This window comes from Rhododendron vialii, chromosome 10a (genome assembly GCF_030253575.1).
Source record: "Rhododendron vialii isolate Sample 1 chromosome 10a, ASM3025357v1".
Lineage (NCBI taxonomy): Eukaryota > Viridiplantae > Streptophyta > Magnoliopsida > Ericales > Ericaceae > Rhododendron > Rhododendron vialii.
In genome coordinates, this window is record NC_080566.1 from 15159954 (window position 1) to 15231793 (window position 71840).

At 40.2% G+C, this 71840-nt stretch overlaps 4 protein-coding genes across 13 annotated transcripts; 1 reads left to right on the top strand and 3 right to left on the bottom strand.

The window, feature by feature from the left end:
• The first annotated feature begins 15417 nt into the window (after positions 1-15417).
• Positions 15418-20845, top strand: LOC131304704 (probable protein phosphatase 2C 58). Of its 9 annotated transcripts, XM_058332038.1 has the most exons (9): positions 15418-15751; positions 16768-16922; positions 17194-17283; positions 17654-17777; positions 17899-17975; positions 18602-18652; positions 18755-18812; positions 20328-20371; positions 20526-20845. In XM_058332038.1, exons 2-8 carry the CDS (start codon positions 16851-16853, stop codon positions 20348-20350), a joined length of 495 nt encoding a protein of 164 aa, XP_058188021.1. In that variant the 5' UTR covers positions 15418-15751; positions 16768-16850; the 3' UTR covers positions 20351-20371; positions 20526-20845. The 9 variants fall into 9 exon arrangements, 8 of the variants coding, with proteins under 8 accessions (XP_058188021.1, XP_058188019.1, XP_058188018.1 ...); XM_058332036.1 differs by having other exon boundaries at positions 20328-20845; XM_058332042.1 differs by lacking the exon at positions 18755-18812 and having other exon boundaries at positions 15420-15751.
• Positions 20846-21426: 581 nt separating this feature from the next.
• LOC131304674 (uncharacterized) lies at positions 21427-35856 on the bottom strand. 2 transcript variants are annotated; one of them, XM_058332009.1, is made up of 11 exons: positions 35723-35856; positions 32563-32624; positions 25850-26278; positions 25501-25772; positions 25141-25347; positions 23731-23826; positions 23528-23632; positions 23171-23425; positions 23025-23081; positions 22520-22776; positions 21427-21549 (listed from the first exon to the last, which is right to left on the bottom strand). In XM_058332009.1, exons 3-11 carry the CDS (start codon positions 26112-26114, stop codon positions 21537-21539), a joined length of 1527 nt encoding a protein of 508 aa, XP_058187992.1. In that variant the 5' UTR covers positions 26115-26278; positions 32563-32624; positions 35723-35856; the 3' UTR covers positions 21427-21536. The 2 variants fall into 2 exon arrangements, with proteins under 2 accessions (XP_058187992.1, XP_058187994.1); XM_058332011.1 differs by lacking the exon at positions 21427-21549 and having other exon boundaries at positions 22637-22794.
• Positions 26736-27877, bottom strand: LOC131304675 (uncharacterized). Its single transcript, XM_058332012.1, has 2 exons — positions 27506-27877; positions 26736-27422 (listed from the first exon to the last, which is right to left on the bottom strand). The coding sequence occupies exons 1-2, from the start codon at positions 27608-27610 to the stop codon at positions 26799-26801; spliced, it is 729 nt and encodes a 242-aa protein (XP_058187995.1). The 5' UTR covers positions 27611-27877; the 3' UTR covers positions 26736-26798.
• LOC131302934 (uncharacterized) lies at positions 27716-30560 on the bottom strand. The gene is made up of 4 exons (XM_058329725.1): positions 30451-30560; positions 28827-30372; positions 28099-28727; positions 27716-28004 (listed from the first exon to the last, which is right to left on the bottom strand). Exons 1-4 carry the CDS (start codon positions 30558-30560, stop codon positions 27716-27718), a joined length of 2574 nt encoding a protein of 857 aa, XP_058185708.1.
• Positions 35857-71840: the final 35984 nt, after the last annotated feature.

Sequence of the window (71840 nt, forward strand, 5' to 3'; positions counted from 1 at the left end):
ACTGCCAGCCCCTAGTTTTTCAGATTTGGAGACAGTCTCCTAGAGCTTGGCCATTTTGGCAATTAAAGCAGCCATTTCAGGATTGGGAAAAGATGCTTTAGGGTGAGGAACTTGAACTTCAGGCTCGGGGTCAGCTCTCTCTTCCTCCATTCTTTCTACTCTTGGCGGGAGTCGCTCATTTATCAATGCATGCAAGTCGGCCATGGAAGTCTCAACCTGATCAGCCCCTTGCTGCATGATGCCCATGTTATGCTGAAGGCCTGCCAAAATAGCAGCTTGGTCTTGTAGAGCACCGGCCATGGTGAGTGCTTGAGCAGGAGTTGATGATATCGAAGAAGGAAAGGACAGAGGTGTCTCGTGCGGTGTAGACGGTGGTGAGTCTGCCCTTGACAGTGAACTAGCTAGAGCTTCCATTGTGATTCACTGAGGAGCAAGCCTAGCAAGCCTTCTTCTGTATGGACCCGGTGGACATTCCCAAGCAGGTTTGGTGCTTCTTTTCGGTACTGTTTTTTGACGGTGCAATGGCTCAAAGCTAGACAGTAAAGCAATTGGAGGCTCAGAAATTATCCTTGCAATAATTTATTTGAAAGAATGCAATGTACACGTCATCGTTGATGTCCACCTAGGCTGTATTACCTAAGACAAGCCTGTCTCACGATGTTCGGACGCTGCCAGAATCCTCAGAGTTCTTTTCAAGGGTGTATCCTTTATTTAAAACTACTAGCACTAAGAGATGTCAAAATAGCCTAAGCCTTTGACTATTCCATTCTCGAAGCTTCAACTTTTGGAGCCGGAATAACTCAGTGCAGATGACGTGATAACAGAACCGAGGCAGCGTAAGCAACGCTGTGCCGGAGCCTAAGCGGTGTAACTGATTAGCACTTAACCTGGGTGGTGTAAGTATCACGGCATTCTCTCTGTTGTTCCATATTTTCTATTTGAAACCTCGATTGGGCGTTAGAAAAGACTTAGAAAGTTTTGATTTTCCAAAGTCTTGTTGATTTAAGGACTTTGAAATTGACAACATGCACCATCGAAATGCACAACTTTTCATCGGGCCATAGCAGCGTTCTAATAGGCATAAGACAGACTCGACCAAAAGACCAACCTGGAAGCCGCCCTAAACATGCTCCTACATAGAACGGTAAGATAACTCTCCAATAGGATGTAATATCGATAGATAAGTAATAAGACCTAATATGATTCTTCGTTTATGTATAGTACATGTAATAGGGAAAGTGGTAACACATAGACAGTATATAGGCGTTAGATGCAAATAATCCTTCCCTGCGAGTACCTGTCTTAGTTTGAAGAGTTCTAGGGCTTTGTATATGCAAAGGCTGATTTTGGTTTGAGAGGGTTCCCCAGAATAAAGCCATGATATACCTCCCGCTGCAACGTGTGTTGCAGAGCAGCGGTCAAACAATAGTATGACTTATCATTGTCCAAGGTTGTTGAGTATTCAAGGACCCCGGGCTCTAGTAAACTGTGCCGGTTACCCAAAAAGCGTCAATGGGGCTAACCAACATCGATGTACAAAAAGAATGCCAAAAGATTGATTAATAAGAGAGAATCACAATGTTTACGAATTGCCTTTTAAAATAGGGCTCACTTTTATTAATCGATACTTTGAGAAAACTACTCAAGCGAACAATCAGAAAAAGTCTCAGTTCGGATTGGTCGGATACGGGGATTCAATTAAGCCACCATTCCGTTTTTCAGTAGCGCGAAGCATACTATTTTGATAGACTTTTGAAGGATTATTCTAAAGAGTATTAATTTCCAAGTATAGACTAATGCAATAAGTCCCTAGTAGAGTCGCCAATATGTGCACACGCCCCAGACTAATGCAATAAGTCCCTAGTCGAGTCGCCAATATGTGCACACGGCCCTAAAAAATCATGTTTTGTCGGGTGCGCCCTTTTGGAAAAGCGCGGCGAAATGCTCAATTCAGAGTCGCTACTTGGGTTTTTGTGGTATGCCACCCAAGGAACCAACCTTGAAACGTCTACTACGTTGTTTGATTTTGAAAAGGCTTAGACTGGTCAGTCGTCGCCTTCAAATCTAAGGTTCGGGAGCCAAGTTACGAGAGGGGAAGGGTTTTAGGACACCCCTCTCGCCCAATCCGAAAATATGTCTCTACTTGGGCATTTGTAAAATATTTGTTATTCTCTCTCATTAATCATTTTTAGCTAGTTAGGGCGGGGGAACACTTTAATGGGATTAAAACTGTAACATATTGGCATGATGTGATAAAATGGTATGCTCGATTTATTGAAACAATTAGTATAAGATGAAAACAGACTCCTGTGGGAGCTTTAATCAGACTGAAAGACACTATTTTGGAATGAAATATGTAGGAAAGAATCTGCATGCACTGACCAAGTCACTGCATGCTAACCCCAACTGCATACGCTAGTAAGCTCAAACCCATAGTTCTTATTTTCAACCCTTTGGGCTCTAGAAATGACCAGTGCACATCCAGAACAAATGGGCTAAAAGGCCACCAAAAGAATAAACACCCCATAACAATGTGGGGAATAAAACAAAGGCCAAGGCCTAGTTACCATGCAAGGCCAGCCATTGGTCAAAAAATTTACGCAAGTAAACCATTGCAGCACACACGTTTGAGCTTCCCAGCCAATGCTTGATTTACATATTTCTAGGTTCTGAGACATATTTAGAAAGGTCCCAGGGGTATTCCATTGCAGCAGATATGAGTGTTGAAATACAGCCTACTCACAGTTTTATCAAAGGGAAGTAGTAATCTGATTTTTAACATGCTCACAGGTGATGAAAATGGAAAGAAAGACAAAAAAAAATAGCAAGACCCCAGTCCCCACGCTGACCTATGCGCGTTACCACATAGTGGCATTCGCGTCTAACGGACTGGCACACGCTGGTCCTTGCTCTGACGGTTTTTGAAACCTTGCTAGCTTTAGGGCTAGGACTGGTATTGATTACCAGCCTTGACCCTGCCAACCCCCCTCAAGGATTAGAACAGAGAGTATTACCAAGGTGTTATACATTTGGTTTTTGAGTTTGGAAGGTGTTTGAGCTTTTAGTAGTGGCTTAGATGATGAATGGTGTTTGATTGGAAGCTTGTTTAGTGGTTGTTGCAAGAGGGCAAGGTGACTTATTGCTTGAGAGTTAGGGTTTGAATAGAGGATGATCAAGTGTGCAAATCTTATAACTTAGGGGATTGGAGAACCCTTTGGAATAGTGACTATGGGGTGTATATATAGAAGCAGAGGGTGAGAGAAGAGGCTACACCAGCCAACAATGGCTGGTTGCTTTGGCTCAAAGCCTTCCCTATCATTGGATGAGAGGGAAAGGTGATGGAAAGGGTGAAAGGTTTGTCCCCTGGCCAAAGACTGTCCTCAGACGAATAAACAGTGCCCGGGGCGCCCCAAAAATTCTGTGATCATGGCTGAATAAAGGTGATAGGACTAGGTTTGACCAGCGTACGCAGGTGGTTGACCTGCGTGCGAGGGTCCAAGCCTGGTCAACGATCCAAGCTGACCGATGACTGACACGTTGCAAGAGGACCAGCGCACGTTGGGTTAGGACTAGCGTATGCAAGTAGGGTTGTGGCTAAGGCTTATTGGGTTAGGTTTAATGGGGTTCAAATGCTCGAAGCTCAAACACACTAATATTCCCAGGGTGTTCTTGATTTGCTTCATCATTGGGGAATCAAATACTATCAGTAAACTAATCTGGAGAGTCCAAAATAGGGTGTCTACAGTAGCCCCTCTTTAACTGAACTTGGAGCACCATCGATTTGGTACAAGTAACGTCAAAGATTTTTAGACATCCCTCAAGGCTTTCCAAAACAGAGCATACTAGCAAGGTAGACATGTAAACTTAAGGAATTTGATTGGTGAATTGAATTGGACCGACGGACCATCGTTAGGGTGGTATGAGAGATTCCCATTGCCTCTCAAGCTAGTGAAGATGACCTTGCAAGTGCCGAGGATGTTGTTAGACCAGCCGGGGGAAAGATAAGCAAAACTAAAGAGATTACCACTGTCTCCTTCGGGCAAAACGAATTGAAGTTAGGGAGATTTCCATTGCCTCCGTTGACATAGTTAACAACTCAGTAGAAGATTTTTGTAATGTCCCTGATTTTTGGTAAATAAAAATTTTGTTAAATATTTAAATTTTATTTTAAATTACTGGGATTTCCTTTAAAATTCCTTTTTAACTTTAATAATCCGTCATAACTAGATTTGAGGCTTATAAAATTATATTTCTTTACACCGGACAATCTAGTCATTTTCAAAAGACAAGTATACTTGTAGAAACACTTGTATATTTTCCTAGTGTATAAAATAAAATCTTAAATTATATTTCTTGACTAGAAATCCTACGTGGCAAGTAGAATTAATTTTCAATTGATTAGTTGGAAGAATCGAACTACCAATTCATCTAGTTACAATCTCCTAACCATAGATGAACCTTTACCCATTGGACAATAAAAGTTAGGGAAACTTTTATCCATTGGACAATAGGAAACCTAGATTTTCTATCAAAGATATTTTGTGCTAAATTTGATAAAGTACTCATATATAGTTGTATATAGACTTATATACACATGCCTAAAGGATAATTGGTTATTTTAAATATTATTCAAGTATATATTACCTTATTCCTTTTATCCATTGGTCAAAAAATGCAAAAGAAAATATTATCCATTGGATAATAAGTTAGTCTTACTAACTAGTACTAAGGTTTATTAAATAAATCACTTCCTAGATTTGCCAATGTGTTTATATGCATTAAAGATATGTAAATATCTAATTTCCTAGATTTCTAAGTACACTAATAAATATATAAGTACTAGTACTTCTTGAATTATTCTAATAAGAAAATCTTGGCCATATATTTTATTTGATACTTGGAAATCTTGATGGATTATACGGTACCTAATAGTACCTACAGTTATATTTGAAAACTTGGACATGTGTGTGTATATATAATAATATAATAAGAACATATGCTTATTATATTAGTTTATTAGGAAATTTTTATCTTATATTTTTTTATTGGATACTTGAAAATCTTAAAAGATTATATAGTACCTTGTAAAGTATTTTACTAGATTTTCTAAGTAAACAAATATATTTATATATAGGTACATGTACCTTTTGGCCTATTATTTTTCTAGGAAAATCTTTACCCATTGAACAATAATTGCTAGGGAAAATTTTATTCCTTGGGTAGTTGTAACGCCCCCAATTTTCTGGGTTCGTTAATAAAACATTTTATTACAAAAACAAAGTGAGTCTGACTCATTATTACATCACAAAGTCTTACAATGGTACTTTTAATCAACAAGGGAGGGAACTAGGGTTTTTAACTACTGCTTCGCCTGCTCTTCCATCCTAGCAAGCTCCTCAGCTCCAAAGGCCTCCAATGTAAACAGCTCACTCTGTTCATCTATGAGGTCTGACACATTATACCGGCGTCGCCACCAATATAATATATCAGGGTCACCAAAAGGTAACACCGTGAGCTACAAAAACTCAATAGATTAACCCATACCCTCTAACCCGTAACTTACAAACATTAAACCATAAAATCAATGATTTCTACATAGTTCAAACATATTTGATAAACAATGATACATCTACATTCATTATCCAAACTAACGTTGGTGTCCATGATTTTCTGAGTTTCTCCTACGCAACTTCTCGTAGACCATGTCTCAATTTCGTAACCATATCAACATTTTCAAAATCGTTTTTAACACATCCAACCTCAGTTCCGCCGTTCCGGTCTCCCGAGTATCCTCACAATGGTTCCGCCGTCTCGGGTTCCCATTGGCACACTTTTGCATTGGCTCGTCTCCGCGGATAACCAAGCCACACACCCAACCTCGGTTCCGCCGTTCCGGTCTCCCGAGTATCCTCACAATGGTTCCACCGTCCCGGGTTCCCATTGGCACATAAAACACACACCACACAATGGGCTACCACGTCTGGCCACATTGCGGTTTTCAAAACATTTCACCCTTTTCAAAACACGCATTTTCATTAACCACACCCTAGGTGTCATGTTTCTACTTTCTCAATTTTCGTGTCTCATTTTCATGCATTGACTCCGCGGTAGGACTTTTCACATATGACATCATTCATTGAAATCTTTAAACTAACAAGATCATCCAACTCAATTTTATACCACTAGTAATACAAGCAATTCATGTATGCATGCTCATAACCATCCTACGATCAAAATACGAATACTTCTAAACAAGCGATAATTTTCTATCTTTCAAAAACCGTTCTTTCTTCTTTTGAGGAAAGTTCTAAATAACATATGTTTATTGAAGTAAAAGTCAATTATTCAACATGTTCATACCACCATTAGCAAAACGAGTTTACTAACTACCATTCGTTCCAAACATTACAAGTAATAGATAACCTTATATACTTCAAGAAAACGGTTAATGATATTCTACATATACTTAGAGATAGCGTATATGGGACTCTACACTATCCTTGGGTATAGTGGACGAGGGACTCTACCTTACTTCTTGGCGGTTGGTCAGTTTTGAGAATAGGTCATCGGTTTTGTGAATCGGCGGCGTAACAGCTCCAGTTTGCTTTGAAAGGAAGAGAGATAGATTTTCTCTTGCTAGAAACAACTTTATTAACTAAACTAGGCTACTTTAAAGATCTAGGGGTGGTTTTTGGAGGTGGTTTGGAGGTAGTTCTCAAGAACTTCAAGAAAACTCAAGAAACTTGAACTTTGGAATAAAAGAAGCTTAGAAATTCTAGAGAGAAGTTGGAGCAAGGAGTGAAGGTGTGAGTTTAAGCTTGAATGAGCTTGGTATTTATAGGCCAAGGCTTGTCTCTCTCTCTCTCTCCACCGGAAATCTCTCTCTCTCTCTCTCTCTCTCTCTCTCTCTCTCTCTCTATCTTTGATTTCTTTCACTAGTCAAGCTTGATTGAAAGCTTGATGGGTTAGGTTATAGAGTTACTTGTATAATTCCTACCTAGTTCTAAGGCATGCAAGTCTAGATTTGGTACTTTGGATTGGATTATGGAAAGATTGGTGGAGGAAATGAGGGGTTGTATAAAATTTGGTGATTAAAAGAACATAAAAGGACATTGGAAGATAGATTTTGCTTGAAAGAATATATAACCATAGATTGAAAGGATGTAAGAAGATCATGGAAGTCAAGTCAAGGTACAACCAAATCTCCCTCTCTTCTTCCTTCTCTCTCTCTCTCTCTCTCTCTCTCTCTCTCTCTCCTAGCACTAGTACCTTGGAAGTATATATGTATATATATATATATATACGGGACGGTTCAAGGGACACCTCAAAAAAAACCTCAAAAAACACCCCAAATCTCAATCTCATAGTTCTCGATCAAATTTTTATGATCCGAACAGTTCAATGTGTCCAGAATGTGATTTTAAGGGTACCCGCGAGAAATTAGCAAAAAAAATGACACGGAAAGCATTGATTTGAGCAGTTTTTATTTAAACCGTTCAATAAAAAATTGTTCGGATCAAGCCTTTCTCGGTCATTTTTTTTGCTGATTTCTAGCGGGTACCCTTAAAATCATGTTCTGATCACATTGAGCGACTCGGATCATCAAAATTTGATCGGGAGCTATGGGGTGTTTTTTTAAGTATTTTTTTGGGTGTCCGAGGAACCGCCCCAATATATATATTATATATATATATATATATATATGACTAAGCATATATATAAATAAGTACATAAGGTACAATATATTCTAATAGTTTTCAAATAAACACGTGTACTTTGTAATATTATAAGTATACATATAAATATATAAATCCAAGTACATCTATATATATATATATATATATATATATATATATATATATATATATATATATATATATATATATATATATGACCAAGCATATATATAAATAAGTACATAAGGTACAATATATTCTAATAGTTTTCAAATAAACACGTGTACTTTGTAATATTACAAGTATACATATAAACATATAAGTCTAAATACATCTATATATATATATATATATATATATATATATACATATATATATATATATATATATAAAAGTGTACCATGTAATCTAGGTAGATTTCCAATATCAAATAAAAAATTATAAGATCAAAATTCCCTATTAAAATAATCCAATTAGGCACATGCTCCATTAAAATTTTAGATTTTGTACTTAGGATATCTTAGGATAATATTTTGTAAAGTACACACACACACACACACACACATATATATATATATATATATCTAGGAAATGATTAAATTAAATAACCTTAGTACTTGTTGGCAAGACTAATATTATTATCCAATAGGTAATAATTTCCCTAGCGGTTATTGACCAATGAATAAAAGGGTGAGGTACTATATATACTAGAATAATACCATATGTCCTTTAGGCATGTATATATAACCATATATAACTATATATGGGTACTTTAACAAAATCTATTAAGTACTTTTGGTAGAAAATCTAGATTTTCTATTGTCCAATGGATAAAGAATTCCTTAACATTTATCGTCCAATGGATAATGGTTAAAAGGTAACTAAATGGTTTGGTAGTTAGGTTTCTCCAAATAATTGGTTAGAAGCTAACTATACTAGCCAAGAGATATAATCTAAGTATGATGGATTGTTAACAAGAAAATTATAAAGCCATCTAAGAGAAATTAAAGAATTTTGAATAAACAACAAGATTTTTATTTACTGAAAATCGGAGTTGTTACAGTAATAGACAAGACTTTTGCTATAAATAGCACCCCATTCTTGCCATTTAACTCATACCTTCCAACCTTTCAACTTCTCTCTCTAGAAATTCTTGAGTTCTTACTTTGTTCTTTCTTGTTCTTGGTGTTCATGAGTTTTTCTTGAAGTTCTTCTTGAAACTCATCCTAAGCCGCCACTAAACCGCCACCCGACCACCCTCTTGATCCAAAAGTTAGTAGTTTTTAGTCAAGAACTAGTTTCAAGAGAAACCTTTCTCATTTGAAACTAGTGTAAGCTTATCGTAGGAAGTCACTGTAGAGGGGTTTTCAAGAATAGAGGAAAAATAGCCTGAGCACGTGCATAACACATGACCACATAGGAGCACTATGTGAAGGTGCTAGGTGATAATGCCTAGCAGGTGCACTGGTAGGCGGCACCATGTGAAGGTGTTCGGCAATGATGCCTAACAGTTGCGCTGGTAGGCAGTGCCTTGTGAAGGTTCTAGGTGATAATGCCTAGCAGGTGCACTGGTAGGCAGAACCATGTGAAGGTGTTCGACAATGATGCCTAACAGTTGCGCTAGTAGGCAGCGCCATGTGAAGGTGCTAGTTGATAATGCCTAGCAGGTGCACTGGTAGGCGGCACCATGTCAAGGTGTTCAGCAATGATGCCTAACAGTTGCGCTGGTAGGCAGCGCCATGTGAAGGTGCTAGGTGATAATGCCTAGCAGGTGCACTGGTAGGCGGCACCATGTGAAGGTGTTCGGCAATGATGCCTAACAGTTGTGCTGGTAGGCAGCGCCATGTGAAGGTGCTAGGTGATAATGCCTAGCAGGTGCACTGGTAGGCAGCACCATGTGAAGGTGTTCGGCAATGATGCCTAATAGTTGTGCTGTTAGGCAGCGCCATGTAAAGGTGCTAGGTGATAATGCCGAACAGGTGCGCAACACTTGAGGTTGCTCGGCAGTGACGCCGAATAGCGTTGGTTGCACCATATAAAGGTGCTCGTTGGTATGGGCCGAACACGTGATATTGTTCAATGAGTTAGCCTAACACATGGTACAGGTGCACTGTAGTAACTGTGCACCCCCGATGTACATTGGACCAACTCTACCTGGATCGCTGATGTGGTGTGGCGGTATAATGTTTCAGAAGGTTCTAGAAAAGAAATCTTACGTGATAGGCAAGTGTCCCATAAATAAAGGGATTATAACTAAGTTACCATATGGGAGGGAATTCCGTATGGGCTAGGATTCCTAATGAGGTTGGAATCCTAGGCAGATAAGGAGACTTGGAGAACAAATAAGTCTACATCTATAAATAAGAAGTAACACCCACGAAGGGAGGTATGTTGATATTCATGATTTTTACCTGCTATGAATTAGGGTTATTGACTAGTACGTGATACTAACTTTGGCATTGGAGGGCCTTTGCCGACGAGAGGCAAAGGTGTTCTCATGGTGTCTTGTTTTGCAGAACTAGGGTTCCGACAAAGAGGCATGCACGTTGATCTTAAGATATGTTGAAAGAATAATAAGTGGATTTTTTCCCTTACAATTGGCACCGTCTGTGGGAAACGGAGTAATTCTCTGAGATCAACAATGTTTTCTAGAAGCATATAGACTCCACGAATGGATGATGATCCAAGAGGGAAAATGAGAGGTCACCTTCTTTGCCTGGTGCTCCAGAGAAAGCACTAAGTAGAGCTATGAGCAAGTCCTTCAATATTGTATGCTCCTAGGATTGGGGGAGCAAATCAAGATGTCGATATGGAAGTCAAAGCAGTTCGAATCTGTTAGGAGATCGCATAGTGCAATCCAAATCTGCTTAGCGATCGCGTAGAGCAGTTTGAATCTGCTAAGCAGCCGCAGCTTGAACTTGTTAGGCGATCGCGCAGAGCAGTTCGAATCTGCTCGGCACATCACACAAAGCAGTCTGAATCTGCTTGGTGTCCACGCAGAGCAATCGTAATCTGCTAGGCATCCATAAGGAGCTGTCTGAATCTGCTAGGTAGAAGCGTAGTGCAGTCTAATCCTGCTAGGCGATTGCGCAGAGCAATTTGAATTTGCTAGACAATCGCAAAGAGCAACCTGTACCTGTTAGTCAACCACGAAGGCGTATTTGAATCTGCTAGGCGTTTGCGTAAAGCAATCCAAATCTGCTAGGCGATCTTAAGGAGCAGTCTGAATCTGCTCGGCATCAGCACAACGCAGTTTGATCTGCTAGGTAGTAGCGCAGTCTGAACCTGGTAGGTGATCATAAGGAGCAGTCTGAATCTGCTCGGCATCAGCAAAGCGCAGTTTGATCTGCTAGGCAGTAGCGCAGTCTGAACCTAGTAGGTGATCTTAAGGAGCAGTCTAAATCTGCTCGGCCTTAGCACAGCGCAGTTTGACATGCTAGGCAGTAGCGCAGTTTGAACCTGCTAGGCAGTCTTAAGGAGCAGTCTGAATCTGCTCGGCATCAGCACAGCGCAGTTTGAATCTGCTAGGCAGCAATGCAGTCTGAATCTGCTAGGCGATCTTAAGGAGCAGTTTGAATCTGCTTGGCATCTGCGCAGTGTGAACCTGCTAGGTGATCGCGCAGAGCAGTTCAAATCTGCCAGGTGATCGTAAAGAGCAGTCTGAATGTGCTCGGTAGCAGCACAGTGGTGTCTGAATGTCTGTTAGCCGATTGGGTGGAGCAGTCTGAATCTACAAGGCAAACCATACAAAGCAATTCAAAGCTGCTATGCAACTGCACGGAGTAGTCTAAGTTTTTTGGCAATCGGGCAGAGCAGTACACGTTCGTTAAATGCTCACGGAGACCTATCTGAATCTATTAGATTATTAGGAAGATCGGTCTAAGTTTGTTAGGTGATCACAATGCACTCGAGACTACGAAGGGTCTCAAAGAAAAAGAATGTGATTTTGAAGAAATTGCTTGGCATATGAAAAAACGGGAGCAAGAAATCAAAAACTTATATAGATGCCTACGAAAGGTGGAGAATTCAGGTAAAGTTTGAATAGGCGACGAACCGAAGATCCGAGCCCTTTACGAATAGAAACCTGGAAAGTGTATAGTTGTTGCACAACGATGCTCTCGTAATAAACCCACGAGGGAAGGATTACGATGTAAGAAGGAATCCGCCAAGTAGGATTAAGAGGAGTGAAAATTATATGTCTGCAGTTCAAGATTCAAGAGCATGAATTATGATATGCTCTCCTAAGGGTCTGGTGCTAGAGCTGGTTGTTCAGCTAAAGCTTAATGCTTCGAATAATGTGGTAGAATACGAAGCCTTGCTGGTCGGGCTACGAAATGCCCAAAGTACTGAAGGCTAAGAAACTAAGGAAGTTTTTGCATGAGATCCCACGAATGGGAAGCTTGGTCCGAATTGGGAGAGACCATACAAGGTTATAGAGATAGTTGAGATTGAAGCTTATCGCCTCAAAGTCTTGGATGGGAAACCAATGCCAATGCCATGGAATATACAGATAAGTAATGGAATTACTTATTGCAATTTATATTTTATCTATGAGTTGCTATAGAAGAATTATGAACAGAATTCCGTAGAAGATTATACTTATTATGATTAATTAGCTATGAATTGCTATGAGGGAATTATGATCACAATTCCATTCAGCTATGAGTGGCTTTATGACGTAATTATGAAACTTCATTTTATTTGTGTTTGGTCCTAGCACGAATAAGCTAAGTATGGACCCAAAGACACTTAATTTGCCTCCATACTGGGGAGCAGAGAGATTGTGCTTTGAAAGATTATTACAGTTTTCCAAGTCTAAGTACGATGAAACTCAGAAAATTGGCTTTCCAAGTTTGTGTACGATTAAACTCAGAATTCGGCTAAGTATGAATAAACTTAGGCCATGGCAATGAATAATGCCGAAATTCGATTGAGTACGATCAAACTCAGAATTCGGCTAAGTATGAATAAACTTAGGTCATGGCAATGAATAATGCCGAAATTCGATTGAGTACGATCAAACTCAGAATTTGGCTAAGTATGAATAAACTTAGGTCATGGCAATGAATAATGCCGAAATTCGATTGAGTACGATCAAACTCAGAATTTGGCTAAGTATGAATAAACTTAGGCCATGGCAATGAATAATGCCGAAATTCGATTGAGTACGATCAAACTCAGAATTGGGCTAAGTATGAATAAACTTAGGCCATGGCAATGAATAATGCCGAAATTCGATTGAGTACGATTAAACTCAGAATTCGGCTAAGTATGAATAAACTTAGGCCATGGCAATGACTAATGCCGAAATTCGATTGAGTACGATTAAACTCAGAATTCGGCTAAGTATGAATAAACTTAGGCCATGGCAATGAATAATGCCGAAATTCGATTGAGTACGATTAAACTCAGAATTCGGCTAAGTATGAATAAACTTAGGCCATGGCAATGAACAATGCCGAAATTCGATTGAGTACGATCAAACTCAGAATTAGGCTAAGTATGAATAAACTTAGGCCATGGCAATGAATAATGCTGAAATTCGATTGAGTACGATCAAACTCAGAATTCGGCTAAGTATGAATAAACTTAGGCCATGGCAATGAATAATGCCGAAATTCGATTGAGTACGATCAAACTCAGAATTTGGCTAAGTATGAATAAACTTAGGCCATAGCAATGAATAATGCCCAAGCCCAATTGGGTATGAACAAACTTAGAGTATGGCTAAGTATGAAGACACTTAGGCTTAAGCAATAAACATTACGTGATTATGGGGAGTTACGAATAAAATTCATTTGTCATGTTTTTAACTACAAGTTAGTTGCAAAGGGTTATGAATAACATTCCTTTGAGTTTGAGTTATGAATAAAATTCTCTTTTCTGATAATGAAGATTGAGTTTGATTGTGTTAACTATGAATATGGTTCCAAAAAGAAAGGAACTTTTCTTCGTACGGTTGAGGTGTATGAAGAAACTCACAAACCCAACTAAGTACGAACGCTTAGATGTGTATGAATAAACACATGAAAGTAGGGTGTGTGCATGTAAGCACAGCAATATTAAGTATGAGAAACTTAGGAACTTGCTAAGTATGAAACACTTAAGTTTATGCTCGAATGCGCATAGAACGGTGTATTAATAACACTTAGTTATATGTGCATGAACAAGCGCGAAATCGAGTCATGCGCAAACGACGACTATGCTTGAGAGTTACCAAGTATGAAATGCTTAGGCACAAAGTTAGCTAAGATTGAAAAACTTAAGAAGCTCACACGAAATTTGGGCAGCTGCGATCGGCGTCCGAGCATGGTATACTTTGGCCATGAAGGGCCACCGGTCAAAATAACGTCAAGTAGTGGGATTACTTAGTAAGAGGTAGTGTTCAACATTTCTCTTAAGCTACAAGTTGCTTCGGTAGAATTATGAATAAAATTGCTTGAAAGAAATTATTTCCAGCACGAATATTGTACTTGTTCGGTCCTGGCAAGAACATGCTGAGGACACTTTGCCTCCATGCTGGGGAGCAAACAGCATTCATCAAAAATATTCGTTGAGTACGATCAAACTTAGAATCCAGCTGAGTGCGAATAAACTTTGGCCAAGACCATGTAGGGTGCTGAAATCCAATCGAGTATGATTGAACTCAAAATATTGCCAAGTGCGAGAAAACTTAGGTTATAGCAATGAATATTGCTGAAGACTTGCTGAGTAAGAATACACTTAGTCCGAAAGCAAAGGTTGGCTAAGTAGAAAGACACTTAGGCCAAAAGAAATGAATAATACTAAAAGGAAGCTAAGTACGGACAAACTTAGATAGTTCACCTAGTTTGAACAAGTACGAGCAAAACCTACGTATGCATATACTTAGGCATACCAAGTGTGAATAAGCTTGGATAATGACTATAACAGTTACGATAGAGGAATAAAGATTGCTAAGTATCTGCTGAGTGTGAAAGAACTTGGCCACGAATAGGGCTAGCAAAAGGTGATTAAACACTACAACAAATAAGGCCTTTTATAGCTTGCCAAAAACGCTATAGAATTATATACATAGCGTTCCCAAGAACGCCTTATTAGGCGATGCTATTAAAAGTTTTTTTTTTTCAATAGCGTTCATTGCCCGCTATTGTTAACATATTCCACAGCAAGCAAAGAACGCTATAAAACATTAAACATAGCATTTGTTGACTGCTATTGTTAATATATTCCACAGCAAGCAAAGAACGCTATAAAAAGTTAACAATAGCGTTTAAATAGGCGTTATACTAGCCCCTGCTATTATAGATATTGGACTTTCCATAGCGTTCAAAGATTGCTATAAATAAGAGACATTTCATAACATTAAAAAACTGCTATGAATAAGTAACTACACTAATAAAATTTGGACATTCCATAGCGTTTATGCCCGCTATAACCTGTCAACTTCTTCATATATACAATTGTAAGCATTCATCGCATCCTATGCAAAGCTTTGAAAAGAACAACCAATTAAAACTAATCGTCAAGTTTAATTAATTGCCATAAAGAAACTCTCCCATATATTCGTACATTGTTCCAACAAAACCATGCAGTAGGAGACTTCATCTAACATCACTTAAGTCTACATATAATTAAGTAGCTAGCTATAGCCTTCATCTTGCTAACAACATTTGCAAGGAGGCACTACAGCAAATACTACATTTTATAGCGTTATTTCATAGCGTTTTTCTCAAAATGCTATCAAAAGCTCTAGCTCTAATACTTTTTTTGGGCGCCAAATTATTTCATAGCGTTTCTTTCTTTCTTTTTTATAAGGTCATAGCGTTTCTTTTTGGAACCTGTAGCGCTCAGTTCCCCCTTTCAATTCCTCTCTCCCACGACTTCCACGATTGGATCCCCAAACAAAACTTTCTTTCTCTAGCCAGATCTGTAAACACCAGCTCTCTCTCTCTCTCTCTCTCTCTCTCTCTCTCTCTCTCTCTCTCGGACGCATGAACAGGAACAAGCACCAAGAACTGTGCCGACCGAAAATCGCCAATGATGTCGCCGACTGAGCAATATCGGCACCGCAATCGATCTCCATTCCGCCATCGGTAAGCTGATTTCACTCTCTAGTATTCCTCGTCACAATGTCGAAACCCCTATTGTTTTAGGGTACTGCGGCAAATGGATTGCACAACCATTGCCGCCCTCAGATCTATTCTGTGTGTGTGTGTGTAAAGCTCTAACCCCGTTGGTTGTTGGTGTGGAAAATAAAACCAATTTCTTTAACCCCTATTCTCATTATTGCAGGAATTGCCTTTCTTTACTTACAGATTTTAATCCTTTCATTTGTATTTTGGTCATGGAAGGTCCTTGCTACCCGCAGGATCTACACAAATATATCTAGGCTTCCAATGTTTTTTCCCTTGTATCTTTTGATTTATCGGGTTGGAAAGGAAGAATAATGAATCATTACTGTGTGTGAGTAACAAAATGTGGTTTTTATTTCTGTTTTCTCTTTTAATTGTGGATGATCTAATAACATTAATCAAATAGCTATCAGGTTTGATTGCTAGCCTAGCGTTTAAAGCAGCCAAAGCACTAGTTTATCCAGCCAATCTGTCAAAATGGTAGTCTAGCCCTCAAATGCAAAGCATTGCGCTCGTGTGAGAGGGGTTAGGTATTTACAAATTTTTGTCTCATGTGTGCTTGCACTACAACGAATATAGGCTTTAATAGCGTAATCTAATAGCGTTCTTTCTTTCAGGAATGCTACAATAGAGATGCAATAATAGCGTTCACGCATTGTAGCGAAGCGGAAGGAAGGCAAAAGGGTTTCAATAGCGTTTCATTAAAACCCAATTACAATTTACAGCGTTCTTCCGTGGGAAATATTAGACACCAATCCCATGGTAAAAGATCCCACCAGCAGGAGATGTGTATATTTATATTTTGGGAGCATTCAGATGTGTATATTTATATTTTCTAGATTTCTACAGCAGAACCGACGAACTTGGATAGAAACCACAGATTTTTTTGGAGACTTGAGTGTTAAAATCATTCATGACCGACAAATTGTTAACTGGTGATTTGGTGATTCTAGTAAGTGTTTTATTCCTGGATGCAGAATCGATAAGAGGATGTGCAGCCAAAAGTGGTAACAGAGAATTAGCCATATTCAGAGGTAACATTGAACAAGCTAGCGATGTGATGGAAGTTTCACCAGGATCTCCAAAGTCAAATGAACATAATGGCCATGCTGATGATGGGTCATCAGAGAAGGTATTTTATGAAGAAAAGTAACTTATGTGGAATCGTGGATATAATTAGCAAATTCTGTGCCTGTATTTTAATTTTCTTTTGAAAACCGTGCCGAATTCTCCTTGCCTTGTTCTTTTGGGATAGACTAGTGAATAGCAAGATTTGACCTCAAAGAATGAAAAAGGCACCATGCTCACTGATCTTACGAGAAGACACTCCTATACGTCTATAATTGATCACATTTTCTATTATACACTTCTATGAAGGGTCTCACTGAATCTCTGTGAACTAGGAACCTTCCCCAGCTTTCCATGGACCAATTCCGGAAGTACAGCTTATGTGGCAATCATTCGAAACAATCAACTTCTTGTTGCAAATAAAGGTGATTCTCGTTGTGCGATATCTCGGAAGGGTTAGGTGACTTTTTTCTTCTGCACCATTTTCCTTTCCTCAATAGTTTCAAGTCACCTATTACTCTTAGGACTTGGAAAAAAATGATTTTGCTGTTCATGGAACTTCGTTTCCTCTCTACTATGGAAGTAACTAATTGGATGGTTTAGTTTGTGAGCTGTTTTTTTTTTGGGGATCTAAAGAACTATTTTTTTGCTGAACAATCATATTCTTAGTGGCATTTACTTAGTGCGAGACTTCACCAGAATTGTTCACCAGTTATTCTGGATTAGAGGGTTAAGACAATATATGATGTAGCAGTTATCAGTCAGAGTGCTTTTTAATTGCAGTCTCTGCTGCAGGCATATAATTTGACTAGAGACCACAAGCCTAACCTTGCAGCTGAGAAGGATAGGATTCTGAAGGCTAGTGGTTTCGTCCAGTATGGACTTGTCAACTGGACTCTAAACTTGTCAAGATCTATTGGTACTTCACATCGCCTTAAATTTATATTTCTTGAGTCAACTGTTAAGAAAATAGCTATGGTATTCTTTCCTTACTTTTCTGTTTCATGTTTTTCTGGTTTCTGTGTTTCCTGAAATTTCAGGAGACATGGAATTAAAGAGGAATAAATCCCTGCTTGCTGATGAGCAAATTGTGACTGCCAATCCTGATCTGAACACGGTATGTAGAACTTGCACTCGTACATCATGCCAAACTTACCCATACTAGTAAACTCTGGGCTACTCTAAGATCGAAAATGATGTTACCGTTTGCTTTTGGCTTATGCTCTCTATAGTAATATCATCTTTATTTTTCTCCATTATACAAGTATTCTGAATAAGTTACCTTGTTGATTTTTTCTTCTTTATTATTTGGTCTTCATCTTATATCTAATCATCTTCAACTAGGTTGAGCTTGCAATGACTATGAATTTCTTGTTATAGCATGTGATGGTATCTGGTAAGTCTCTTATTCAGGTTTTCTCTCCCTTCTTGATTTTATTGTACTATGAAAGTTACTTCCAACTTGTATATTCAGGACAGATGTTTTTGGGAGTAAATATACAAATCTGAGAATTTTTAGTTGTGTGATCTTTTATTTAAGTGGTTGGCCGCTGGTGGGTATCAAGGAAAGCTTTAAATTTTTACAGAAGTACCTATTGTTTTAGCTGCTTGAAGTATATTGAGGGTTGATTCCTGTTTTCGCTTTGTGTTTGCTAGTTCTCGTCGCTGTCTCTCGTATATATATAGTAATAGTTGGTTTCCTTTTCTCTTTTATTTTCCCCCCCTTTTGATTGCAGAAGGGAGTGCATGTCAAGCCAGCAACTAGTAGACTTTGTTCGAGACCAGTTGAATACGGTAAGTTTCCCAACACCATTTTTCTTTTCCGAGAAACTCTTCGATAATTCTTTACATGTAGAGGTGAAACATATAACACATATCCTCTTGCAAACAATGTAGGAGACTAAGCTTTCGGTGGTGTGCAGGAGGGTGTTTGATAGGTGCATTGAATGCAAAGGTTGCGACAACATGACCGTGATCTTGGTTCAATTCAAGAAATCGTATGCAACCTATGAGACTTTGTAGAGGAAAAACAAACCTCTGTAGTTTTGTAGTGGACATATCACTGAAGCCATTTTAGGTTTAGGATCGCAAAGGAGAAAAAAAGTATTCCAATCCTTTACATTCGACAGACTAACCAAATCGAAAAGCCTTAGACAAAGAGAGACAACCCAAAGTCGGCACTTCAACATTGCCAACTGTTATTCTCCCTTAAATTGCTTGTTGCATCATCTTGTTCACACACTGTAGCAAAGCGGAAGGAAGGCAAAAGGGTTTCAATAGTGTTTCATTAAAACCCAATTACAATTTACAGTGTTCTTCTTCCGTGGGAAATATTAGACACCAATTTCAATTTCCAATCTGTTGATATGCCTTGCATGCACGTATTATTTGTGCCGGTAATATGCTTCATTGCTGATATAAATTTTTACATAGTTTTCTCACATAAATAGTTAGGTTCCATATTGCGCACGGAATGATTTACCAATGTCTTTTGCCAATTGGTCATGGTATGGCTGCTTCTGATCTTTGTTTTGTTCTAGGCTTGGTTCTGTTTGTTTCTTTTTTTAGGTTTGCCTATCTTTGGGGTGGCCTCATTATCATCTTATATATACTCTTGCTCTCCTCTTAGTATATCTTCTTTTGCTGAATCGAGGAAAAAATCTTAGCTAGGGGTGATTATGAAACATACACACTACAACAAATATAGCTTGATTATACTAAGGTTGCCTAAACTATGCAAAGTTATCAGCAGTTGTAACTTTGTACAAGCTTAAAACTGATCATGGGTGGATCGATGACGGTTTTGATGGTCTTCTGGAGAAACTACGTGATATATTCCCTCTGGATATTGTATTGCTAGACTTTGTATATACACAATTAGAAATTTTCTGAAAGCATTTCAACTGGGTTACGAGAAAATCTGTGCTTGTGTGAAGCATTTCAACATATGTATTGCTACATTTGTTCCCTGCGGATAACTTGGCTGAAATAATGAGGTATATTCTCTTGACCATTTAGTGTTATAGAGAGTTTGGCTTACAATTTGGATACTTAATGACGGGTGTTGCAGAATGGTGTACTGGTGTATCTCTTACCTAAATGGTCTTTGATCCTTTGAACAACTTATTAGTTAAAGCTCAATACATGTCACAGGGAAACTAAGAATTTTTTTGTGTTTTGATATTTTTGGCAAACTTTGGCGAAGTTTACTTTCTAGATGAGGTGCACTTACGTTGCCATGCAGACTATCAATTCTAAACTTGAGCTATTTTCATTTTCTGATGTTGTCGAGTCTTATATTCCTGTCAAATAATTATGCAAAGCTCTTCATTGGAAATCCACATCTATCCAAATGGGTCCATATTGTTATCATTAGTTTCTTTTGCTTAGTATTGTTATAAGTTTCTTTTTAACCCCGGACTTTGTTACATAATTTGACACTTAAGCCCCTTTTTTTCCCTAAATGCAGGTAGCCAAATTGTAATCTTCTAGGTGAGGAGGAATTGGAAGAAGGTAATGTCTGCTTTTGTTTGCTTCGTGTGGATGTCTATTACAACTCTTGCTGCAATTGTTTTTCTTCGGACTTCTACTACGTGCTGCATCTTTTCGGTGATGATTTTTGCTGCTACAACTTCAACCTACGAGCATGTTTCTCATTTTTTGGAAGGTTTCAAGTAGCCCATTTATGTGATTGGCTTTGGGAGCAGAAAGGGTATAAGCTCGGCAAAGAAGCTTCAAGTAAAGAAAATCTTCGGAATGAGATGGTTGGCCTAGTGCATGATTACATTTTCAGAAAAGCAGAATTACATTAGTTATTTTTCAATGAGTCCAATTAGTCGGGACTCTTTTATGTAGTTTTTGTTGGGAAATTGTTTCCCAAGCTAATGTAATGAATCTTTATTCAACGGTTGAATTGTTTATTGTATATTGACATTTGGATATAGTTGGTGTTGAATGGAATAAATCATTTTTGTTTCTTAAATGAAATTACCATGATCTTATTTGAAAATGTTAATATATTGGTATTTGTAGAATTTTTAAAAAAATGCAAAAAATTGAATAATATAGCGTTCTTAAAACGCTGTAGAAACGTTACATTCTATAGCGTTTTTAGAACGCTATAGAAACTTTGCATTCTATAGCGTTCTTAAAATGCTGTAGAAACTTTACATTCAATAGCGTTTTTAAAACGCTGTATAAAGTTGATATTCTATAGCGTTTCAAAAACGCTATCTTATGTCTAAGACTTTTAACAACGTTGGCTAATACAGCGTTTGGAAAAACGCTGTATATACCATTTAATAGCGTTTTTCAAACGCTGTAAAAAGTGATTTTTCTTGTAGTGAGGAAAGTTGCCTAGCTATGTCTTCATACAAAAAAGGAGCATCCCAGCTATACAAAAAATTAAGGAGCATCCCATGGCCAGCTATGCAAAAAAGGAGCATCCCAGGGACGGCCAGCTATACAAAAAAAGGAGCATCCCATGGCCAGCTATACAAAAAAGGAGCATTCCATGGCTAGCTATACAAATTAAGGAGCATCCCGGTCAGCTGTCTTCATACAAAAAATTCCAAGCTACGTCTTCATACAAAAAAGGATCATCCCAGCTATGTTGATCTTCATACAAAAAAAGAGCATTGAGGCTCTACAAAAAGTGATGAAATATCGATCTTCTCTTTCAACCAATCGACCTACATACAATACAAGAAAGAGACTTAGAAGATTGCAAGAATGTTACTTGTTGAAGGGTTGTATGCAAATATATATTTTGTGTCCAAAATCTGTGATGTGGATTTCTTTTCTTCGATTAAAGAAGAGTGTCAATGAAGTTGAGCTAGAGCAATGGTTGACGACAATGTTGGAAGCTGACAAAATAGTCAATGAGACCCTTATGGTCCTGTCTCATGAGTAGTAAACCCCAAGTTAAATTTCCAGCATCTCTCTCTCTAGCTCTCTCTCTCTCTCTCAATAAAATAAAGTACACTTCATCTATGTCACAAGTATAGAAAAAGCAAAAAACTTAGAAAGACTTGTGTACGTAGAATAGGAGTACTAGTACTTTTCTATGTTTAGTTGGAGAAAGGCAAGCTAGGGAAAAAGAAAAAGGAAAGAAAGCCAGTATTAGGATCCAGAACACAATTATATATAGAGAGAATGAGTTGGGGGAGTTGAGTAGTGATGAGATGGGATATCATTGCTGCAGCAAACAGAAAGTGAAGAGAGGGTTGTGGTCTCCTGAACAGGATGAGAGGCTTGTCAAACACATCACCACCCATGGCCATGGCTGTTGGAGTTCTGTTCCTAAACTAGCAGGTTGCAATTAATCCCTCTCCTCCTATTCATTCTCTCTAATTTGTTTCAGTGGGAATTAATACTTTATGTTTCCTAAACGCTCTATTCATCAATTGAAAGTAGCTAATTGAAGGAGGAAAATGATTTTTCCACACATTATGGGACACACACACACACACACACACACATACATACATACATACATACATACATATATATATATATATATATATATATATATATATATATATATGAGCGCCTTATATATAAACAAAACCCTCCAACATGGAGATCATTAACACAGGCAATCAGGCATACATTTATCATCTAAGAGAATTAATTCAATATGAAGGAGGGGATGTACATTACCCCGGCGAAGAGTCCATAATAACTTGACTAGCAGGCCACGCAATGGTAGTTCCCACAGCATCGACGATATAGATCAGATCACTTGTAGGCCTCCAAAGAAACACTTCAGGTTTCTTTGCTACATCCACCCAAACTTTCATTGCGTTAGGTCCAATCGGAACACAATGACATGTTTCATTTGGATCACTTGAAGACCAACGCCCCTCAGCAACTACGTCTCCCATCCCCAACCAATCTAGCAACTTGCACTTGGTATTCTAACTGGTGTTCACAATCTTTACCAACAAATTGATATAATAAAATTAAACAATGATAACAACATATTTCAACAAACAAAACTCTAGTATTAAACATCAAAGACTTGCACTTACTTCTATTCTCAAAGAATATACCTCATAATTTGATGCAACAATGTAATCTATGGTATTTTTTACGCTTCAGCATCTTTATGCAACAATGTAAGATAATGCTATTTTTTGCAATTGCTAAAGTAGACTTTTTTTACCGAGGGAGAAACAATGGGTGTAGTTTGTGTTCCTTCAGTTGTGGCCGAAATTGGAACCTAGAAAGTTCAAAAACGGAACAAATAAAACATCGTTACTCAAAGTAGTCCGAAATGACCACCAATGAAGAAAAGGATAAGCTACTTACTTGGCTTTTCTTCAACTCGTCGAATGTATTTTTCATATCTGCCATTTGAGACTTCAGCTGAACATTTTCTTCACGTAGTTCATCAAACCGACCATTCATTTGTGATAGTATAGCCAATCTTGTTAGTGTCACTCCTTTTCCAAATGTTCTTAACCGGCCACGCTTCTCAGGACCAAGCACTTGAGAAAGAGCATCTTCTTTCAGATTAGTTAAAGATGAGTTTGGTTTATCCCGTTCAATTCTTTCCATATCTTTCTAAAAATGGCATAACAATAAACCAATGTAAATGACAAGGACTAGACTATGAACATATATAACCAATAAAACACACATATAAAGAATGAGCCATGGCCTTACAATCTTTTGAGCAATTTTTTTGTTTGCGGGTTGACCGTTCTTGTTTTTATGTCCATCAGCCCAAACAACAGCTCTACTTATGGACGGCACATTTTTTTTCTTTTTCTAGAGTAAAATCAAATATCTAGTCAGAATTGAAGTTATAGTTTACAAATGTGAAGTACAATGATCTTTGATAATGAACAAAATAATAGAGGTATTACCAGCTCAGCAGTCAACCGTGCATATCCCTTACGACTCATAGTATGCTGCAATTTCAACTGTTTCTGTCTCATACCTTTGAATTTATCGCTTCTAACCTAAACTCAAGAATAAACTAAAATCACAACCATTCTTTTGATATAAATCAGCAAGGAACCACTGGAATTCCAGTTATAATGGCCAGCCTTACTTCTATCTTGGTTAGCTATGACTACGACAACTTAGCTATCGTAAAAACTATGAAACAGGAGCAGGAACTAGTAGAAAAAAGAGTAGAAACCAGCATCAAAATCAGGTGAAATTAGTACCAAAATTGTAGCAAAAATAGCAAGAAAACACACCAACAAATTAGTCATAGCCTAGCATGGGAATGCACCTGCTTAGACCATACATGAGCTAGTCCATGACTGAGCACAGAGAGTCATTACGGTGACTAGATAAACTGTCCCAAAGGGGTCCTAGGCATGCATAAACTCTCTTGTACATTGCATTTGCCTCCTATCAAACCAACTTAATAACTTATGACTTAATTTATTTAATTGTAAGTGCCGATCGATTGAATTGGGTTATCAAACAATCTTTAAAGGAAACCCTAAATTAAAATACTGATGATGTAAAAATAAATTAGCATATTGATGTTTAGCTAGCTGGATGTGCTACAAAAGCTTAACATTTTGTCTACCACATGCATTGAGTTTCCTCAAAGTAGAAAACTATCATTCTTCCCCGACCCTTGCCTTAAAAACTTTTCCAGCTCTCCTATTGTTCATGAGATTCCGTATTCGAATGACTTGTCCTCCAACATTGTCCATGATTGATGTAACTCACTTATTGGTACTCAAATGCAGTACTAGCTAGATTCCAAACATAATAAATTATTTACCGCATCTTATTTTCCAGTTATCAGAAAGCAAATTACATGCAAGCAAGCAACGCATTTTGCACACATGTATATTTGAACTTGGATCCAATTTTCTTTAGAAAAAGAAGTAGCAAAGGAAACCACGACCATTCTTTTGATATAAATCAGCAGGGAACCACTGGAATTCCAGTTATAATGGCCAACCTTACTTCTATCTTGGTTAGCTATGACTACAACTTAGCTACCGAAAAAACTATAAAATGGGAGCAGGAGCCAGTAGAAAAGAGAGTACAAACCAACATCAAAATTAGCTGAAACCAGTATCAAAACTGTAGCAAAAACAGCAAGAAAACACATCCACAAATAACACTAAAAACTCCCAAAAGATGCTATAAAAGCTTTTAACATACAGCAGCATATGACAGTAAACACTAACAGCAGGCACAGCTACAAAAACAACAAACCAAGATGAACCTAACATGCTTTATTCTTTTGAGAGAATGAAAAAAAAAAACAGGAATAAAGTGGAGTATGGACAGGGTGCACATACCTCAAATTGTTCACTAGTTTTTTCCTTCACAAAATCCTTCCAATCTTGCAGTGATTTGATGTTATCAGGCTGTAGCTTTAGCCTTTCTTCCTCATTTGAAGCATTTCTTACTTTTCGAACTAATGTCGACTTTGAGGCTCTCCAATCTTCATTCATTCTCCGGAAAACCATTTCTCTATGCCATTCTTCATGAAGATTGAATCTTACCTAAAAATTTGAATGTAACTTACATGATTTTCTATAATTTTTACATCCAGAAGAGTAATAGTTTGTGAAAAAAAAGAGTTGAAATAATGACACCACATTTGGTTGGATGGAATTATGTAACTACAAGCATTATACTTGGGCACTATACCATACCATAACGGATTGCCATAGGATTTCTGCCATTCCCGTAGGAAGCTTTCGCCAATCTGAAAGTGTATATGGTACAATCTCTCGAACTAGAGGTCCTAAGAAAGAAGACAACTTGATTGATCCATCACCAATTGGTTGACCATTCTCGTCAAACTTAACTTCAATCCGACTATCTCCATCTATAGCAATTGTTTTCAGCTTGGTAGGGCCTCTTTTGCGTTTGAGATTTTGTGACACTCTTGAAGGGATTGCAGGAGTTGCTGTAGAATTATCGTCTGGATATGATTGTACTTCAGAAATATTGAATAAAAAGAGTACTAGGAAGAAATAATCTCAAAACACTATTACTCACCTACGCAGCCAGCAACCATATGTGGGCTGCAAAACATGTCAGTTTGTTCGGTATATGATGTGGGGAGCAGCTGAGCTTGGGTCGCTCCTTGGGGGCTGCCACCATCTTCTTGAGTTCTTTGTGATTTTTTCAAAAGTTGTGCACTAGAACAACCCTTCTTCTTTCTTGGACCTGTATCTTTCACTTGAAAACATAAAAGAAACAATGCATGAATTAAAGAGAGCAGACAACATTGTAATGGTCGCATAAATAATAGAAAGAGCATGTATATGCAAAAACAAGTACAAGTACATTAATCTGTTAAAAAGTATACTACATCCTATAGAAACATTACCTGATTTGCTTCAGACCCCGAGGGATCATCATTTTCACTATCAGAAGTCACCCTTCCTTCACCATCACATGGTTCATAGTCTGGATCACCGTTGACTACACGCCCAATGTCCTTTTTCTTATCATTATCTTTACCATTACCACTTTGATTTAAACCAAAGTTACCAAACAATGACTTTGGCACGTTGATTCTAGCAGCTTTCATTTCTAACAAGTTTTGTTCCATTTTTTTTTTGCCTTACCCTTTCATAGCCTGCCAACTTCTTGGAAAAGTACCCCGGCTGGATATACATGGTACTGAATACATAAAAGAAAACAAATCAACTCTATTGAGTAACGTAGCAGGAAAAAATAACTAAAGTTACAAATATGTAGGTATACTATGAATAACAAATTAAGGTTACCAAGGCACGATGGCAAGATATGAATAAATAAATAAATAAGACAAACCAAAATATCCTGGAAGGCGCCTTTAATACAACATAGCAAAAGTTCCGCAGCAAAAATATCATGGCAAGAGTTCCAAAAGTTACAACATACCAAGTGCCTTTAATACAACATACCAAAAGTTCCAAAGAAAAACCAAAAGTTACAAAGGTGCGATGGCTACAAATCCTCAAATCAATGTACCCTCACAATCTCCTCTAATGTTAGTTATCCTTTCATCATCATCATTTTCATCGTCCATACCAAGTGCTGAAACATCTTGCGGCCTACAAGATGTATCCACGGTTTCTTCATACATTTCCAAGTCATAAAATCCCCTAGGAGGTGCCTTTAGTACAACATACCAATTTGAAGAATTAGTTTCCCTTGAATAAAAAACTTGCTTTGCTTGGGATGCAAGGATAAATGGCTCTTTGTCATATTGGGTCTGACCTTGGTGTAGGTTAACAAGTGTAAAACCATCTTCCATCCTAACACCATGGCCAATGTTTGCCCAATCACACTTGAACAATGGCAGTTGAAATGTGTGATAATCTGACAAAATTATATCTTTTATCACCCCATAGTATGAGACTACATCAACAACTTGTGCATTGTCCTTCACACTTGATCGGCACAGAGTTGTCGCATCAATGGAAACACCACTATTTTGGGTTGATTTCTCAACTTCCTTTGTGTGGAACCGCTGCCCATTGATGATATAGCCCGTATAACTCAAGGCATGCTTTCTAGGACCATTAGCAAGCCATTGTAGTCTCTCCAATTCATTATTTGTGCATGCTTTTACCTGAATCTGTTCAAATATACACAATCCAATTAACACTATATTGATTCCAATATTCAACTTGATAAACCTCAAACAAAATAAGAGGTAACCTTTTCCTTCAACCATTTTGAAAAGTTGTCAGCTTGCCTCTTCAAAAGTAAACTTTTATTTTTTGGAAGACCAAGACTGGGATTCAATTTCTTTAACTCCTCCATATGAATCCTAATAGAAAATGAAAGAAACAAGTGATTCACATGGCTATACAAACTTTTATTTGGGTATGAATTTTTGTGAATTATGCAACCAAAATTTCATCAAACTTACTTTAAATAAGGTTCCACTATGGCTGTATTGAATAACACATAACGATGTGCACTTTCTAAAACTTCATCAGTCAATGTGATGGATGTGGCAGCTGATATTGGACGACCTTCGAGAATTACATCATTCTCAAAATCTTGATTGCGACGTCTCCTATGGTTTGTTTCAACAGATTTCTTCATGTGCCGACTGCAAAACGTCATGCACTCTTCTACGAGGTGGCGTTCTGCTATACAACCTTCAGGTCGTGCATGATTTCCAACATTTCCTTTGAATATCTTCATATGTCTAATCATGAAAAGAGCACATTGACATTATACAACCATAGATGTTGGAAAAGAACCGTAGATGATGATGCATAAAAAAAGCAAAAGGTGTTCACCTCTCAAAAAGGTACATCCAACGATAATGGACTGGCCCGCATAGTCGTACTTCTCGTCCTAAGTGAATTGTTAAGTGAACCATGATATCAAAGAACGAAGGTGGAAAGAACCTCTCAAGCATGCACAAGGTTTCAACCACCTCATCCTCAAGGGATGCCATTTCTTCTCCATCAACTACTCTTTGACACAATCTATTGAAAAATGCGCAAAGGCGAAGTATCGCATTTCTCGGTCCCGTTGGTAGTAACCCCTTTAAGGCTACAGGTAACAACTGAAGCATTAGCACATGGCAATCATGAGATTTGAGACCTGTGACTTTCAAATCGTCCATTGATACGCAATTCCCAATATTTGAACTATACCCATCAGGCACTTTTAAGTCAAATAACCTCTTGCAAAATATTTCTTTCTCATCTTTTGAAAGTGTATAGGAAGCTGGAGGAAGATATGTCCTAGACCCACGATCTTCTGGATGCAAGTCGTGCCTTATTTCCAAATGTTGCATGTCTTTGCAAGCATTTAAACCATCCTTGGATTTTCCATCGATACCCAATAACGTGCCAATAATGCTCTCAACAATATTTTTAATGATATGCATGACATCTAAATTTTGACGTACTGGCAATTCCTACATAGAATAGTAGAGAAACAATCATAAACTACACTAGGACCAATATATATAATTATAAGATGTAAATTGATCAAAATGCTAGTTGATAACACTTACCTCCCAATATGATAAATCAAACAATATTGACCTCTTTTTCCACATTTGTTTATCTTCATTGTCTCGCTTTCGTTTTTTGCTTCCTTCTTTTCCATTTCCACCTTTCCCCCAATCATTCTTAAAATCTTTCAGAGCATGCAAAATGTTTTTGCCAGTCATGATTTTTGGTTTTTTTCCCTTTTCTTCCTTTCCATCGAACCATGATTTTTTCTTCCGAAAGGGGTGAGATGGTGGAAGAAAGCACCTATGGCACATATATACGGTCTTCCTACTGAATTTCAACCATAGAGAATGTGTATTTTCTCCACATATAGGACATGCAAATTTACCCTTCGTCATACACCCGGCAATATTTCCATATGCGGGAAAATCATGCATTGTCCACATTAAAATTGCCCTCAAATTGAATTTGGAGTTAGTGAGCTTGTCATAAACAGATACTCCTATGGTCCACAAAATTTTTAGGTCTTCGATAAGAGGTTGTAGATATACATCAATATCATTACCCGGTTGCTTAGGTGCTAGTATCAATAGTGCCAACAAAACATTTTCCCTTTTCATCCACAACCAAGGTGGCAAGTTGTACATAACCAACATAACGGGCCAGCAACTATAAGTTGAACTCAAGTTCCGAAATGGATTGAAACCATCAGTAGCAAGACCAAGTCTTAGGTTACGTGGGTCTGCTGAGAAAGATGGCCACTTATCATCGATTGTTTTCCAAGTGGGGGAATCTACTGGGTGTCGCATCTTGCCATCACTGCTTCTATGAGTAGAGTGCCATGTCAAATCTCTAGCTACTTCCAATGACCTATACATGTTTCGAAACCTTGGAATTATAGGCATATATCTTAAAACTTTGGCAAGAACCCCTTTTCTAATTTTCTTTGTGCGCACATCTACCTTCCATCTTGAATTACCACATTTTGGACAGTTTTCCAATTCTGCGTTCTCTTTCCAGAATAAGCAACAATCCTTCACACAAGCATGAATTTTCTCATAACCCAATTCAAATGATTTAAGGAACTTTCTAACTTCACGAACAGTGCGTAGCATTGCAGCCATGGGGAACATATCGTGAAGTTTTTCCAAAAGTGTAGTGAAACTCTCATCCGTCCATCCATTCTCGGCTTTGATCTTGTACAAAGTTACTATTGCTGACAACTTTGTATATTTTTCACAACCGGAGTACAATGGAATTTCTGCATCTTCTAATGCTTTTGCGAAGCTCTCTTCTCTAGGTTCATCAAGAGGTTCATGATGCTCTGTATCCCGTGCATATGATGCACTGTATAAGTTATATGCATCTGACATTTCTACTTCTTTAGGTTTTTGTGCAGCACTTGCTTCCTTCCCATGATGAAACCAAGTTGTGTACGTATAATCCATTCCATTTATGACTAAGTGTTCATAAACATCTGTAACACAATGGTGACTCAAATTTCGACAATGTTGACAAGGACATAAAATCTTTCCAAAATTTCCTGCATTTCGATTAGCCATCTCCACAAAGTTCGATGCTGCTTTCATATACTCATCAGTCCATCTACAAATAAACAAGCTAAATGTTTTAAGAATGTGTCACTAATTTATCTACGGTATGATTAAAATGTATTTCTATTACCTATTCAAATGCACCCAATCTTTGTCCATCATCTTAACGACACCAACCTCGTTTCCTGATATCATACAATCGTACATGTAATATGTTGACCAAGTAACACAAAGAGCCATATCATTAGTTGCACATACTCTTAGAGGTAATGATCAGCTTATAAGTAATACAAGACATGTGGAGAAGTTGGAATATCTAATCTTACAACATTTTAAGTTTACTCCTATTACTAAGACGTACAATCTACCAAAAGACAATCAATCTAATTCAATAATCCAAACCGCTCTATAACATTTAACTATGCCATAAATATCTAATGAACCAAAGCATGCCTATATAGATTAAAAGATTATCACTTTTGCTTAGAATCTCAAAAGCATGCCTATATAGATTAACAAATAATCACTTTTGCTTGTTATTGGAGGAGCAGTTTCTTGAATAGAGGGTTTTGATGTCTTTGCTCCTCTTTTCTCTTGTGGGATTTTGCGAACGAAAAAAATAGCGAGACACATAGTTAAGAATAGCAGAAAGTACATGAGAAGTGGTCAAGCATTTTCACTGTAAATGACCTAAAAAATCCTTTCCTAAAGAGATTGACTAAATTGTTTACAACACCACAAAACACTGGATCGCTTTATATCCAAATGCAACAATCTTACTTCATGAATCACATAGGGAATCACAGAAAAAGAAACAAGAGTAAGTAAGAAATGAATCTTCATGTGCACAAATTTAGATGGTAACATACAAGTTAACCTAAACCCTAAAACGGCCAACAAATGCATGTGTGTGTGCGTTATCAATATATGCATTAGTACAAGCATGTCTATCTATATGAAGGCAAAAAATAGAACCTCGTTCAAAACAGGATGGATGTGGAACTAGTTACGGTCATTCAATTCAACGATTAAGGAAAATTTTATAAAGACAATAGCAGGTGAATTAACTGATAATTGGTTTGACAACATAGACATCAAAGGCCTCTGTGGGTGTATACTTGAGAAATCGAATCACTCCACAGTACATAAAAGAGTTTAACCTCTTGGCATGATAACATCAAGAAATGTTGAAGTCCAAAACACAAAAAAGGGTGTATAAATCACAAAATAGAGATAATGGGAAAAAAAAAAAGCAATGGGAGATAATATGAAAGGGGGTCACCAATTGGTGTAGGACAGTGCGGCATCAGAGTTAAAATAGTTTCTACTTAAAACTCTTAATTGCTTGAGTCAATAAAACAAAGTTGACCTGCTAACTGACTTATGTAGGGGAAACTAGAATGTGTCTCAACATCTGTCACATCTTATGCTCTTAGAATGTGTATCAAAGCCTTAATTCTCACGTACCTAAAAAGGCACTTATGTAATACAACACTTAAGCACAATATCGGTCATGGGTTGAGAACGGGGATCAAACTTCTCTTCTTTGACTACTCATGCCGTGGATGCAGGAGTATCATCACTACCTAGCATGTGCGTGTGGCCATATCAACGCGACCAAAATGGACAAACTTCAAAGCTCATGAAGTACTTGATCAAACAGTCCATATCAATACTTATATCAAGTGTCGTCTCATTCAATTAGTGTTTACCACTCGTATAACCAAATTGCTACATATGAAAAGTGGAAACCGACTCAGGCGGCACTTTGTGCTTCTATGAACCAATACTCCTCCAAATTACAAGGAGTACTAAACTATCAAATTCAACTGCATTCAATAGCTCCATTACAAATCCAAATTCAAAGACATCAACAAAAACAAGGTGAAGGTGATCAATCACTACTAAGGACAGCAGCAAGGACGAAGCATTAGCTATTTTACGGGCTTGAATTGCTTTTTCCTGTTTTGGGTTGATTAGATATCCTTATTTAGTTAACTTTTGGTCTATAACAAAGTCCTTACAACAAGAACAATTATGCAGCCCTTTGTAACAAAGCCAACAACCAATCAGTTGATTAACTTTAGACAAAAACACACTACATAAACTCCAGTGGACTTCTAAAATTGCACTATTGTAGAACAACCAACCTATCCACTCTTGGGCACTATGTCAAGATAATGTAGGCAAGTAAAGCATGTATGAAAATACTCAGCCAATCCTAGCAAAAATCAAATCAAACCTGTTGAGCACTCTTTGAATTGGCTGTTTACTTCTACCAATGCAGTATGTAATCTTCTCGGACTACAGAATCAAGAAACAAAAGAACGACGAAGGTCAGGATATTAACAAGGAAATTAAACATAGGTTAATCCATGCACTGACAATAATACACCAATATTTATTCATCCACATCAATAAGCATAGTATATTAACTCAAATAATTTAGGGACACTAGAACCCAGACATTAAAACACAACTAGTGGACCACTTCAGAGCTTTTCTTTATAGATGTTTCACAAAAGGTAGTGTAACAACCCGCACCCATAAGCACCATGGTCAGGCCATAACAAAATCGGATCTTTTACGCCACCCAACCAATATAAGCTGACCGACAATTAACTAAAAGCCAACACCACTTCCTTAATTATTTACCTAATTTTCATACACAAATCTCGCTCTCAACTATCATATTGTAACACCCCATCCCGAATTCTTAAAGCTCCCACAATAAAAATCAAATCCAATTTGTAAACCCTTAACCAAGTTACAAACACAACTCCATACACACTTTCCGTTCTTTTCTTATCCTTAACCTCCTTCTGTGCTTAAATTCCCTAATCCCAGTGAGTTGGTCCCAACTCCACCAACCCCTCCTCTCTCCCCCTTTCCCCCCTTTTGTGTATCACCCAATACATACATATAGAGTATTTTTTTGAGATTTCCCCTAGAATTCTTGGTGCCACATGTCACCCCCCAACTCCCGCCAAAACCTCCCCTCCTCCCGTTTACATAAAAACCAACTCTAACTTGTGCCTCACATGCACACACCCCACGTATGCAGCCACCTCTTCTTTCTATTCTTTATCTCTTCTTAATTTTTAACTTTTATCACATGTAAGACAAGCCCCTCCAAAGACATGTAAAGAACACAAATATCTATTTCACACACTACATAGACACCTGTCTTTTGTGCCATTTAAATATTTTCTTCTCTAATCCCCGTTTACACTAACTCTTCTTTTTAAATTACTTGTAAACGCATTCAAAGCACCACCGGAAACTCACTTTTTGCATAAATACTCATAATATTCAAAATTCGGGTATTACAATTATCCCCACTAGTTTAAAATTTTGCCCTTGAAATTGCTCCATTCCAACCTCCACACTACCAATGCTAACAGTCACTCACTCAAAAGGATACCATAACGTCCGCACGTATAAAATCACCAAACAAACGCATGCCTCATTCTTGCAATTTGTTATACAATTCAGTCAATACATTATGCATTGGACACCTCAGCTCCATTCATAGACAACATCAGGCACCTCGACCCCGCCATCGGCACCTCAGGCCCATACATAACAAAGTTTGAGCTCTGGAATTACCATTAAGGTAACTTAAATCTGATTTATTTTACTAGTAAACTCTTTTGCAAGACAAATGCTCTCATTTATCACAAGCACAAATTCCACGCCACAGGGCACTCTCATAACCCCACTAAAAACAAGAAGTATGAACACGCCATTATAGCAATTTTTTTAACACCGCAAAGGCAATACTCATCATGCCACTAAGGCTATATATCATGCCACAAAGGCTGTATATCACGCCACTAAGGCTGTATATCATGCCACTAAGGCTATATATCGCGCCACTAAGGCAATACACCACACCACAAAGGCCACGCCGCTAAGGCAATACACCACACCACAAAGGCCACACCACTAAGACTATACAAACAAATTAACCGGCTCCAACTCACGCATCGGCATTACAACTAACCACAAACTATACATATCATATTCCTCTGCTATTATAAATAAGTACAACTTCTGGCTCAATCAACAATCCCAACCATGAAGTCAGAACGTGAAGTCGTGGTACGTGTCATTCCTTTGCGGAACCCAACATTAGCATTCTAATCCACACACACATAAATGGGTACTCATCAACTCAAAACGCGGTAATGAATAGTTCCCCAAAATTAAGTAAAGATTGGATACAAATTCAACCTTAATCTTCACCAATCTGTGACCATAACTAATCTCTTCTTTTAACATCTGACCATATCATCACTCTATGATCATAATTAGCCAATAATAATCTCAACATCAACGTATACACATCCGGGAAACAAAAACAAGGGTAGATGGTCCCTATGATAACAGACTCATCTAATTGAGCTAAACATAACTTAGCTGCATAAAACGATAGGCTCGACCACACTGGATCGCAACCAGCTTGTGGTGGTTTGTAACAACTCCTCCTCCTCCCTACTTCGGTTCTTCTTCTTTTAAAAAAAATATAATAATACAAGATTACAGAATCTTTCGATTTTTGTTTTACCTCCCTAATCTTCTTAAATAGCAACACCCATCCAATCAATTGTGTTAAAATATGAGGAATCCATATCACGAAGACCATTAATTTAGAACCAACCCTCCAAGCAGGATTTAGTAACACAACATTTAGAGCCGAACTTGCACTAAAGTGAATTTTAGCTATTAGTAACATTTCCCAAACCCCAACATGCAAACAGCTCACCATAATAGACTCTGATTTCAACAGAAAATATTAATAGGCACAACGAAGTAGATGTTGTTACGTACTCACTTTTTGCATAAATACTCATAATATTCAAAATTCGGGTATTATAGGTAGGGTACGAGCTCACAGAATTTAAATTAAATTATCCTCTGTTCTCTGCAAACTACATATATAAAATGGAGATTTAAACAAGGTAGAACATTTAGAGCACATCGACCCAAAAAAAAAACCCACTAATTTTTAATAAACAATGCAGAATCACAAACTCCCAAAATCCAACCCTAAAATTGCTTAACCGTACATATATGCCTGTTAAATATTTAAGATAATCGCTGTCGAGGTGGCTGGGTTTGTGCATGTTTGAAACCCCCAAAATCCAACCCTACAACTGGGTTTGTGGCTGGGTTTGCTTAATCGTACATTATCGAAAGCTTTATCACTCTAATTTCGAAGTGGCTGAGCTAATGCGATGGAATCTGATGGTTGATGGCAGACGACGCGCGGGGTGTGTGTGTGTGCACGAGAGAGAGAGAAAAAGAGAGAGAGAGAGAGAGAGAGAGAGAGAGAGAGAGAGAGGGAAAGAAACCCATTTACATCAGATTGTTGGAAAAATAGAGGAGAAGGGCCAAACCTTAGCAAAACGTGATGCCCCTTCATGGTGATTTTCCGACAACAACAACGTGGAGGTGGAGAGGGAGGAGACGGTAATGGTTGCGACGACGGAAGGGTTTTCCAAGGATGAGATTATTAAGCTCCAGGCGCCATATCTTCTAGATTGAAGGGAATCGGAATCGGAATCGGAATCGGCTTGTCCATCTAATTTTGTGAGAGAGAGAGAGAGAGAGAGAGAGAGAGAGAGTATGTTAGGGTTTTAAAATGGGATTTGCAATATATCTGTACGAAATTGGAGAGAGAGAGAAGGAATTCCCAGCAGGAATTTTCGCGGTTAAAAAATTCCCACTGAATTGAGACTCGCGCCCTTTCCTAAATGGGTGAAACGCTGTAATTGAATTTAACGGAACGCTGTGGAAATTTTTTTGCTCCGCTACAGTGCATGTACGCTATCTTAACGTGAAGATGCAACTCTATCACAGCATTTTTAAAAGAATGCTATAAAATTAAGCTATTAAAACTCATATTTGTTGTAGTGAAAGGAAATTTGCCTCGCAAAAAGCAATGAACAATGTTGAGATTTGGCTAAGTGCGAATACGCTCAGTCCGGCAACATCGAATGATGCTGAGAAAAGCCAATTACGAATGCACTTGGGCTGCTACCTTAGTACGAATGAACTTAGATGATTCACCAACATGGATAGGCTTGAACAGTATAAGTACGAAAAAACTTCATTGTATTTGGCTATGTTGAGCATAAACAATGGCAGAGTTAAGTGCCTGGAATAGAAAAAGTAACCAAGCATGAAAACTTGGGTAACTACAAGCTAAATTGAAAATAGGTACGAATAAACCTGAACTATGACAACGAAGAATGTCAAAAGTAGACCCCAGTACGGAGAGGCTTGGGTCCGAGTGGTGAATATTGCTCTGAAAATGGCTAGGTGTAAATACACCTAGTCTTGGTAGTGAAGAATGTCAGAATATAACTAAGTACGAAACAACTTAGGATATGGGTGCATCGTGCACAAACTGAGACCCGAACGTGAAGAGGTTTGAGGCCCAAGCAGCGAACATTGCTTGAATCATGACGAGAGAAGATTGTTAGATAAAGGCCCAAGCACGAAGAAGTCTGGGACCCAAGAAGTGAACATTACTCAGATACGAGTAAAGCCTGAGAATTGGGATAAGTACGAGTACTCCTCGAGTAGTGAACATTGCTAGGAATTCGCTGAGTACGGGAAAACTTTGGGCCAAAGCAATGATCAAATACCGAGAAATTGTGAAAAATGAATGAACTTAGCAGATGGCAATGTGTACTGCCAGAGAATTCCTAAGCATGAGCAGAATAGGTGAAGTGACCTTTTACTAAGCGTAAATGGACTTAAGCAAAATATAGGAGTAAGAAGCTTCTAAGGCATTGAAAGCCTGAACGAACGAACTCATAAAGCAACCAAGAAGTACTGCGGCGAATATACACAAGTTGTCATTTAGACATCCCGAGCAGAGGTACCAAATAACGCCATAAGAGATGTAAAAGATAAAGATTATTTGCCATTAAGCGCTGAAAGTAATGAGTTAAAAGTACGCGCCGCGCACGGCAGGATTACCAAATGAAGCTTTACCCATTGCCACCGAACAATGACAAGGGACAAAGCTGGGGAGCAATTGTAGAGGGGTTTTCAAGAATAGAGGAAAAATAGCCTGAGCACGTGCATAACACATGACCACATAGGAGCACTATGTGAAGGTGCTAGGTGATAATGCCTAACAGGTGCACTGGTAGGCGGCACCATGTGAAGGTGTTCGGCAATGATGCCTAACAGTTGCGCTGGTAGGCAGCGCCATGTGAAGGTTCTAGGTGATAATGCCTAGCAGGTGCACTGGTAGGCAAAACCATGTGAAGGTGTTCGGCAATGATGCCCAATAGTTGCGCTGGTAGGCAGCGCCATGTGAAAGTGCTAGTTGACAATGCCTAGCAGGTGCACTGGTAGGCGGCACCATGTGAAGGTGTTCGGCAATGATGCCTAACAGTTGCGCTGGTAGGCAGCGCCATGTGAAGGTGCTAGGTGATAATGCCCAGCAGGTGCACTCGTAGGCGGCGCCATGTGAAGGTGTTCGGCAATGATGCCTAACAGTTGCGCTGGTAGGTAGCGCCATGTGAAGGTTCTGGGTGATAATGCCTAGCAGGTGCACTGGTAGGCAGAACAATGTGAAGGTGTTCGGCAATGATGCCTAACAGTTGCGCTGGTAGGCAGCGCCATGTGAAGGTGCTAGTTGATAATGCCTAGCAGGTGCACTGGTAGGCGGCACCATGTGAAGGTGTTCGGCAATGATGCCTAACAGTTGCGCTGGTAGGCAGTGCCATGTGAAGGTGCTAGGTGATAATGCCTAGCAGGTGCACTGGTAGGCGGCACCATGTGAAGGTGTTCGGCAATGATGCCCAACAGTTGCGCTGGTAGGCAGCGCCATGTGAAGGTGCTAGTTGATAATGCCTAGCAGGTGCACTGGTAGGCGGCACCATTTGAAGGTGTTCGGCAATAATGTCTAACAGTTGCGCTTGTAGGCAGCGCCATGTGAAGGTGCTAGTTGATAATGCCTAGCAGGTGCACTGGTAGGCGGCACCATGTGAAGGTGTTTGGCAATGATGCCTAACAGTTGTGCTGGTAGGCAGCGCCATGTGAAGGTGCTAGGTGATAATGCCTAGCAGGTGCACTGGTAGGCAGCACCATGTGAAGGTGTTCGGCAATGATGCCTAACAGTTGTGCTGTTAGGCAGCGCCATGTAAAGGTGCTAGGTGATAATGCCGAACAGGTGCGCAACACTTGAGGTTGCTCGGCAGTGACGCCGAATAGCGTTGGTTGCACCATATAAAGGTGCTCGTTGGTATGGGCCGAACACGTGATATTGTTCAATGAGTTAGCCTAACACATGGTACAGGTGCACTGTAGTAACTGTGCACCCTCGATGTACATTGGACCAACTTTACCTGGATCGCTGATGTGGTGTGGCGATATAATGTTTCAGAAGGTTCTAGAAAAGAAATCCTACGTGATAGGCAAGTGTCCCATAAATAAAGGGATTATAACTAAGTTACCATATGGGAGGGAATTCCATATGGGCTAGGACTCCTAATGAGGTTGGAATCCTAGGCAGAGAAGGAGACTTGGAGAACAAATAAGTCTACATCTATAAATAAGAAGTAACACCCACGAAGGGAGGTATGTTGATATTCATGATTTTTACCTGCTATGAATTAGGGTTATTGACTAGTACGTGATACTAACTTTGGCATTGGAGGGCCTTTGCCGACGAGAGGCAAAGGTGTTCTCACGGTGTCTTGTTTTGCAGAACTAGGGTTCCGGCAAAGAGGCATGCACGTTGATCTTAAGATATGTTGAAAGAATAATAAGTGGATTTTTTCCCTTACAGTCACTCCGTTCGATAGCCGACTTACTTTTCCGTAGCCGCCCTACCGCCAAGAAGAATGACAGATTATTCTTATCCCCTATCTTTAAGTATATGTAGAGTCCCTTGACCACTAAACTCAATGTATAACATGGAACCGTATGTTGGAAAGTATAACGTAGATTATTGTTATTCCCTATCTCTAAGTATATGTAGAATATCTCTACTTACTATCTCTAGTATAAGTAGAAGTTAGATTATTGCTTATAATGTTTGGAATGCATGATAGTTAGTAGACTTGTCGTGCTAAAGGATGTATAAACATGTTGAATAAATGACTTTTACTTCAATAAACATATGTTGTTTTGAACTTCTCACAAAGGAAGAAAGAACGGATTTTTGGATTTATAAACTTGATTAGAAGTATTTGTATTTTGATCTTAAAGATCGTTATGAGCATGCATACATGAATTGCTTGTATTACTTGTTGTGTGATAAAGCATAAGTGATTTTCACTCCAAAGGCGTCCGTACATGTGGCGTTATGCTTTAAGTGGTGCTTTAAGCATGCTAAATAACATAGAGTTGGATGATCTTGCTAGTTTAGTTTCAAGATTACAATGAATGATTTATGTATACGTGAAAAGTCCTACCGCAGAGTCTATGTATGTGACGAGACACAAAAAAATCAAGGAAGATAGAAACATGATGTAGGTAGACAAATTCAATTAGTGCTTTGATCCGTACTAGATTGCAATGGCCTCTCGTACCTCTTGACCGGAACCCTAATTCGTCGTTGGAACCCTTGTCCTGCAAAACAGACAAGGATTGAGTGCACCTTTGCCTCTCGTGGCAAAGGCCCTCCGATGCCTAAGTTAGTATCACGTACTAGCAGTCAAACCTTAATTATCAAAAGGAAAACAATAAGAATGCAGTGTATTACGTACCTTTTTCCTTAAAGTTTACCTCGTATTTATAGATTCATAGATGCTTGCTGCCCAAGCATCCCCGTCGCCCTAGGATTCCTATCTCGTAAAGGAAACCTAGGATATCAAGGATTCTCGTTTCCTTTATCAGTTTGCTACCTTAGTCCTTTAAGGACTCTTTTCCATAGCTAGCCGAACATCTCATTCTCGTTGGGTATCTTTCCCAGATCCTATTTTCTCGGGATCTCACGTCTTAATGGAATATCACTGTTTCTGGACTCTTCCAGAATGTTCCCTCTACTTCAACATCTAATAGGACCTCTCTTCTTGTTCGGCCATCTCATGGCCGAACAGACGGCCTGGACCAATTACTTCACATGTAACTGGTTCTTTTATCAATTATTTGGACCATGCCTTTCTTTAGGAGTTCTCCTCCTGTTCGGCTTTCTCGTAGCCGAACAAGTTACTTGAACGGTGGCTTCACATGTCACTTTCCTTTTATTTGGTCCAATAACTTCTCATGTTTTACTAAATTGAGAATCGTACAACCTTTCTGGACCAATGACTTCTCATGTCACTGGTCCATAGCGCGTTGACCTTTTCTTCACATCGTGTTCGGGCTCTTCTTGGGCCTATTCGGGAATACCTCCCTACAATTGCTCCCCAGTTTTACTCGTTATGTTTTACTCAGATGACGATTAAAGCTCTTTTACCGAGCAAATTTATTCTGCTCCTGCACGGTATTTCATTTTTTGGTGCAACTTTTCATCATTTTGCCAAGGCGAAAACATCTCTTCATTTGGCCGATACAGGCTTTTAGTCCTAATCTTTACACGTGTCGATCATTGTATTGCTTACATTAAATGCGGACAGACGTGTTTTGGGGAACGGAACACTCAAATGCCGTTTGGGGTGACGTTTCACATATGCCACCCCACTTTTCAGGGTATTTTTGGGTTTTCGTCCCATTTTCAAAACCCCATTCTCTCTCTTAGACTCCTTCTGCAGAAAAAGAAGGTTCAAGCTTTTACCCGCCATTGAAGCTCTGTTCATCATCTCAAGGCCTCCTCCATTATGCTATTTAGGGATTCCATCAACCAATTTCGTAAGTTACCATTCTTTTTGGTTACAATCTTTTTAGGGTTCCATCGTCCCCCTTTCTCTACTTTGTTCAAAGTATCAAAATCTTTTCTGATTTATGGGGAGATTTCGGAGGCACTGTAATACTCCTCAAACCATGGCAAGTTTCAGATCTCGTTATGAGATTCCTGACAACGTAGCTACTGTTTTGGCTCCTGAGGATGCCATTCGTGAAAGTTTTGATTTTGACACCCTTCACATTCCAGTGGTAGCCGTCGTTGAGGGCGGGGTTAGGTTTCCCTTGGCTGCCCTGCTTTGCCAAATCCTAGCATATTATAGGCTTTCCCCAATGCAGGTTTCTGCTAATTTCTTTCGAGTAGTCATGGGTATAAATGCCCTAAATCAGATGTTAAGGACCTCTCTAGGTTTGTACGACATTCACCATTTATACAGTATCTCCAGAACCGGAGATGCCCTCTCTAGGAGCCCACTTCTGACACACGAGAATCTCCGAGCATATGGTGTTCTTTCCAAAGAACAACATAGCCGAACAAGAGTACTCCTCGAGCGAACTCAAACATACTTACGTTCGGATAAAGCACACAACGTTCGGGAAAACATCCACGGGGGTCCGTCTGTTCTTCGAACGACTGGTGATGTAATAGGCCGAAGCCCACCGCCATTTACAGATGAACTGAGACAGCTGGACATTGGGTCAAACAGCATGATCCTTTATCTGCCTTATTGGACCTTATGAACCTTCGGATATTTCGGCCCCCTACATGTTGTTTTGATTATGGATGCTATAGCAGCGCTGCGAAAGTTGCATTACCCTCGATTTATTGATCCTCTATGAAATCATTCCAAAGAGAGTACAAACCAAACACTAATATCCAACTTGCATTGACGAGCGGACTGAGTCGACACATAGACATACACACATGTATAGACTTGCCTAGCTTAGGCAACAAAAGAAGAAGAGTCCTAGGATACAACATGGGCTCTTAGACACATGGAAAATAATAAAATTTTGGGCATTAACAAGCCAAAACCCAGAACATTCCTAGACAGGTGAAACTTACACTCACATATGGTTAAATATATGTACAAATGACCTGTACAAACAAACAAAATCGAGACAAAAGCCCCAGACTGGAAACAGACCTAAAATCTTGAAAAATGTCGCAAATATGGATAAAAGAAGCAAAGGGATGACTTGTATAAGTTTCGGATTGAAACCGACACCCCTATGTAGTCACAATAGGCCCACATGACCTACACAACATGACAAAACTTGGCGAAAGCACTTTGAACAAGACTCGAAGGCAGTAGCTGACTGCTATTGGAATTGAAGGAGCGAGCGTAGGTTTGAGACCAGCGCGCATCACTTTGAACTAACGTGCATAAGTGTCAAACTAGCACGTGTGATTGCAAAGCTACTGTAGCTACTCAAACTGTGAGCCGTTAGGCCTCACAAGCATTTCGATCTATTTTTTATGCTTCAAATATTTTTAGGCTTTTTGCTCAGCTTTGAAATTGAAGTAGTAGTTTGAAATATGATTGAAAGATGAAAGGTTTTCCCCCTTCGGCACAGATGAAGCTTGTCTTCTTCTTGACCACGGCAATGCACTAAAGCCTTGGATCAAATTGATAGATTGTGACCAAGTCTCAAAGAGAGATTGCCTACATATCCCACATACTGGCGAATCAGGTCAAACGTAGTTCAGGCCAAGGTTCGCTCATGTGTTTTACCTCATCTTTTACGCTCTAACTTTTGCCTAATACTGCCAATTCGGGTCTTCGGTCTAGCGAGCTTTTGAATATTGCCTATTTATTTGTGCTTAGACCGCTTTCATAAGTTTCTGCTCCAGTAGGTTGTTCTAACTTTTGCTTGGAACTGCCCACCCTTAAGGTTTTCAGTCCAAAGAGCTCCTCTCAGGGAAAAGTAGCTTTTGAATTGATCCAAGTTGACCAAGGTATTGAAATTGTTGCTGTCGAGGTCGATGATCTTTGGGTTGATTTGAGTGGAGGTGATCTTTGGGTTTTGAGGGTCAATATAGTTGCTAGGGTTGAATATGGTGGAGGTCGGGTTGATTTGAGTGGAGGTGATAGATATCTGACCAACCAGAGGGTCAGACTTGTGTTGAGGTAAGGAGTTGAAAATGAAGTTGGGCTTTGGTGGAGTTTGAGCAGTGCCATTGTCAATGAGATCTTGTATCTCGTGTCAAAGACGCAAGCATCTATCAGTGACATGACCAGGCATTTGATGGAAAGCACAAAAATGGTTGGTGTTGTATTTGGTTGGAAGGACTTTGGGTGGGGGAGTTGGGGTCAAAGGCTTGAGATGCCCGGATTGGAAAAGCTTTTCCATCACTGCGGATAGAGATGCCTCGAAAACATAAAAACTTTGAGGTTAAGTGCGGGATCGGAAGCTTTGCGCATTTCGAATTTGGTTGATATCAGCGGCATGACTGAAGTCAAAAGCCAGAACATCACTTCCACTTATAGCCCTATTGGAGTAGTTGTTGTTACCAAACAATGCATTACAATTTCTAGAATAGGGCAGCGGCTTTGCTTTTTGAGTAGAGGAAGAGGAGGACTCTCCTCTTGGCAGAACTCCAGTTTGCAACGCCTCCTAGATGACCAAACCAGACTCAAAGAAAGTCTCAAAATTGGCAGATGCTTGAGCCAGCACGAGATTCTTGGCATAGCCGGGTTGCAGGTTTCAGGAGATGATGCGAATCTGATCCCTCTCGCTCGGGCGATCAGTCATTAAGGCGACCTTACTCCTCCACATTTTGATAAAATCAGCAAAGGACTCCTTTGCTTCCATCTTTGTAGACTCCAACTCTCAAGTAGTCATCTTGAGCTGAGAGTTGTAGCTATACTGTGAGACAAAGGCAGCCCCTATATCTTTCCAAACTCTTCTTTTGGAGACATCAAGAGACATAAACCATTGAAAAGCCCGAGCATAGAGCGTTTGAGGGAACATCTGGGCCATCGCATCATCCTCGACCCCAAGTAGCTTCATAACAGCATGATAACCCAACAAATGAGTCTTCAGGTAACCAGTCCCATCGAACTTGGTGAAGTTCGGCATTTTGAACCTCTTGGGGAGCCAGGCATTCGGAAAGAGGCAAAGCTGGTCCATGTCTAAACCGCCAGCCCCTAGTTTTTCAGATTTGGAGACAGTCTGCTCGAGCTTGGCCATCTTGGCAATCAGAACAGCCATTTCAGGATTGGGAACAACTGCTTCAGGGTGAGGAACTTGAACTTTAGGCTTGGGATCTTCTCTCTCTTCCTCCATTCTTTTTGTTCTTGGCGGCAGTAGCTCATTTATCAATGCATGCAAGTCGGCCATGGAAGTCTCAACCTGATCAGCCCTTTGCTGCATGATGCCCATGTTATGCTGAAGGCCTGCCAAAATAGCAGCTTGGTCTTGTAGAGCACCGGCCATGGTGATGCTTGAGCGGGAGTTATTGATGTAGGGAGGTATTCCCGAGCACATACATTTAGTTGCCGAACACGTGATATTTGGGAGCACGTGGTAAGTACGACAGGACTTATCGCCGAGCAGTATGGTGAACAGCGATATGGACCAATGATATGGGAAGTCATTGATCCATGCAATCTGTTCGGCTAATTAAAGGCCAATGACATGAGAAGTCAGTAGTGTAAACTAAACTGTTCGGCAGATAGAGACGTTTTGATTACGTTTGGACCAAGTTACATGTGAAGTAGCTGGTCCAGGAAGTCTGTTCGGTAACGAGTTGGCCGAACAAGGAAAGAACTTCAGTCGAGTATTGGAGCATAAGCAACATTCTGGAAGAATCCAGAAACAGTGGTATTCCGTTAAGGAATAAGATCCCGATAATATAGGATCTGGGAAAGATACCCAATGAGAATGGGATGTTCGGCCAGTAATGGAAAAGAATCCTAAAAGGACTCTTTTCTAATAAACTGATGAAGGAAACGAGAATCCTTGATATCCTGGTTTTCCTATACAAGTTAGGAATCCTAGGGCAACAGGGATGCTTGGCCAGCAAGCATACAAAAATCTATAAATATGAGGTAAACCTAGAGGAAAAAGGTACGCAATACACTGCTTTCTGATTGCTTTCCTACTGATAATTAGGGTTTAATTGCTAGTACGTGATACTAACTTTGGCATTGGAGGGCCTTTGCCACGAGAGGCAAAGGTGCACTCACCCCCTGTCTATTTTACAGATTAGGGTTCCGACGACGAGTTAGGGTTCCGGTGAAGAGGCACGAATAAGCCGTTGCAATCCAAGGTGATTCAAAACATCAATTGTTTTCATCCCCTACAATTGGCGCCGTCTGTGGGAAGTCGAACAAACTTCTCTGAAAAGATAATCATGATGGAAGAAGATCCAGTTACTCCGTTTAGTCCAAAGGACCAGTTGGGTGGGGGAAGAGATAAATCCCCACCAGGCGCTCCGAGAAAGCCCACTGGTAGACATAACAGAGATAACTCCAAAGAAAAAGGAGACAAAACTGCTACTGGCTCCACGAGAAGGAGTAGGTCTCATTGAAGAGATGAGTCAGTTACCCATTCGAGAAGTATACATAATGATAACGATGTTCTTGATAAAAAGAGAAAGGAAATCGAGGAGTATGCTCGTTTAATTAAAAAACGAGGGTACGAAATACAGGAGTTGCAGCGGATACGAGATCACCCAGAAGATTCTGGACTTTCTCGAAGGAATTCCCAGAGGGATGGACGGACTATGGTAGTCCATAAGCAGACCTATTCGCGAAGAAGAAGGAGCAGAAGTCCTGTCATAGGGCGTTATGAGGCTTCTCCACGAAAAAGGGGAAGAAGAAGTAAAAGCTGAACACCCGAGAGAAGGGCTTCTTCACGAAAAAGGAGGAGCAGAGATAGAAGTTCCACCCCCGAAGAGGAAGGAACAAGGAAACACCATCGAGACAGGTACGAGAGACCTGATGCTGATTGGACCAAAGCCACAGCTCACAAGTCAAAGGAGTTCGAGGATGGGACAGTGACTGCACGAGAAGCAGCACGCAAGGCATTAAGTAATATTGCGGCCTCCCCATTTACAAAGAGGCAACAAGAGGCTAGGTTGCCGAGCAGAGTGAAGCACGGTGCGTTCGTACTTTACGAGACAAATACGGATCCCGTGGTTCACATACAGCATTATCAACAGGCTATGTTTATGCATGAAGGGGATGATTCCATCTTGTGCAAGATGTTCACCTCCAGTCTTGGCAAGGTGGCTTTATCCTGGTTTCATAAACTGGCCCCATGATCCATACGAGGATGGAGGCAGTTGGCCGAGGAATTCACTGCTCGGTTCTTGACAAGCAAAAAAGCCCCAAAGACCTTTGAAAGTCTTTCCACTATGAAATAGGAAGAGAACGAGCAGATCAGGGATTATGCAAAGAAGTACTGGGAAACCTTCAACGAGATTGAAAGCTACAGCGAGGAGTATGCAATTGCTACCTTCAAGACTGGTTTGCCTGTTCGGGGAGAGCTGCGTCGCTCATTGAATAAACATCCGGTAGCCACACTGGCCAAATTGATGGAACGGATAGAGCAACACGCCAGAATGGAGGATGACATACTCCGTGAGGATGGCAGGACGGTTGCCGAACAGCCGAAGGCACCTGCCAAAAAAGTGGATAAGCCAGAGCCCAAGACTTATATAGAGAGAAGGGAGTATGGGCAGGCTAAGAAAGAGCCGAACAAGGATAAGCAAGCTCCTGACCCTAAATCTTTCTTTTCTATCACTACGGTTTGGAAGGAGCCAATTTATAGGATTCTTTATCGAATAAAGAATAAGCCATATTTTAAATGGCCACCAAGTCTAGGCGGAGACAAGGATGCAAAACGTGCTACGAATCAGCACTGTAGTTATCATAAAGATTGGGGCCATATGACCGAGGATTGTGAGATGCACAAGAGGCACCTTGATGATTTGGTCTCTCGGGGCTATCTCAAGGAATTTATCCAGGAGGATCCAAAGGAGAAAGAGAAAGCTATGGAGCTGGGTTACGAGCAAAACCCTAAAGGAATAATCCATATGATACATGGGTTGGCCACACCTTATACAAGAAATCAGGTTAGGCTGTTACAAAAGCAAGTTAAGCACGATCAGCATGTGATGCGACTGGAAAATAAGAGAGGGCGAGAGAATGATGTAAGCAAAGAGAGCATAGCATTTACTAATGATGACCTGGGAGAGGTCCAAATACCCCACAACGATGCTTTAGTTGTAACCCTACGAGTTGGGGAATATGACATTGAAAGGATTCTAGTGAACTCAGGGAGTTGTACAGAGGTGTTGTACTACGATGCGTTCAAGAAGCTGGGGCTGGCCCAGACAGACTTAGAACAGTCTACAACACCTCTGATTGGGTTCGGTGCAGGAGCTGTCTGGCCTCTTGGAAAGGTAACATTACCTGTTCGGGCTGGATCAGTGGTATTAAGGATAGATTTCCTAGTAGTCGATGTCCCTTCTTCCTATAACTCAATTATAGGGAGGACATGGCTACATAAGATGAGAGCAGTTTTCTCGACTTACCATCAGATGGTGAAGTTCCCAGGATCAAATGGGATTGAGGTACTTAGAGGCAACCAAAAAGTGGCACAACAGTGTTTGATTTCCGTCATCAAAACAGCCCCAAAGGTCCACCATGTTCATACGTTAGAAGTACCAGATCAACCAACTATCGAGGATGTTGGAAGAAGTCTGGCTGAAAAAGTGGTTGAAGGTTTAGAAAAGATTCAGATCAATGAGACTGATCCTGAAAGATATTTCTTAATTGGAGAATCATTACCAGCAGACGAAAAGGCTGAATCAATAAGATTTCTGAAGGAATATATTGATGTATTTGCATGGGTGCCAGAGGAAATGCCCGGGGTGGATGCAGCTGTGATCTGTCACCATTTAAACATTGATCCTCAGCACAAGCCGATCATTCAGAAAAAACGGAGGGCAGCCGTGCAGCATGTGGATGCAGAAGTTGAGGAGGTCGATCGTTTACTGGAGGCTAAAGCAATACGTGAAGTCTACTACCCAGAATGGTTGTCCAACACCGTTGTGGTGAAGAAAAAGAACGGGAAGTGGCGTGTCTGCGTAGACTTCACAGACCTAAACAAAGCGTGTCCAAAAGATAGTTTTCCTCTTCCAAGAATTGACCAGTTGGTTGATGCAACCACTGGTTACGAGCGAATGAGTTTTCTCGATGCGTATCGAGGATATCATCAAATTGCTATGTTTGGGCCCGATTAAGAGAAGACTTCGTTTATCACACCACGAGGGTTGTATTGCTATAGTGTTATGCCTTTTGGGCTAAAGAATGCTGGGGCAACATACCAAAGACTTGCAACTATCATGTTCAAGAAGCTCCTTGGAAAGACTATGGAAGTCTGCATAGATGATATGGTGGTAAAGAGTCAAGAGAAACGGGGGCATATAGCTGATTTGAAAGAAGTTTTCGAAATCTTGAGGAAGTACAAACTGAAACTCAACGCTTCGAAATGTGCGTTTGGAGTTGGATCAGGAAAATTCCTGGGACATTTGGTGACCATGAGAGGGATTGAGGCTAACCCCGATCAGATTGCTGCCCTACAAAGGCTTCGAGCCCAAAAACCACTAAGGAGGTCCAAAGGTTGACTGGAATGGCTGCTGCACTTAATAGATTCATCAGCAGGTCAAGTGACAAGTGCAGACCCTTTTTTCAATTGCTGAAAAAGAGGGAGGGATTTGAATGGGGAGCAGAGTGTGTGTAGGCCTTCCAGGACCTGAAGAAGTATCTGGCCGAACCCCCACTTTTGTCAACTCCACAGCCAGGTGAGTCTTTAATATTGTACTTAGCTGTTTTCGAGCATGCAGTAAGTGTAGTCCTGTTGAGGGATTTGGGAATCGAACAAATCCCTATTTATTACGTTAGCAAGACATTGCTAGATGCAGAGATGAGATATCTGCCTTTAGAAAAACTTGTCCTGGCACTTAGGACAGCCACAAGGAAACTGCCACACTACTTCCAAAGTCACAAGGTTGTGATTTACACTGAGTTTCCATTGAAATCACTGCTACGAAAAGCAGACTTCTTGGGAAGGATCTCGACATGGTCCGTCGAATTGAGCCAATATGATATCGATTATCAGCCACGCACGGCAATCAAAGGCCAAGTGTTGGCTGGTTTTGTGGCAGAGTTTTCTCCCACTGTGGCTCCCTTGCCTCCTACGAGGAAGGAGCAGGCAACAGGGACATCACCCATGAAGAATCAACTCCCAACCGAACAGGATCCTATGGAATGGAAGCTATTCGTCGATGGATCAGCATGTAATACTGGTGCAGGAATTGGGATTGTCCTTTTTCCTCCTGAAGGAGTGCTGATTGAACTATCTGTTCAGCTCGGATTCAGTGCATCGAATAATGTAGCTGAGTATGAGGCACTCTTGGCTGGGTTGAGGAGTGCAAAAACCCTAAAAGCAGAAAGGGTTAGGGTGTATTGTGATTCACAGCTTGTGGTCAATCAACTATCCGGCGAATATGAAACCCGAAGTGAAAATATGGTGGCCTATGTACAGGCAGCCAAAGACTTGCTCGATACCTTCGAAAGGGTATATGGAACAGATAAGTTCTGGACAGAATGCTCATGCAGATTCATTAGCCTGGTTGGCTGCAGCAGTACCAACTGAGTTCAAGAGGAAGGTGGCAGTAGAATATCTGAATGAGCCGAGCATTGGGAGGAGTGTAGATTTGGTCTTGGACGTGAACCAAGGACCAAGTTGGATGGACCCAATCATGTAGTTCTTACGAGACGAGATACTCCCTTCTGACAAAAAGGAGGCTCACAAGATAAGGATCAAATCTGCTAGGTTTTGGCTGTCCCCAGAGGGTAAGTTATACAGGAAATCCTTTACAGGCCCATATTTACTATGCGTGCATCCCGAGATGGTGCAGAAGTTTCTTTATGAAATCCACGAGGGAACATGTGGGAGCCATGCTGGAGGTAGGTCCATTGCCCACCGAGCAATTACCCAAGGCTACTGGTGGCCACACATGCAGGAAGATGCAAAGGTGTATGTGAAGATTTGTGAGAAGTGTCAAAAATTCTCACCAATAATTCGAACACCTGCCGAGGATCTGGTGCCTTTGACAAGTCCCTGTGTAACGCCCCGAATTTTGGGTACGTTAAGAAGACAATTTATTGATAAAAATCTGTAACGCCCTGAATTTTGGGTACGTTAAAAGGACATTTTATTCATAAAATCAAATAGAGTCTGGCTCGTTATTACAACAAAACTCTCTCAGGAGTTCAATATTTACATCAACGGAGGGGATTCTAGGGTTCCTAACTACAGCTCCTCAGCTCCTCAGTTCTTGCCAGCTCCAAAGCCTCCACGGTGATCTGCTTATCTTGATTATCTACAAAGTCTGACACATTATACCGGCGTCGCCACCCATATAATACGTCAGGGTCACCAAAAGGCAACACCGTGAGCTACAAAGCTCAGCAGAGTAATCTCATACCCGCTGACCCATAACTTAAAACAACAGGAAATAACACATCGATTTCCACATGATACATATATACGCAGTTAATCATTTACACATCCACATTCATTAATCATCTATCGTTGGTGTCCAAGATTTCCAGGTTTCTCCTACGTGACTCATCGTAGACCGTGTCAACATTTTCACATACCAATTCATCTTTCAAAAATCATTGGTTTAACTCACACAATATTGCATTGGCTCCGTACCGTGGATGACCAAGCTACACACCCAACCTCACAATGGTTCCGTTTTTCCCGGATCCCATTGGAACACACACAAAACACACTCCACACAATGGACTACCACGTCCAGCCACATTGCGGTTTCCAAAATTTGTTTTTAACACACCCAACCTCGGTTCCGCCGCGCCGGTCTCCCGAGTATCCTCACAATGGTTCCGCCGCGCCGGGTTCCCATTGGCACACAATTGCATTGGCTCCTCTCCGCGGATAACCAAGCCATACCTCACCATGGTTCCGCCGCTCCGGGTTCCCATGGGAATACACACAATTTAAAGCCCTCGGTTCCGCCGCTCCGGGTTCCCGAGTCTCCCACAATGGTTCCGCCGCTTCGGGTTCCCAATTGGGGTTTTCGAAATCTAAAAACATCGGTTTCGCCGCTCCGGGTTCCCGAGTATCCCCACAATGATTCCGCCGCTCCGGGTTCTCATTGGGTTTTTCAACACACACAAAACCTCGGTTCCGCCGCTCCGGGTTCCCGAGTATCCCCACAATGATTCCGCCGCTCCGGGTTCTCATTGGGTTTTTCAACACACACCACACAACTCACATAATGCCACCCAAAATCGGTCATTATGTTGTTTCAAAAATATTTTCTTCCTCGAAAAACATTTCATTTCTTCCTCGAAAAACATTTCATTTCATTACTCACACCCTAGGTGTCATGTTTCTATTTTCTCGATTCTCGTGTCTCGTTTACATACGAAGACTCCGCGGTAGGACAAACGTAAGCAAGAATTATCCTAACAAGATCATCCAATTCATCACGCTCAATTACTACTTATAGCATAATGCCACATATACGGACGCCTTTGGAGTGTATCACTTATGCTTTATTCAAAGCACAACGCCACATGTACGGACGTCTTTGGAGTGAAATCACTTATGCTTTATCACATACCACAAGTAATACAAGCAATTCATATACGCATACTCATAACTATCTTAAAGATCAAAATACGCATACTTCTAATCAAACGATAAGTACGTAAATAAAGATAACCTACTTTATATCATACGGTTCTATACATAGAGTTAGGGTCAAGGGGTTCTACCTTACTTCTTGGCGGTAGTCGGCTACGGAAAGTACGTCGGTGGTCGGGCGGAGTAACTTCCTACGGTAGGCTCCGGTAGCTTCGAAAGAGAAAGGTTTCTCTCGAAACTTCTACTTGACTAAACTACTACTACTTTTGGATCGAGAGGGTGGTCGAGTGGCGGTCTAGTGGCGGCCTAGGTTGAGTTTCTTGAAGAACTCAAGAACACTCAAGAACAAAGAAGAACTAAAGAAAGAACAAAAGAAGAACACAATTTTTCTAGAGAGAGAAGTTGCTAGGTGAAGGTGTGTGTTCAATGGCATGGGATGGCTTGCTATTTATAGGCAAAACTCTTGGGCTCTCCCTCCCTCTCATGGCCGCCCTCCCCCCCCCCCCCCCCCTCTCTCTCTACCTCAAATTTTGACACATGGCATGCACTTATGGAAGATCAAGGCTAAACCCTAGGTTTGCATGGCTAGGTTAGGCTAAATGATAGGCTTGCATGGCTAGAATTTGTCCTTGGATGAGATTATGGGAGATTTGTTGGAAGATTTGGAGACAATGGGTACAAGATTTTGTGCTAAACAAATATAGAAGTACAATGGAGGAAGTTTCTTAGCTAGGAAGGAAGATATCACCAAGGATTTGAAAAGATGAGAAAGATCAAGGAAGGTACAAACAAAATCTCTCTCTCTCTTTCTCCTATCTCTCTCTCTCGGCCCATCTCTCTCTCTCTCTCTCTCTCTCTCTCTCTCTCGGCCCTGTCTCTCCTCTCTCTCTCTCGGGTCTCTCTCCCTCTCTCTCCCTAGTACTACATATATATATATATATATATATACAAATGCAAGAAAGAATAAGAAAGGTACAAAGTACAAGATTTTCCAAATTCAAAATCCTATTAAAGAAATACAATAAGGCACATGTTGATTTAAATAAATAAACTAGGGTACTTTGTAATCTAGGTAGATCACACCTGCCTTTAAACAAATCCAATTGGGTACAAAATCCCAATACAAAATAATAAAAAGGTACTTAGGAGAATATTAGGCCTTAAAGGCTACAAGGCTACTAAGTACTTTCAAAAATAAAATTTTGGTACTTCATCACATGGGCAATTAGGAAAAATGACTAGTTTGATAAGCCCATGTACTTGGTGAAAGAATAACTCTATTACCCAATGGATAATAAATACCCTAACGGTTATCGTCCAATGGATAATAAGGTACGAGTACTTTAAATCATAATTTAAGTCTTTTAAAAGTCTACATGTCCTTTTTGAAATTTACCCATGTGTTTATATATATGTACTTAGCCAAATATAATAAGGGAAAAGCTTTTGTCCAATGGGTAAAGATTACCCTAACAATCATTGTCCAATGGACAATAGTTACTAGGGTACTTTTATTAGAAAAAATAATCAAAAGTACTTTTCAAAATAATTATAAATGTCATTTCTTTTAAAAGATCAAAGTACTTGTCAAATCTTTCAAAAACCCTTTTAATATAAAGAATTGGGTTTCTATTATCCAATGGATAATAGTTCCCCTAACATTTATTGTCCAAAGAACAAAGAATAAATCCAAAATAATAAAAGAAAATAAATAAGTAATTTCTAGGGTTTGAAAAGGTTGACTAGTCAAATGAACTTTATTGGAAGGTTCCCTAGTCACATCGGTGCTTTATTTAGTCAAAAAGACTCTATTATCCAAGGGTTACTAACTTCCCTAGCGGTTATTACCCAATGGATAATAATTTCCCTTGCGGTTAATAACCATTGGACAAAAGAGTACAAGTACCATTTATTTTAAAATAAGATTTTGAATGACTACATGTACTTTTATAATAAAAAGTTTATTATCCAATGGACAAAAATTACCCTTGTGGTTATTAACCAATGGATAATGGAGGGGTGGGAGAATCCCTAATAAACAAAGAATAAATGTACTTTGCTCATGAGTTTATAAACCCATTAAAATACTATATCCTTGTACTTATCAAAATATTTTAAAGGAAAGCCTATTGTCCAATGGACAAAGATTACCATAACCATTATGGACCAATGGGTAAAGGTAAAGGTTCAAAAGTTTCAAAAGGTCCAAAAGGTTCATCTAGTAACTAGGTGAGTTGGTTGCTCGGTTCCTCCAAGCAGTCGGTTGGAAATTAACTAAATTGGTCACGCAAGGTTTCTAGTCGAGAGTTTAACCAACGACCGAAATCTAACTACGACAGAAAATAACAAGAATCATATAGCCACTCAAGATAAAAATAAGTAATTCAAATAAAATTCAAATATTTAACAAAATTTTTATTGACCAAAATTCAGGGTCGTTACAATCTATCCCCTTTAAAACAATTTCGTCCCCGAAATTGGCGCGCGACTACAGATTAGACTAAGTCACTAAACCGATCTTGGAATCTTCGTCTATCCCCCTTAAAAGGAATCGAGTCCCTTCTAGGGTATAAGCTGTCACCATCCTTTGATGGCAGTCTATGACTGCTCGACGTGCAGATCGCCAGTCCATCCCTAGGATTACGTCAATATCCGCCATGTCGATCACTCTTGGATTACAAAGGAATCCTGCTCTCGTTCCTCAGTCCGCAGTGCAAAGATACGCCCTCCAGTGCCTTGCTGGATTCCCATGGGTTGATTTCCCTTGTTTTGCCCATTCTGCTGCTGCGACGGGCCTCCAGGGTTTTGCTTCACAAAACTGGCCTGTCCAGGTTGTTGGGCTTCCTGATTTCCAAAGCTCCCATTTCTTTGAAGTTGGGGGCAGTCGCATTTATAGTGACCCATAGCCTGGCAGTTGAAGCACTGAACTGTCGCTATGTCTCTATCACCTCTCTTTGGTTCGCCACTTTCAGAGTTAGCAGTTCTCCAGGATTGGTTGCTTTGAGCTGAGGTGAATGGCTTGGTCGGGTAAGGTCCACGGTTGTTGTTGGGTGGCGGAGTTCGGATTGGCCCGCCAGTGTTGCCCGTTGCCTTCCTCCATCAAGTCTTGAAGTCAGCCTCCTCGCTTTCTAGGCGGAGGGCACACTGAACCACACCATTATAGGTGGTAAAGGCTTGTGCCACTACGGCCCTTCGAGCGGTAGTCAGCCCCCACTCGAATCTCCTTGCCTTACTACCTTCTGTTGCCACAGCGGTTGGGGCGTAACGGGACAGCTCTTCAAATTTGGCCGCGTACTGGGTCACGGTCATCGTCCCTTGTTTCAGGTTCATAAATTCCTGTTCCTTGGCTAGGCGAAGGGGTGTAGGGAAGTATTTGTCGAGAAACAGAGTCTCGAACCCAGCAAAGGTCATGGTGGTAATATCATGGGTTGCCTCCATCAGATCCCACCAGTAACGGGCTTCTCCTTTCAACTGGTAAGTGGCTAAGGCCACGCAGTCTCCGATCCGGGTAATCTCCAAGGTGTCCAGGATCACCTTGGTTTCTTTCAGCCAAGCTTCAGCTATGGTAGGGTTAGGATCTCCGTTGAAGGTCGGGGGTCGGCGCTTGCAAAATTCATTCATTGCTCGGGTTCGGTTCATGGGTCCATCGTCGTGGTTTTGGTTTTGGTGATTGGCGTTCAAAGCAGCTACGAGTGCTTGCATGATTTGTGCTAGGTCGGGGTTGGGATTAGGGTTAGAGGAGTCACCGGTCTCATATCCTATTCCGCTGCGTCGATTCACCATCTACGAGAAATAATCAAAAGGGGAAGGTTTAGTCTACCGAATCTATTTCCTTTTAATAAAAGGCGCTCCCTACTAAGGGTAGTTTTAACAAATAGTGTGCAACGGTACTCTTTTTTTTAAAAAAAATAAAGCAGGTTTTTCATAGATAAGAACATCATTCAACATAAGCATAAACATAAACATAGAGTTCTACTATAAAACAAATAGATTAGAACAAGATTTCCTACTACAAGCTAAGACGGTCCTAATCCTTATCATCCTATATCCCGAAGGATTACAACGATTACTAGTTTTATTCTATGCACGCCTAAGCAATCTCCTTGGCCTTTACTGATCTTCTAGGGCCTCGTCCTCCTCGAGATTCTCTTCACCTAACAGATTTTCCTTCTTGGTCACCTCATTGGCGTCCTTATCACCATCGACTTCTTCCTCCTTAACTCCAACCTCAAAGTTCTCCATCGGGGGTAAAACACCAAAATACTTATGGAAGGCAGATAGGATAGGAAACATTTCTGAAAACCAGGGGTCTTCCAATTTTTAGGCTGTCAGGATTTCTATGGTATTTCCGGGTTGATAGGCTTCGGCTAATAGATCAACTAGATGTTTCATCTACAAGAAAAAGTTTCAACCTCAACTAGGAACATCCTACGACAGGTAATCACTTAAGAAGATTTTTGAATCTATGTTTCACTTTCGATTCTTAATTTAAGTCATCATCCAATTGTTCGGGAATTCCCAGCTCGGCCGTACTGCCAATTTCCGTGCCTTGCTTCAATCCGAAGATTGTTTTGACAGAATTCCACCCAATTTGGGACGGTAAACTTAAACTCAATCCACGTTTGTGCAACGGTCAACTTATCTCGTGGTTCTACCCATTCTACCCATGGCCGAGGTTTTGAACCTAAAGCTTTGATACCAAGTTGTAACGCCCCGAATTTTGGGTACGTTAAGAAGACAATTTATTGATAAAAATCTGTAACGCCCTGAATTTTGGGTACGTTAAAAGGACATTTTATTCATAAAATCAAATGGAGTCTGGCTCGTTATTACAACAAAACTCTCTCAGGAGTTCAATATTTACATCAACGGAGGGGATTTTAGGGTTCCTAACTACAGCTCCTCAGCTCCTCAGTTCTTGCCAGCTCCAAAGCCTCCACGGTGATCTGCTTATCCTGATTATCTACAAAGTCTGACACATTATACCGGCGTCGCCACCCATATAATATGTCAGGGTCACCAAAAGGCAACACCGTGAGCTACAAAGCTCAGCAGAGTAATCCCATACCCGCTGACCCATAACTTAAAACAACAGGAAATAACACATCGATTTCCACATGATACATATATACGCAGTTAATCATTTACACATCCACATTCATTAATCATCTATCGTTGGTGTCCAAGATTTCCAGGTTTCTCCTACGTGACTCATCGTAGACCGTGTCAACATTTTCACATACCAATTCATCTTTCAAAAATCATTGGTTTAACTCACACAATATTGCATTGGCTCCGTACCGCGGATAACCAAGCTACACACCCAACCTCACAATGGTTCCGTTTTTCCCAGATCCCATTGGAACACACACAAAACACACTCCACACAATGGGCTACCACGTCCGGCCACATTGCGGTTTCCAAAATTTGTTTTTAACACACCCAACCTCGGTTCCGCCGCGCCGGTCTCCCGAGTATCCTCACAATGTTTCCGCCGCGCCGGTTCCCATTGGCACACAATTGCATTGGCTCCTCTCCGCGGATAACCAAGCCATACCTCACCATGGTTCCGCCGCTCCGGGTTCCCGTGGGAATACACACAATTTAAAGCCCTCGGTTCCGCCGCTTCGGGTTCCCAATTGGGGTTTTCGAAATCTAAAAACATCGGTTCCGCCGCTCCGGGTTTCCGAGTATCCCCACAATGATTCCGCCGCTCCGGGTTCTCATTGGGTTTTTCAACACACACAAAACCTCGGTTCCGCCGCTCCGGGTTCCCGAGTATCCCCACAATGATTCCGCCGCTCCGGGTTCTCATTGGGTTTTTCAACACACACCACACAACTCACATAATGCCACCCAAAATCGGTCATATGTTGTTTCAAAAATATTTCCTTCCTCGAAAAACATTTCATTTCATTACTCACACCCTAGGTGTCATGTTTCTATTTTCTCGATTCTCGTGTCTCGTTTACATACGAAGACTTTGCGGTAGGACAAACGTAAGCAAGAATTATCCTAACAAGATCATCCAATTCATCACGCTCAATTACTACTTATAGCATAACGCCACATATACGGACGCCTTTGGAGTGTATCACTTATGCTTTATTCAAAGCACAACGCCACATGTACGGACGTCTTTGGAGTGAAATCACTTATGCTTTATCACATACCACAAGTAATACAAGCAATTCATATACGCATACTCATAACTATCTTAAAGATCAAAATACGCATACTTCTAATCAAACGATAAGTACGTAAATAAAGATAACCTACTTTATATCATACGGTTCTATACATAGAGTTAGGGTCAAGGGGTTCTACCTTACTTCTTGGCAGTAGTCGGCTACGGAAAGTACGTCGGTGGTCGGGCGGAGTAACTTCCTACGGTAGGCTCCGGTAGCTTCGAAAGAGAAAGGTTTCTCTCGAAACTTCTACTTGACTAAACTACTACTACTTTTGGATCGAGAGGGTGGTCGAGTGGCGGTCTAGTGGCGGCCTAGGTTGAGTTTCTTGAAGAACTCAAGAACACTCAAGAACAAAGAAGAACTAAAGAAAGAACAAAAGAAGAACACAATTTTTCTAGAGAGAGAAGTTGCTAGGTGAAGGTGTGTGTTCAATGGCATGGGATGGCTTGCTATTTATAGGCAAAACTCTTGGGCTCTCCCTCCCTCTCATGGCCGCCCTCCCCCCCCCCCCCCCCTCTCTCTCTACCTCAAATTTTGACACATGGCATGCACTTATGGAAGATCAAGGCTAAACCCTAGGTTTGCATGGCTAGGTTAGGCTAAATGATAGGCTTGCATGGCTAGAATTTGTCCTTGGATGGGATTATGGGAGATTTGTTGGAAGATTTAGAGACAATGGGTACAAGATTTTGTGCTAAACAAATATAGAAGTACAATGGAGGAAGTTTCTTAGCTAGGAAGGAAGATATCACCAAGGATTTGAAAAGATGAGAAAGATCAAGGAAGGTACAAACAAAATCTCTCCCTCTCTTTCTCCTATCTCTCTCTCTCGGCCCATCTCTCTCTCTCTCTCTCTCTCTCTCTCTCTCTCGGCCCTCTCTCTCCTCTCTCCCTCTCTTTCCCTCTCTCTCCCTAGTACTACATATATATATATATATATATATATATATATATATATACACAAATGCAAGAAAGAATAAGAAAGGTACAAAGTACAAGATTTTCCAAATTCAAAATCCTATTAAAGAAATACAATAAGGCACATGTTGATTTAAATAAATAAACTAGGGTACTTTGTAATCTAGGTAGATCACACCTCTCTTTAAACAAATCCAATTGGGTACAAAATCCCAATACAAAATAATAAAAAGGTACTTAGGAGAATATTAGGCCTTAAAGGCTACAAGGCTACTAAGTACTTTCAAAAATAAAATTTTGGTACTTCATCACATGGGCAATTAGAAAAAATGACTAGTTTGATAAGCCCATGTACTTGGTGAAAGAATAACTCTATTACCCAATGAATAATAAATACCCTAACGGTTATCGTCCAATGGATAATAAGGTACGAGTACTTTAAATCATAATTTAAGTCTTTTAAAAGTCTACATGTCCTTTTTGAAATTTACCCATGTGTTTATATATATGTACTTAGCCAAATATAATAAGGGAAAAGCTTTTGTCCAATGGGTAAAGATTACCCTAACAATCATTGTCCAATGGACAATAGTTACTAGGGTACTTTTATTAGAAAAAATAATCAAAAGTACTTTTCAAAATAATTATAAATGTCATTTCTTTTAAAAGATCAAAGTACTTGTCAAATCTTTCAAAAACCCTTTTAATATAAAGAATTGGGTTTCTATTATCTAATGGATAATAGTTCCCCTAACATTTATTGTCCAAAGAACAAAGAATAAATCCAAAATAATAAAAGAAAATAAATAAGTAATTTCTAGGGTTTGAAAAGGTTGACTAGTCAAATGAACTTTATTGGAAGGTTCCCTAGTCACATCGGTGCTTTATTTAGTCAAAAAGACTCTATTACCCAAGGGTTACTAACTTCCCTAGCGGTTATTACCCAATGGATAATAATTTCCCTTGCGGTTAATAACCATTGGACAAAAGAGTACAAGTACCATTTATTTTAAAATAAGATTTTGAATGACTACATGTACTTTTATAATAAAAAGTTTATTATCCAATGGACAAAAATTACCCTTGTGGTTATTAACCAATGGATAATGGAGGGGTGGGAGAATCCCCAATAAACAAAGAATAAATGTACTTTGCTCATGAGTTTATAAACCCATTAAAATACTATATCCTTGTACTTATCAAAATATTTTAAAGGAAAGCCTATTGTCCAATGGACAAAGATTACCATAACCATTATGGACCAATGGGTAAAGGTAAAGGTTCAAAAGTTTCAAAAGGTCCAAAAGGTTCATCTAGTAACTAGGTGAGTTGGTTGCTCGGTTCCTCCAAGCAGTCGGTTGGAAATTAACTAAATTGGTCACGCAAGGTTTCTAGTCGAGAGTTTAACCAACGACCGAAATCTAACTACGACGGAAAATAACAAGAATCATATAGCCACTCAAGATAAAAATAAGTAATTCAAATAAAATTCAAATATTTAACAAAATTTTTATTGACCAAAATTTAGGGTCGTTACACCCTGGTCGTTTGCTCAATGGGGAATGGACATTGTGGGTCCATTACACAAAGCAACTGGGAATCGAAAATTCCTGCTGGTTGCTACTGACTATTTTACTAAGTGGATTGAGGCAAAACCACTGGCTAAAATCACTGAACCCATGATAGAAAGGTTCGTGTGGAAGAGCATCATCACTCGTTTTGGGGTCCCTTACTCATTAATAATAGATAATGGCTCCCAATTTCAGAAGAAATTCAAAGCTTTTTGTGCCTAGTATGGAATACGAAATTATTATTCCAGCCCAGCCTACCCTCAGAGTAATGGGCAAGCAGAGGCGTCTAATAAAACTAGCCTTGATGGGATCAAGAAAAGGTTGGACAAAGCTAAGGGGAAGTGGCCTGATGAATTACCATTAGTGCTGTGGGCTCACCGTACAACACCTAGGAGGTCTACGGGAGAGACCCCCTATTCATTAGCATATGGAATAGAGGCTGTCATACCTCTGGAAGTAGATCTATCGACCAACAGGACCGTTTTGGTTGAAAGTGGAGGCAATGACAGAGCCCTTGAGATTGAGCTTGATCTCGCCGAAGAACGAAGGGAAAGGGCCCTGGTGCATCTGGCTTCTTACCAGGAACAGCTGATGAAAAGCTATAACAAACATGTTCATCCTCGAGAATTTGGTGTTGGGGACCTTGTACTACGAAAAGTGCTCGGCAACACCAAGGTGGCCAACGAGGGCAAGTTGGGGGCCAATTGGGAAGGCCCGTATCGAGTAACCGAGATTGCAGGCATAGGGGCCTATAAATTGGCAGATTTGGATGGTAATCCAATTCCGAGGCCTTGGAATGTTCATAATCTACAAAAGTTCTTTGTTTAGAAGAATTAAGTATTGTCTTAGATTTGCACTACGTGATTGTGTGGGAATTACGAATATAATTCCCTTGTTCTAGTTTTGTTATTTTAGCTGCAAAGGGTACGAATAACGCCCTCTTGAGTTTTATGGATTATGAATAAAATCACTTTTTGCAATATAAATATTGTATTCATCTTAAGAATACGAATTATGGGCTTGGTTTCCCTCATTCGTATTGGGGAGCAGAGTACGTGACACTAAACAAATATGAGAGCCATTGTATGTCTGTTCTTAAGTACGTGAAACTTAAAGCCGTTGTATGTCTGTTCTTAAGTACGTGAAACTTAAGATTTTTAAGTATGTGAAACTTAAACATGTCTTGTTTATGTTTTGTTTAAGTACGAGAAACTTAAACACTTAACAAGTATGAAAAAACTTGTATGTCTTGTATAAGTACGCGACACTCATACATTTTAAAGTATGTGAAACTTAAACATGTCTTGTTTATGTTTTGTTTAAGTACACTTAAACACTTAACAAGTATGAAAAAACTTGTATGTCTTGTATAAGTACGCGACACTCATACATTTTTAAGTATGTGAAACTTAAACATGTCTTGTTTATGTTTTGTTTAAGTACGTGAAACTTAAACACTTAACAAGTATGAAAAAACTTGTATGTCTAATTTTAAGTACGTGAAACTTACAACAGTTGAGTACGAGAAACTTAGAAACGTTCAAGTATGAGAACCTTGGAAAAATTTTAAGTACGTAAAACTTAAATTCAGTACAAGAAATCATGTTTGAAGGACTTGCTAAAAGTACGAAACACTTATGCAAATAAGCATAACATATAATGATCAAAAGTACGAAATACTTAAATCAAACTAGTTTGCATCCGAACAGATACAACAAAACCAAGGGAGCCGAGCAAATGTATAAAGTTATGCCACAAAGGGCCGAACACCTGTATTACCAAAAGTATTACCATACTAGGAGAAAGTACTGGTACCACGCAGGGTAGAGATGCTATGGTCACGCAGGACCAAACAGATGGTTTAAATCAACAACAAAGGGGAACACCAAAACCTACCTGCTTGCTTTTTCAATCCAGGTTCTGAATCTCTGGAGGGACATCAGCCCCAGCTAAAACAGCAGCAGCAGCAGTGTTTTCCTCTAGGACGACAATCTCAGTGGTCACTTCCCGAACAGACGATTGCTCAACATCATTTTGTGATTCTACCTGTATTTCTTCATCAACATCTACAAAGTCGTCAATCTATTGATCAACATCATCAGTTAGGGCTGCAACTTGGCGGTTTGGTAGATCGTTCTCTACCCATAGGGGAGAATCCTCAGCAACACCTACCTTCGTAAGGCATGCCTCCCAGCAAGCAGCCCAGATCTCATCTTGAATGATTGGCATCTGCTCCACATAGCTAGCCGTTGTAGCGTCGAAGCCTTTCTGATAGCCATCTTCGAATGCAGCCTTTTTGGTTTGCTCTATCTCAATCAAAGCATGGTTGAGGCTGTCCTCAATAGTCCCAAGCTTGTCTTTTGCCTCTTCAAGGTCAACTTTGGCTTTATCTCTCTCTCTTTTTCTCTCTCTAGTCTGGTGATGGTACGGAGCAGCCTTGTATTGTTGTTCAACAGCGAGATCCTTTCATTATCAGCATCCTGGAACTTCTGGCCCAGTGTGACCATCTTTTGAATGAACTGGCAAAACACCGAACAGTAAGCAACGGGTGTAGCAATACATGACGTGTGGTATACGAAATATACATAAAAACTTACATGGAAAGATCAAGGCACATTACCTTGATACCACTGACGAGTCCAGTGGAAACAAGCCGATCAGGTATGGCCTCAGACTCTTTCTGCATGTCAACCGGAAGCAGCAGACCTTGTGCAAGAGCGAGTGCTGTTTTCGAAGAGCTGGCGCTGTCCCCAATGTGAGCAGGCCGATCACCCCTAATGAGATTGGGGGTCCAGCTTTGGGGAAGCACTTGAGTACTCGATGAAGGGGGTTGCTGGACTAAAGTAGTGGCTTGAGTGGCGGCGTCTCCAGTTTCTTCGCTCCTGGGACGTTTGTCCCGATGAGTATCAGTAGCCTCAAGGGAACTATCGTGTCCCCGAGGAGAAGATGATGATCTTACAGATCCCCCCATATTGCGACGTGATCGTGGGGGGGGGGCGCCAGTAGATGCTACCCTACTGATAGCACACCACATCCCCGTGTGGAGACAGTGAGTAGAGAGCTAAGGTTAATGGGTTGGCGCGTCATCGTACATGGGGTTAGAGGCGATCGAGAGTATCCGGAGGAAGATGACTGGCTAGTATTGCAGAGGGGAATGGATTGTTCTTCTGGGATCACTTGCCTTCGACTAGCAGGTCTTCTTGGCACCACGCGTGTCTAAGGTACGCCTTCAGGAATTGCAACTTCGCCTTGCTGTCCGGTAAGAGTAACACCAGCTTAAAGTCTTGAGTTGCGTGGTTGGGGAGCAATGGAGGTTGAAGCAGTGCTGGTGCTAGGGTGAGCAAGCCTTCTGTCTATAACCCCTCTATATGAAGGGTCGTATCCCAGCAGCACTTCCGCGTTACGACCCCGACCAGCTGTAGAGGTGCCCGGTTCACCTGTGTACTTTAAGATCTTATTGATGTCCTCTGTTCGGACGTTGCTTGGTACATGTCTGGGACGCCTGTTAGCATTTTCAGCTGCAAGATCGAAATTGAAACAGCAAAATTAGACACATGGAAAAGCTACGAGAAAGCAGTAAACGAAAATTGCAAAGATCAAAAAAAAAATGAGGAGCATACGTGGGTATCCCCATATGTGGGGGCAGTGGAGGCCCACCACCTGACCATCCTCTCCTAGTGGCTCAAAGGCTCCAGTAACGTAAAGGAAATCAATCTCATGATCCCGAGCAGAATCTGGCAAGTTGAGCACGAGACGCTTGTCTGCTTTCCTAACTTTGAAGTAATAAGTGTTATATTCAGGGTTTAGTACAATACTGTACCACCACTGAATGTCCCAAATTCCTAGCTGGGTCCCCAAAATCCTATTCAAAGCTATTACTCCCATTATCAGCCTAAAAATGTTTGTTGATACTTGCATGGGGGAGAGACGGTACCAGCTTAAGATTTGGCGGAGTAATGGGTGAAGGGGAAATCGGACTCCACCTTCGACAATGGCCACGATTGGGATACACATTCTATCTCATGAGCCACCATCACTATCTGCTCCCAAGGGGGCGAGTTCGAGCCCCACATTATCAGGAATGCTATACTCAGACCTAAATGCCGCCATGGCAGTTGGGGTTTCACAGAGTTTCCTAAACTTACTAGGTCTAGGAGGGTTATCATTATCATCCGCCATGGATATATTCGAAGAGAAAGTAAAACTGGGAATGGGTGCGACAAAAACCCTAGAAACGACCAACAAATTCGAGAAAAAAAGATCTCAGATGGAAACCTATGCAGAAGAAATGGAGTAAGAACGAGGATCTTACAAAGATACTCTGACGAGTTCCTGGAAAGCAATCGAATTTGCAGATGGTGGCGATGGCGGATGGCGGGGTATTTTCGCCTGGTTTCTAGAGAGAGAAGGAGCGAGTTTAAGTTTTGGGTGAAAACCCGAAAAGAGCCCTTTCAGGGGTTTAAGGGCAAGAGACGGAGACGAAACGTCTCCTCTCACGCCGTTATAGGTTAAAATAACGGCAAGCAAAGACCGTTTTGACGCCGTTTCAAAGAACGTCAGTTCGAAATTAATGATAGGCATACGAAACGCGCCACGTGGAGTCATTACCCCGAAATGGTATAATGACAGAGGCGCCAAAAGGCATCAATGAAATATTGAAATTATGACTGCACGGGATCAGAAGAGTATGGTCTAAATAAAATTTTGTTTCTAAGCTTCATATATTGCCCCCGAATAGTGGTAAATAGATGAAGCTGGGGAGCAATTATAGGGAGGTATTCCCGAGCACGTACATTTAGTTGCCGAACACGTGATATTTGGGAGCACGTGGTAAGTACGACAGGACTTATCGCCGAGCAGTATGGTGAACAGCGATATGGACCAATGATATGGGAAGTCATTGATCCATGCAATCTGTTCGGCTAATTAAAGGCCAATGACATGAGAAGTCAGTAGTGTAAACTAAACTGTTCGGCAGATAGAGACATTCTGATTACGTTTGGACCAAGTTACATGTGAAGTAGCTGGTCCAGGAAGTCTGTTCGGCAACGAGTTGGCCGAACAAGGAAAGAACTTCAGTCGAGTATTGGAGCATAGGCAAAATTCTGGAATAATCTAGAAACAGTGGTATTCCGTTAAGTAATAAGATCCCGATAATATAGGATCTGGGAAAGATACCCAATAAGAATGGGATGTTCGGCCAGTAATGGAAAAGAATCCTAAAAGGACTCTTTTCTAATAAACTGATGAAGGAAACGAGAATCCTTGATATCCTGGTTTTCCTATACAAGTTAGGAATGCTAGGGCGACAGGGATGCTTGGCCAGCAAGCATACAAAAATCTATAAATATGAGGTAAACCTAGAGGAAAAAGGTACGCAATACACTGCTTTCTGATTGCTTTCCTACTGATAATTAGGGTTTAATTGCTAGTACGTGATACTAACTTTGGCATCGGAGGGCCTTTGCCATGAGAGGCAAAGGTGCACTCACCCCCTGTCTATTTTGCAGATTAGGGTTCCGACGACGAATTAAGGTTCCGGTGAAGAGGCACGAATAAGCCGTTGCAATCCAAGGTGATTCGAAACATCAATTGTTTTCATCCCCCTACAGTTAACGTCGAGGAAGGAGAGAACAGAGGTGTCTCATGCGGTGTAGACGGCGGTGAGTCTGCCCATGACAGTGAACTGGCCAAAGCTTCAATTGTGATTAACTGAGGAGCAAGCCTTCTTTTGTACGGACTTGGTCGACATTCCCAAGCAGGTTTGGCGCTTCTTTTCGGTACTATTTTTTGACGGTGCAATGGCTCAAAGCTAGACAGTAAAATAATTAAAGGCTCAGAAAGTATCCTTGCAATAATTTATTTGAAAGAATGCAATGTACACGCCGTCGTTGATGTCCACCTAGACTCTATTACCCAAGACAAGCTTGTCTCATGATGTTCGGACGCTGCTAAAATCCTCAGAATTCTTTTCAAGGGTGTATCCTTTATTTGAATCGACTAGCAGTAAGAGATGTCAAAATAGCCTAAGCCTTTGACTATTCCGTTCTCAAAGCCTCAACTTTTGGAGCCGGAACAACTCGGTGTAGATGACGTGATACCGGAGCCAAGGCAGTGTAAGCAGCACTATGTTGGAGCCTGAGCGGTGTAAGTGATTAGCACTTAACCTGGGTGGTGTAAGTATCACTGCATTCTTTCCGTTGTTCCTTATTTTCTATTTGAAACCTTGATCGGGCATTAGACAAAGACTTAGAAAGTTTTGATTTCCCAAAGTCTCGTTGATTTAAGGACTTTGAAATTGACAACGTGCACCATTGAAATGCATGACTCTTCATCGGGCCAAAGCCGCCCTAAACATGCTCCTACGCAGAACGATATGACAACTCTCCGATAGGATGTAATATTGCTAGATAAGTAATAAGACCTAATATGATATTACCTTTATGTACAGTGCATGCGATAGGGAAAGCGGTAACACATAGACAATATATGGGGGTTAGATGCAAATAATCCTTCCCTGCGGGTACCTGTCTGAGTTTGGAGAGTTCTAGTGCTTTGTATATGCAAAGTTCGATTTTGGTTTTAGAGGGTTCCCCAGACTAAAGCCATGATATACCTCCCGCTGCAACGCGTATTGTAGAGTAACATTCGAACGGTAGTATGAGTTTTCATTGTCCAAAGTTGTTGGGCATTCAAGGACCCCGGGCACTAGTAAATTGTGCCGGTTACCCAAAACGCCTCAACGGGGCTAGCCAACATCGATGTACATGAAGAATGCCAAAAGATTGATTAATGAGAGAGAATCGCAACATTTGCAAAATGCCTTTTAAAATAGGGTTCACTTTTATTCATCGATACTTTGAGAAAACTACTCAAGCGAACAATCAGAAAAAGTCTCAGTTTAGATTAGTCAGATACAGGGATCCTGTTAAGCCACTATTCCGTTCTTCAGTAGCGTGAAGCGTACTGTTTTGACAGAACTTTTGAAGGATTGTTCTCAAGAGTTTTAATTTCCAAGTATAGACTAATGCAATAAGTCCCCAATAGAGTCTCCACTGTGGGCACATGCCCCTAAAAATCTGATTTTGTCGGGTGCGTCCTTTTGGAAAAGCATGACGAAACGCTCAATTCAGAGTCGCCACTTGGATTTTTGTGGTATGCCACCCAAGGAACCGAACTTGAAACGTCTGCTACATTGTTTGATTTTGAAAAGGCTTAGACTGGTTAGTCGTCACCTTCAAATCTAAGGTTTGGGAGCCAAGTTATGAGAGGGAAAGGATTTTAGGGCACCCCTCTCGCCCAATCCGAAGATCGGTCTCGACTCGAGCATTTGTAAAACATTTGTTATTCTCTCTCATTAATCATTTTTAGCTAGTTAGGGCGAAGGAACAGTTTAAGGAGATTAAAATTGTAATATGTTGGGAGAATGTGATAAAATGGCATGCTCGCTTTATTGAAACGATTAGTATAAGATGAAAACAAACTTTTGTGGGAGCTTTAATTAGACTGGAAGACACCACTTTGGAATGAAATATTCAGGAAAGAATCAGCATGCACAGACCAAGTCACTGCATGCTAACCCCAACTGCGTACGCAACTCCACAACACGCGTATGGCAGTAAGCTCAAACCCACAGTTCTTATTTTCAACCCTTTGGGCTCTGGAAATGACCCGTGCACACCCAGGACAAACCAAACAGTTTATATATAATTAGAGGCAGTTCAAATGGGCTCAAAGGCCATCAAAAGAGTAAGACACCCCATAACAGTGTGGGGAATAAAACAAAGGCCAAGTGTAACAACCCTTATTTTTAGTAAGTAAAAATTTCGTTAAAAATTTGAATTTTATTTTAATACTTGGATTCACTTCCAAAAATTCGTTTTGTATTTCTAAAAATCTGTCATAATTAGAATTTTAGCCTTTTAAAATTATATTTTTTGGCTAGAGATTCTACTTGGCAAGTATAGTTAGATTCTAACCAATTAGTTAGAGGGACATAACTACCAATTCATGTAGTTACTTTCTCCTAACCCTAAATGAGCCTTTTTGAACCTTTTTGAACCTTTTGAACCTTTCAAACCCTAGTGGAACCCTTTGGACCTTTAACCATTACCCATTGGTCAATAACTACTAGGGAATTTGTTATCCATTGGGTAATAGGGTCAATCTTCCATCAAGTACTAGGATTTTCTAAATTATTATTTCCTAGATTTCCCATGTGATTTTATGCATAAAATTATATGGGTAAATTTAATCCCTAAATTTCTAGAGTACTTTAATAATACTTAAGTACTAGTACTTTATGATTATTTTAATAAGGGAATCCTAGCTTTATATTCTATTAGATACTTGGTACTTCTTTATATATTTAAATATATGGTCATGTGTACTTGTGAATCCTTTTATATACAAGTCTTGATTTCCTATAGTACATAATCTATTAGTTTAAAGGAGCATGTGCCTAATTTGAATTCTTTAATGGGATATTGGATTTGAAAATCTAGTACTTTGTACCCTTAGCCATACTTATATACATATATGTATGTACTTTATATATTGCCCTAAGATTTCCTAGGTACACTAGGTTATTATTTTAATGGGAGACATGAGCTAAATTAGATTAGTTTAATAGGAAATTTTGATCTTATAATTTTTTATTTGGATTTGAAAATCTTCATAGATTGCATAGTACATACTATTATATATATTTGTAAGCTTGAACTTATATATATATATATATGTGTGTGTGTGTGTGTGTGTGTGTGTGTGTGTGTGTACACATGTGTTCAATTGTATTGTTTATTAGGAAAATCTTAATTTTAAAATCCCATAGTACTCTAAGTACATTATTGTATATATATATATTTGTACATAGATGAATATATATATATATGTACTTGTACTAGGAGAGAGAGAGAGAGAGAGAGAGAGAGAGAGAGAGAGGGGAGAGGCCGAGAGAGAGAAGAGGAGAGAGAGAGAGAGGAAGGAAGAGAGAGAGAGAGATTTGGTTGTACCTTGACATTGATCTTCCATGATCTTTTCCATATGTATGGTTATTTACTTTCCTAGCAAATCTATCTCCCATTGTCCTATTATGATATTTTAATTACCAAATCTTTTACAATCCCTCCTTTCTTCCACCAAAAATCTTCCTAAAGATCACCAAGTACAAATCTAGTCATTCAAGGCCTTTTACCCATTGGACAATAATTGTTAGGGAAAATTTTACCCATTGGGTAATAGCCAAGACTTTTGTTATAAATAGCACCATCGTCCAAGCATTCAACTCACACCTTCCATTCTTTAACTTCTCTCTCTAGAAAGCTTGGGTTGTTCCTCCTTGCTCTTGGTGTTCTTGAGTTTTTCTTGTGTTCTTCAAGAAACTCATTCAAGACCGCCATTAAACTGCCCCTCAACCACCCTTCGATCCAAAAAGTTTAAGTAGTTTAGCCAAGATCTAGTTTCGAGAGAAACCTTTCTCTTTTGAAACTTCCGGAAGCATATCGTAGGAAGTTACTCCACCCGATTGTCAACTTACTTTCTGTAGTCACCACTATCGCCAAGAAGAAAGGTAGAACCCTTTGCCCCCTAACTCTATGTATAGAACCGTATGTTAGAAAGTAGAATGTCTTTACTCTTTATAAACATGTGTTGTTTTGAACTTTCGACAAAAGACGAAAGAATGGATTTTTGAAAGATAGAAACTTATTGCTTGTTTAGAAGTATTTGTATTTTGATCTTTAAAATGGTTATGAGCATGCTTACATGAATTGCTTGTATTACTTGTGGTATGATAAAGCATAAGTGATTCTCACTCCAAGGGCGTCCGTACATGTGGCGTTATGCTTTAAGTATTGATTGAGTATGATTGACAATATAGAGTTGGATGATCTTGCTAATTTAATTTCAAGATTACAATGAATGATTTATGATTTCGTATGTGAAAAGTCCTACCGCGGAGTCGATGCATGAAAACGAGACACGAAAATCAAGGAAGTAGAAACATGACACCTAGGGTGTGGATAATGATGAGATGTGTTTTGAAACCGCAATGTGGCCGGACTTGGTAGCCCATTGTGTGTATGGAAACCCGCGATGAGGCCGGACTTGGTAGCCCATCGTGTGGATTGTGAAAACCTCAACGTGGCCGGACTTGGTAGCCCATTGTGTGAATGAAAACTCGCAATGTGGTCGGACTTCGTAGCCCATTGCGTAGATTGTGAAAACCACAATGTGGCCGGACTTGGTAGCCCATTGTGAAGATTGCCAATGCGGCCGGACGTGGTAGCTTCATTGATAATGTGGCTTGGTTATCCGCGGAGAGGAGCCAATGCAAGTTTTGTGTGCCAATGGGAACCCGGTGCAGCGGAACCATTGTGAGGATACTCGGGAACCCAGAACGGCGGAACCGAGGTTGGGTGTGTTGAAAAATGATTTTGGAAATGTTGATCGGTATATGAAAAATGGTGACACAGTCTACGATGAGTCGCGTAGGAGAAACTCAGAAAATCGTGGGCACCAACGATAGCTTGAATAGCGAATGTGAATGTGTTATTGTTACTGTCTATTGCATATGACCTATTTTTTGTAAGTCATGGGTTAGTGGGTATGGGTTTGTTCTGCTGAGCTTTCGTAGCTCACGGTGTTACCTTTGGTGACCCTAACATATTATACTGATGGCGACGTCGGTATAATGTGTCAGAGTTTATAGATGAACAGGGTAAGCTGTGCACCTTGGAGGCTTTCGGAGCCGAAGAGCTAGCAAGGATGGAGGAGCAGGCAGAGCTGTAGTTAAGAACCTTAGTTACCCACCCTTGTGTAATAAAAGTACTCTTGTGGAGGTTGTTATGTAATAATGAGCCAGACTCTCTTATTTATGTAATAAAATGCCCTTTTAACGTACCCAAAATTGGGGGCGTTACACCAAGGCCTAGTTACCCATGCAAGGCCTGCCATTGGTCAGAGAATGACTTGCGTCAACGGGTAAACCATTGCAGCAAACAGGTTTGAGCTTCCCAGTCAATGCTTGATTTACATATTTATGGGTTCTGAGGCATATTTAGAAAGGTCCCAGGGGTATTCCATTGTAGCAGATATGAGTGTTGAAATACAACCTTCTAATGGTTTTATCAAAGGAAAGCAGTAATCTGATTTTTAACATGCTCACACGTGATGAAAATGGAAAGAAAGACATAAAACGGCAAGACCCCAGTCCCCACGCTGACCTGCGCGCGTTACCACAAAGTGGCGTACGCATCTAACGGATTGGCGCACGCTGGTCTTTGCTTTGACGGTTTTTGAAACCTTGCTAGCTTTAAGGCCAGGACTG

What these genes read in the sequence shown, in the direction of transcription:
- LOC131304704 (XM_058332035.1), top strand. Translation starts at nt 16,851, where the DNA reads ATGGAAGTTTCACCAGGATCTCCAAAGTCAAATGAACATAATGGCCAT. An exon ending in ATGATGGGTCATCAGAGAAG is followed by an intron (nt 16,923 to 17,193) that starts GTATTTTATGAA and finishes TCTGTGAACTAG; the next exon opens with GAACCTTCCCCAGCTTTCCA. An exon ending in AAACTTGTCAAGATCTATTG is followed by an intron (nt 17,778 to 17,898) that starts GTACTTCACATC and finishes CTGAAATTTCAG; the next exon opens with GAGACATGGAATTAAAGAGG.
- LOC131304674 (XM_058332009.1), bottom strand. Translation starts at nt 26,114, where the DNA reads ATGCTCTTTCTATTATTTATGCGACCATTACAATGTTGTCTGCTCTCT. An exon ending in CACGGTTGACTGCTGAGCTG is followed by an intron (nt 23,633 to 23,730) that starts GTAATACCTCTA and finishes ATTTTACTCTAG; the next exon opens with AAAAAGAAAAAAAATGTGCC. An exon ending in ACGAGTTGAAGAAAAGCCAA is followed by an intron (nt 23,082 to 23,170) that starts GTAAGTAGCTTA and finishes TGAACTTTCTAG; the next exon opens with GTTCCAATTTCGGCCACAAC.
- LOC131304675 (XM_058332012.1), bottom strand. Translation starts at nt 27,610, where the DNA reads ATGGAGGAGTTAAAGAAATTGAATCCCAGTCTTGGTCTTCCAAAAAAT. An exon ending in CAAAATGGTTGAAGGAAAAG is followed by an intron (nt 27,423 to 27,505) that starts GTTACCTCTTAT and finishes ATATTTGAACAG; the next exon opens with ATTCAGGTAAAAGCATGCAC.
- LOC131302934 (XM_058329725.1), bottom strand. Translation starts at nt 30,560, where the DNA reads ATGGCTCTTTGTGTTACTTGGTCAACATATTACATGTACGATTGTATG. An exon ending in GATTGGGTGCATTTGAATAG is followed by an intron (nt 30,373 to 30,450) that starts GTAATAGAAATA and finishes GTTTATTTGTAG; the next exon opens with ATGGACTGATGAGTATATGA. An exon ending in TTGATTTATCATATTGGGAG is followed by an intron (nt 28,728 to 28,826) that starts GTAAGTGTTATC and finishes TATTCTATGTAG; the next exon opens with GAATTGCCAGTACGTCAAAA.